Here is a 72,089-nt window from a genome sequence, read left to right as displayed (position 1 = left end):
CCGAAGCATCTACTGTTCTCATACCATAGATTTCACACCTATCCAGTAACGTTTAATTTATTTACCTGTTTTAGCATTTTTTGTGACAACTATATTTTCTATCTGCCTGACTAAGATCTACAAGGTATCCACTGCTTGCTCAAACCAACAATCTCCGTGGGATCGACCCTCACTCACCTGAGGTATTACTTAGACGACCCGGTATACTTGCCGGTCTATCTGTGCGAAACATACGGAGTCGGTTTTGTGCACCAATGAGTGCCCTACCACCTTCTCCATGAGAGCAAAACGTGAGTGGGAAGCCCAGCTTCAACCCTCACATCTGAACGTAGGTGGGAGACTACCACAACCCCAACGACGGAGAACAATGCATATCCCATTCACATACTCAATCTCAGAGGTCACTGCTCATATCACAAGTCCGCTTATACTCACCTCATTAATCATAATCGTTCATGTTTCTCAAGTCATGATCATCTCAACACTCTTCCCAAACACTCCAGCTATTCCATCCACAGAACTTGCCAAGCCTAAATCACTATCTTCTAAACTCATAACCAAAAATACCCCTTTTTATTCACTTATTATTTTCTCTCTTGATTCAAAGCCTAAAATACTAGCAAAAAGGTTTTAAACAAGTATTACGGAAATTTACAAGCTTGTCGAGAAGGTAAAACAGTTAAAAATAGGGTTTAGGTGAAAAATAAGGCTTGTGGGTACGCATAGGCTGCGTTTGTTTCTGAGAACAGGACAGGACAAGATACTGATGGACAGAGACACAAAATTTTGTGTTCTTATATTCTGTTTGGTGATAAACTAGAACAAATTATGAAAATTCAATTTATTCTCATTTTTTTCATTCAAAAATTTTGAGATGAAAAATATAACAATAAAAAATATTATTATGAAAAATTAACAAAAATAATGAAAGAAAAATAAAAAAATAAGTTGTGTCCCTTATTAGTGTCTTCGTGTCCTTCCTGTCAGGATGGACACAAAATACACTAATTTAGTGTCTCTGGACACATTGTCTCTGTCCATGTCTCCTCTGCAAAATGCAATTTTGTGTCTCTGTGTCCCTATCTTAGTGTCCTGTCTCTGTAAACAAACGTAACCATAAGGTTGTGTGCATACGCACGCACCAGAAGGCTTTCCCAAGCTGTGCGTACACATGATGTTGTGCGTACGCACAACTTGAAACACCCACTTTGTTCTGTGCATATGCACAGATGCGCATATGCACAGAGGTGCGCGTGGGCACACATGATAGATTTCCAAATTTTCTGCAACATCACAGAATTTAAATTTTTGACACCAACTTCTAACGATCATATCTGTCTCTACAAAATTTCGATTTCTACAAATTCTATATCGTTTTAAGGCTCTTTAAATTATCTTTAATTTGATAGAAAATTCAATCAATTTTAAAAACTGTAACTCAAGATATGATCTGCCAAAGTTGGCCTAAAATCCGTTTTTACCAAAAAAACTCTAAACTTTAAATTTACCAAATCCTCAATCCTAAACTAAGAGTTCATTACCCAAAACAGCACTCAAGCCATTACACACATATCTACACACTTCCATTCATCTCAACAACATATCACCCCCCTAAACCATCCAAGTATTCCACAATATATTGTCAAAACCCATAGTCATTATCAACCAACAACAACATCAACAACCAATACAAATCCTTATCAACATCAATAATCATCACCAAACAATATCTAACATTAACCAAATCTATCATAATCTTTATTCCTCCAATTTAACCTCATAAAACTCATATCCTTCACCAATTATCATCAATTAACCTCAACATTAGTAATCATTATCAACATTCATATTATCACAATCATCATAAACACTCATCAACATCAACCAACATCATAATATATCATTAACACCAATAACCATTATACCCCTTATCAACATCACAATCATCATCAATTATCATCAATTCAATCCTATCCTAAGGTTCACTAGACTAAGTGTCTATTGGTATGCGAAATTGTTACTCAGGTTGTGAATTGTTGTTCGAAATTGATTCCTTGGCGATGGCACCAAAAACGGATGCACAGAACCATGGTCTAAACATATCTTCACAACTTCACATAACTAACCAGCAAGTGCACTGGGTCGTCCAAGTAATAAACCTTACGTGAGTAAGGGTCGATCCCACGGAGATTGTTGGTATGAAGCAAGCTATGGTCACCTTGTAAATCTCAGTCAGGCGGATATAAAATAGTTATGGAGTTTTCGAAATTAATACTAAAATAAGGATAGAAATACTTATGTAAATCATTGGTGATAATTTCAGATAAGCGCATAAAGATGCTTTCGTTCCTCTGAACATCTGCTTTCCTGCTGTCTTCATCCAATCAGTCTTACTCCTTTCTATGGCTGGCTTTTTGTAAGGATGTCACCGGTGCCAATGGTTACTTTCAATCCTCTCGGGAAAATGGTCCAAATGCTCTGTCACAGCACGGCTAATCGTCTGGAGGCATCACCCTTGTCGTTGGTTGCATCCTATTCCTCTCTGTGAAAATGGTCCGATGCGCTGTCACTGCATGGCTAATCATCTTGGAGGTTCTCGATCGTACTGGAATAGAATTTACTATCCTTTTGCGTCTGTCACTACACCCAGCACTCACGAGTTTGGAGTTCGTCACAGTCATTCAATCCCAGAGTCCTACTCGGAACACCACGGACAAGGTTTAGACTTTCCGGACTCTCATGAATGCCGCCATCAATCTAGCTTATACCACGAAAATTATGATTAAGAGATCTAAGAGATACTCATTCAATCTAATGTAGAACGGAAGTGGTTGTCAGGCACGCGTTCATAGGGAATGATGATGATTGTCATGTTCATCACATTCAGGTTGAAATGCGCATGATATCTTAGAAGCGAAATAAGATGAATTGAATAGAAAACAGTAGTACTTTGCATTAATCTTTGAAGAACAGCAGAGCTCCATACCTTAATCTATGGAGTGTAGAAACTCTACCGTTGAAAATACATAAGTGAATAGAGGGTAAGCATGGCCGAGTGGCCAGCCTCCCATGGAGGTCTAGAGATCTAAAAGTGATCAAAAGATGTCTAATACAGTAGTAAAAAGTCCTATTTATAATAAACTAGCTACTAGGGTTTACAGAAGTAAGTAAATGATGCATAAATCCACTTCCGGGGCCCACTTGGTGTGTGCTTGGGCTGAGCTTGAGTGTTGCACGTGTAGAGGTCCTTCTTGGAGTTGAACGCCAGCTTTTGTGCCAGTTTGGGCGTTGAACTCCACTTTGCAACTTGTTTCTGGCGCTGGACGCTAGAATTGGGCAGAGAGCTGGCGTTGAACGCCAGTTTGCATCATCTAAACTTGGGCAAAAGTATGAACTATTATATATTGCTGGAAAGCCCTGGATGTCTACTTTCCAATGCAATTGGATGCGCGCCAATTTGAGTTTTGTAGCTCCAGAAAATCCATTTTGAGTGCAGGGAGGTCAGAATCCAACAGCATCAGCAGTCCTTCTTCAACCTCTGAATCTGATTTTTGCTCAAGTCCCTCAATTTCAGCCAGAAAATACCTGAAATCATAGAAAAACACACAAACTCATAGTAAAGTCCAGAAATGTGAATTTAACATAAAAACTAATGAAAACATCCCTAAAAGTAACTAGATTCTACTAAAAACATACTAAAAACAATGCCAAAAAGCATATAAATTATCCGCTCATCACAACACCAAACTTAAATTGTTGCTTGTCCCCAAGCAACTGAAAATCAAATAGGATAGAAAGAAGAGAATATACTATAAATTCAAAACTATCAATGAAACATAGCTCCAAGATGAGCGGGACTTGTAGCTTTTTGCCTCTTGAATAGTTTTGGCATCTCACTTTATCCATTGAAGTTCAGAATGATTGGTTTATATAGGAACTCAGAGTTTAGATAGTGTTATTGACTCTTCTAGTTCAGTATGATGATTCTTGAACACAGCTATTTTATGAGTCTTGGTCGTGGCCCTAAGCACTTTGTTTTCCAGTATTACCACCGGATATATAAATGCCACAGACACATAATTGGGTGAACCTTTTCAGATTGTGACTCAGCTTTGCTAAAGTCCCCAATTAGAGGTGTCCAGGGTTCTTAAGCACACTCTTCTTTTTGCTTTGGACCTTGACTTTAACCGCTCAGTCTCAAGTTTTCACTTGACACCTTCACGCCACAAGCACATGGTTAGGGACAGCTTGGTTTAGCCGCTTAGGCCAGGATTTTATTCCTTTAGGCCCTCCTATCCACTGATGCTCAAAGCCTTGAGATCCTTTTTATTTACCCTTGCCTTTTGGTTTTAAGGGTTACTGGCTTTTTGCTCTTGCCTCTTGGTTTTAAGAGCTTTTGGCTTTTTCTGCTTGCTTTTTCTTTTTCTATTTTTTTTTTGCCTATTTTTTTCTGCAAGCTTTGTTCTTTGCTGCTTTTTCTTGCTTCAAGAATCATTTTTATGATTTTTTATATTATCAAATAACATGTCTCCTAGTCATCATTCTTTCAAGAGCCAACATATTTAACATTCTTAAACAACAACTTCAAAAGACATATGCACTGTTCAAGCATTCATTCAGAAAACAAGAAGCATTGTCACCACATCAATATAATTAAGCTAAGTTCAAGGATAAATTCAAAACTCATGTACTTCTTGTTCTTTTGAATTAAAACATTTTTCATTTAAGAGAGGTGATGGATTCATAGGACATTCATAACTTTAAGACAAAGTTACTAATTACTAATGATCATGTAATAAGACACAAACATGGATAAGCACTTAACATAGAAAACGAAAAATAGAAGAAATAAGAACAAGGAATGAATCCACCTTAGTGATGGTGGCGTTTCCTTCTTGAGGAACCAATGATGTCCTTGAGCTCTTCTATGTCTCTTCCTTGTCTTTGTTGCTCCTCCCTCATTGCTTTTTGATCTTCTCTTATTTCATGAAGGATGATGGAGTGCTCTTGATGTTCCACCCTTAGTTGTCCCATGTTGGAACTTAATTCTCCTAGGGATGTGTTGATTTGCTCCCAATAGTTTTGTGGAGGAAAATGCTTTTGAGGCATCTCCGGGATCTCATGGTGATGAGCTTCCTGCGCCTCTTGAGCTCCATGAATGGGCTCTCTTGCTTGCTCCATCTTTTTCTCAGTGATGGGCTTGTGAGATGAATCTTTCCATCTCCCATGGCTCAGAGGTGGAAGCAATTGTCTTCCCTTTCCTCTTTCTTGAGGTTTCTCTGGCCTTAGGTGCCATTAATAGTTATGGAAAAACAAAAAAGCTATGCTTTTACCACACCAAACTTAGAATGTTGCTCGCCCTCGAGCAAAAGAAGAAGAAGAAGAAGAAGAAGAAGAAGAAGAAGAAGAAGAAGAAGAAGAAGAAGAAGAAGAAGAAGATATGGAGGAGATGGAGGGATGTGTGTATTCGGCCATATGGGTGGGATTGGGTGGGAAAGAGATGTTGAATTTTGAAGGTAGGTGGGTGTATGGATGTGAGTGGTAAATGGAAAACAGAAGGGATGATCATGAATGGAGAGAGAGAGGGTGAGGTAGGTGGGGATCCTGTGGGGTCCACAGATCCTGAGATGATCCTGTGGGGTTCACAGATCCTGAGATGATCCTGTGGGGTCCACAGATCCTAAAGTGTTCAAGGATTTTCAACCTTGCACCAAATTAGGCATGTAAAATGCCCTTGCACACAACTCTGGGCGTTCAGCGCCAGGTTGGTGCCCATTTTGGGCGTTCAAAGCCCATTTGTTGCCCATTTCTGGCGTTGAACGCCAGAACCATGCTTGTTCTGGGCGTTCAGCGCCAGCTCCTCTCCAGGGTGCAATTCTGGCGTTCAGCGCCCAGATGCTGCCCATTTTGGGCGTTCAGCGCCCAGACACTACCCATTTTTGGCGTTCAGCGCCAAAACCATGCTCTGTTCTGGCGTTGAACGCCAGACAGGTGCTTCCTCCAGGGTGTGATTTTTCTTCTGCTGTTTTTGATTCCGTTTTTAATTTTTATATTTATTTTGTGACTCCACATGATCATGAACCTATAAAGACATATAACTAAGAAAAATATAATTAGATAAATAAAAATTGGGTTGCCTCCCAACAAGCGCTTCTTTAATGACAATAGCTTGACAGTGGGCTCTCATGGAGCCTCACAGATGTTCAGAGCATTGTTGAGACTCTCCAACACCAAACTTAGAGTTTGGATATGGGAGTTCAACACCAAACTTAGAGTTTGGTTGTGGCCTCCCAACACCAAACTTAGAGTTTGACTGTGGGGGCTTTGGTTGACTCTGCTTTGAGAGAAGCTTTTTATGCTTCCTCTCCATGGATGCAGAGAGAGATCCTTGAGTTGTAAACACAAGGTTGTCCTCATTTATTTGAAGGATCAATTCTCCTCTGTCCACATCAATCACAGCTCTTGCTGTGGCTAGGAAAGGTCTTCCTAGGATGATGGATTCATCCTCTTCCTTTCCAGTATCCAGGACTATGAAATCAGTAGGGATGTAAAGGCCTTCAACCCTTACTAACACGTCCTCTACTTGTCCATAAGCCTGTTTTCTTGAATTGTCTGCCATCTCTAATGAGATTTTAGTGGCTTTCACCCCATAGATTCCCAGTTTCTCTATTACAGAGAGGGGCATGAGGTTTATTCCTGAACCAAGGTCACACAAAGCCTTAAAGATCATGGTGCCTATGGTACAAGGTATTAAGAACTTTCCAGGATCCTGTTTCTTCTGAGGCAATGTCAGTTGATCCAGATCACTTAGTTCATTGGTGAACAAGAGAGGTTCATCTTCCCAAGTCTCAATGCCAAATAATTTGGCATTCAGCTTCATGATTGCACCAAGGAACTTGGCAGCTTGCTCTTCAGTGACATCCTCATTCTCTTCAGAAGAGGAATACTCATCGGAGCTCATGAAGGGCATAAGGAGGTTCAATGGAATCTCTATGGTCTCTAGATGAGCCTCAGATTCCTTTGGTTCCTCAGAGGGAAACTCCTTATTGATCACTGGACGTCCCAGGAGGTCTTCCTCCTTGGGATTCACGTCCTCTCCTTCCCTTACAGGTTCGGCCATGGTGCTTATGTCAATGGCCTTGCACTCTCCTTTTGGATTCTCTTCTGTATTGCTTAGGAGAGTACTAGGAGGGATTTCAGTGATCCTTTTACTCAGCTGGCCCACGTGTGCTTCCAAATTTCTAATGGAAGACCTTGTTTCATTCATGAAACTTGCAGTGGCCTTGGATAGATCAGAGACTAAGTTTGCTAGATTAGAGGTACTTTGTTCAGAGTTCTCTGTCTGTTGCTGAGTGGATGATGGAAAAGGTTTGCTATTGCTAAACCTGTTTCTTCCACCATTATTAAAGCCTTATTGGGGCCTTTGATCCTTCCATGAGAGATTTGGATGATTTCTCCATGATGGATTATAGGTGTTTCCATATGGTTCACCCATGTAATTTACCTCTGCTATTGCAGGGTTCTCAGGATCATAAGCTTCTTCTTCATAAGAAGCCTCTTGAGTACTGTTGGATGCAGCTTGCATTCCAGTCAGACTCTGAGAAATCATATTGACTTGCTGAGTCAATATTTTATTCTGAGCCAGTATGACATTCAGAGTATCAATTTCAAGAACTTCCTTCTTCATAGGCGTCCCATTACTCACAGGATTCCTCTCAGAAGTGTACATGAACTGGTTATTAGCAACCATGTCAATGAGTTCTTGAGCTTCTGTAGGCATTTTCTTTAGGTGAATGGATCCATCTGCAGAAGTATCCAATGACATCTTTGATAGCTCAGATAAACCATCATAGAATATATCCAGGATGGTCCATTCTGAAAGCATGTCAGAAGGACACTTTTTGGTCAGTTGCTTGTATCTTTCCCAAGCTTCATAGAGGGATTCACCTTCTTTCTGTCTGAAGGTTTGAACATCAGCTCTAAGCTTTCTCAACTTTTGAAGAGGAAAGAACTTGGCTAAGAAAGCCGTGACCAGCTTATCCCAAGAGTTCAGGCTGTCTTTGGGTTGAGAGTCCAACCATATTCTAGCTCTGTCTCTTACAGCAAAAGGGAAAAGCATGAGCCTGTAGACTTCAGGATCTACTCCATTAGTCTTAACAGTATCACAGATCTGCAAGAATTCAGTTAAGAACTGAAAAGGATCTTCAGATGGAAGTCCATGAAACTTGCAGTTCTGCTGCATCAGAGAAACTAGCTGAGGTTTCAGCTCAAAATTGTTTGCTCCAATGGTAGGAATGGAGATGCTTCTTCCATGTAAATTAGAATTAGGTGCAGTAAAGTCACCAAGCATTCTCCTTGCATTATTGTTGTTGGGTTCGGCTGCCATTTCCCTTACTTGTTCGAAATTTTCAATAAGGTTGTCTCTGGATTGTTGTAATTTAGCTTCTCTTAGTTTCCTCTTCAGAGTCCTTTCAGGTTCTGGATCAGCTTCAACAAGAATGCCTTTTTCCTTGTTCCTGCTCATAAGAAAGAGAAGAGAACAAGAAAAGAAGAGGAATCCTCTATGTCACAGTAAAGAGGTTCCTTATTGTTAGTAGAAGAAGAAAAGGAATAGGGGTGAAGAAGAATGAAGAATCCAAACACAAAGGTAAGGATAGGAGCAGTGATGTGAGATGAAGAGAAGTGTTAGTAGATGAATAAATAGTTAGAAGGAGATGAGGGAGAAGGATTTTCGAAAATTATTTTTTTCAAAAAGGGTTAGTGATTTTCAAAAATAGTTTTTGAAAAAGGTTAGTAATTTTCGAAAATTAAAATCAAAAATTAAAATAATTAGTTGATTAAAAAGAAATTTTGAAAAAGAGGGAAGATATTTTCGAAAATTAGAGAGAGAGAGAGAGAGTTAGTTAGGTAGTTTTGAAAAAGATAAGAAATAAACAAAAAGTTAGTTAGTTAGTTGAAACAAATTTTGAAAAGATAAGAAGTTAGGAAGTTAGAAAAGATATATTGAAATCAAATTTTTGAAAAAGGTATGATTTTGAAAAAGATAAGATAAAAAGATATTTTTGAAAAGATATGATTGAAATTAGTTTTGAAAAAGATTTGATTTTTAAAATCACAAATAATGACTTGATTCACAAGAAATCACAAGATATGATTCTAGAACTTAAAGTTTGAATCTTTCTTAACAAGCAAGTAACAAACTTAAAATTTTTGAATCAAAACATTAATTGTTGATGATATTTTCGAAAATTATAAGATAAAATTAAGAAAAATATTTTTGAAAAATATTTTTATAATTTTCGAAAATAACTAAGAAAAATGAAAAAGATTTGATTTTTGAAAAAGATTTTGAAAAAGATCAGATTTTTAAATTGAAAATTTGATTTGACTCATAAGAAACAACTAGATTTTTAAAAAATTTTTGAAAAAGTCAATCCAAATTTTCAATTTTATGAGAAGAAAAAGGGAAAGATATTTTTTTATTTTTGAATTTTTAATAATGAGAGAGAAAAACATGAAAATTATGCAATGCATGAAAATTTTTAGATCAAAACAATGAATGCATGCAAGAATGCTATGAATGTCAAGATGAACACCAAGAACACTTTGAATGTCAAGATGAACATCAAGAACATATTTTTGAAAAATTTTTGATACAAAGAAAACATGCAAGACACCAAACTTAGAAATCTTTCCTGTTTAGACTCTATGGATGCAAAAATGCATGTGAAAAACAAGAAAAGACACAAAACAAGAAAACATCAAGATCAAACAAGAAGACTTACCAAGAACAACTTGAAGATCATGAAGAACACTATGAATGAATGAATTTTTCGAAAAATGCAAGATGCATATGCAATTGACACCAAACTTATAACATGACACATGACTCAAACAAGAAACATGAAATATTTTTTATTTTTATAATTTTATGATTTTTTTGTATTTTTATTTTAAATTTTTTTGAAAATCATTTGAAAAAGAAAAATAAGGATTCCAAAATTTTTAATATGAATTCCAGGAATCTTACAATCTTAATCTAAAGCTCCAATCTGAGGGTTAGACATGGCTTAATAGCCAGTCAAGCTTTAGCATGAATATGGGAGTAATTCATTCAATTTTAATCCAAAACCTCTGTCCAAAAGAATTTAGACATGGTTTTATAGCCAGCATGCTTCAACATGCTTCATGAAACTCTAGAATTCATTCTTAAAAATTCTGAAGAAAAATATGTTTTTGAAAACATTTTTTTTTAAATTTTTTTCGAAAACAAATGAGAAATTTTTGAAAGATTTTTGAAAAATTTTTGAAAACAAAACAAAAAGAAAATTACCTAATCTGAGCAACAAGATGAACCGTCAGTTGTCCAAACTCGAACAATCCCCGGCAACGGCGCCAAAAACTTGGTATGCGAAATTGTTACTCAGGTTGTGAATTGTTGTTCGAAATTGATTCCCTGGCGATGGCACCAAAAACGGATGCACAGAACCATGGTCTAAACAAATCTTCACAACTTCGCATAACTAACCAGCAAGTGCACTGGGTCGTTCAAGTAATAAACCTTACGTGAGTAAGAGTCGATCCCACGGAGATTGTTGGTATGAAGCAAGCTATGGTCACCTTGTAAATCTCAGTCAGGCGGATATAAAATAGTTATGGAGTTTTCGAAATTAATACTAAAATAAGGATAGAAATACTTATGTAAATCATTGGTGAGAATTTCAGATAAGCGCATAAAGATGCTTTCGTTCCTCTGAACCTCTGCTTTCCTGCTGTCTTCATCCAATCAGTCTTACTCCTTTCTATGGTTGGCTTTTTGTAACGATGTCACCGGTGCCAATGGTTACTTTCAATCCTCTCGGGAAAATGGTCCAAATGCTCTGTCACAGCACGGCTAATCGTCTGGAGGCATCACCCTTGTCGTTGGTTGCATCCTATTCCTCTCTGTGAAAATGTTCCGATGCGCTGTCACTGCATGGCTAATCATCTTGGAGGTTCTCGATCGTACTAGAATAGAATTTACTATTCTTTTGCGTCTGTCACTACGCACAGCACTCGCGAGTTTGGAGTTCGTCATAGTCATTCAATCCCAGAGTCCTACTCGGAATACCACGGACAAGGTTTAGACTTTCCGGACTCTCATGAATGCCGCCATCAATCTAGCTTATACCACGAAGATTTTGATTAAGAGATCTAAGAGATACTCATTCAATCTAATGTAGAACGGAAGTGGTTGTCAGGCACGCGTTCATAGGGAATGATGATGATTGTCACGTTCATCACATTCAGGTTGAAGTGCGAATGAATATCTTAGAAGCGAAATAAGATGAACTGAATAGAAAACAGTAGTACTTTGCATTAATCTTTGAGGAACAGCAGAGCTCCACACCTTAATCTATGGAGTGTAGAAACTCTACCGTTGAAAATACATAAGTGAATAGAGGGTAAGCATGGCCGAGTGGCCAGCCTCCCATGGAGGTCTAGAGATCTAAAAGTGATCAAAAGATGTCTAATACAGTAATAAAAAGTCCTATTTATAATAAACTAGCTACTAGGGTTTACAGAAGTAAGTAAATGATGCATAAATCCACTTCCGGGGCCCACTTGGTGTGTGCTTGGGCTGAGCTTGAGTGTTGCACGTGTAGAGGTCCTTCTTGGAGTTGAACGCTGGCTTTTGTGCCAGTTTGGGTGTTGAACTCCACTTTGCAACTTGTTTCTGGCGCTGGACGCCAGAATTGGGCAGAGAGCTGGCATTGAACGCCAGTTTACGTCATCTAAACTTAAGCAAAGTATGGACTATTATATATTGCTGGAAAGCGCTGGATGTCTACTTTCCAATGCAATTAGAAGCGCACCTTTTTGAGTTCTGTAGCTCCAGAAAATCCATTTTGAGTGCAGGGAGGTCAGAATCCAACAGCATCAGCAGTCCTTCTTCAACCTCTGAATCTGATTTTTGCTCAAGTCCCTCAATTTCAGCCAGAAAATACTTGAAATCACAGAAAAAACACAAACTCATAGTAAAGTCCAGAAATGTGAATTTAACATAAAAACTGATGAAAACATCCCTAAAAGTGACTAGATTCTACTAAAAACATACTAAAAACAATGCCAAAAAGCGTATAAATTATCCGCTCATCATCTATAAACATTACATATTACATAAAAAAAACCGAAATCATACCTTGGCCGATTCCCAAAATCCACTAAATACTAAAACGAAGCCACCAAGCTCAATCCAAAGCCTTAAACCAACTCTAACAAACATGAAAACTCAATCTAACATCATATAACATACCAACATCAAACCTAGGGTTCCCAAAAACAACTAAACACAAGGGTTTAAAGAAACTTACCATACCCAATGATATTAGGGGCAAAACCCATCAATATTCCAATGCTAGATCACCCCTAAACAAACAAAATCACAAAATCTACTCAAAAACCAAACGTAAAAATGCAAAATTGTTAGGGCTGGACACTGGAGCTTGAGTTTCGAAATCTTACTAGCAAAACTTAGCTATAAATGATGGGCTTAGTAAGAGTTTCGCATGACCGCAAACGGCTCGTCAATCAGAGCACCGTAGCTCAAGTTTTGGCCAAAAGAAGGAGGAGATTAATAGTAACATTGTCTTCTTCTCCTCTCTTCTCATCTACCCGAGTTCTCTATCTCTCTTTCCATTAAAATGAGCTGAAAGCTCATTAATAGAGCATATATACGTTGGACCCGATCCAACCCGTTAGCTTTTTTAGCTCGTTTGGCCCACTTTGGGCCAAAACATTTAAGATTAGTGCCTGATTTTCGATTCTAAATTTTTTTTGTCCTTTCAAAACAATAAATTCAATTTTCAAAATCTTATTTTTCTCAATACACGGTACCGGACAAACTAGAGCTGATATCACTGGCTTAAGCACCAGAATGCATTTTTATAAAAAAAAATTCCACAAAAGATACATTTTCCCACTCAGAAAAATTCATTGATATCAATTTTCACCTTTTTATTTTCAAAATATCATTTCTATATTTTTGAACCTATTCCAGGCAATTAAATTATTATTTTATTAAAATGGTTATTCCGGTTCTTACACCTTAAACGCTACATTTTCACACCCTTTCAACCTAAAACCGCACTTCTCCGTCACTTGCTCCGCCTCTTCTTGCGGTACCACAGTTTTTTCTTTCTTCTCATTATGCTCTTCATTTTGTTCAATTTAGATTCTTTTTATTTTTTATTTTTCTTCCATTTCATTTATTTTTTGATGTGTTAATGTAGCTACTTTATCTGTGTGATAATAAAGGTGACATTGCTGGTTCCTAATAGCATTTAGTTTTAACAAATTTGTTGCTTTAGATAGTGGTGCAAATTGTTATAGGGTTCTAGGAGAGGGTAATTGATAAACCACTATTTTATGGTTTATTTTGTATTGAATTAAGTGAATTTTATCCATTATTCTCACACTTATTCATATAATTCGCATGTTTTACATTTTCCTTCCTAATTTTGTGCTATGATTCAAAACATGCTTCTTTAGCCTTAAATTTGCTAATTTTTAATCTTCTTTTACTACCATCGATGCTGTGATATGTATGTTAAGTGTTTTCAAGGTTGACAGGGCAGGAATGGCTTAAAGGATGGAAAAGAAGCATGCAAAAGTAGAAGGAACATGACGAACGGGTTTTTATGTCGGTAAAGAATTTTTCTAAAATTAATCGCATCGTTGGTACAGTTCTAAACCAACAGAAAATCCTTTTGTACAAAACCCAATAAAAATAAATAACCGAAGTATTTAAACCTCGGGTCGTCTCTCAAGGAGTTGTAGGGCAGTATGATTTATTATTGGTTATATATAAAGATATGTTTTTGGGTTTTTTAATGTATAAGATAAAAAGCAAGAATAGTAAATGGCAAGAAAGTAAACTGTAAGAATTAATTTAAATAAATAAATAAAACTTTTGGCAAGGTATAAGGAATTGAAGTCCTATCCTAGTTACCCTTATCAGGTGTGAAGAGAATTGGATTCTGCTCCCACTTAAATTAACCCTTACTAAATAAAGGAAAGTCAAGTAGACAAATTAATTTGATCCTCAGATCCTAGTAAACCCCTATGGAGAGACTAGAGTTATTGGAGTGCAAATTAACTAACAAAGAATCCAATTTCAATCAACAGCTGAGTTGATAACTCAAGTGTTATAAATTACTTAACCAAGGCCAAAAGGGGAAAATAAATCTAATTTGAATTGAAATCATTCATAAATAAATTAAAGCAAAATAAAATTTGAAATACCTCAAAATATATTAATTAAGAAAATCATAACATGAATGGTTCATAAGCCAAATTGAAAAGATAAATGACAATTAAAGTAGTGGAATAAATAAAAGTAGAAAATAAATTAAAGGAATATTGAACCTGTGATTGAAGAGAAATAATCCTAAACTTGAGAAGAATACTAATTCTAAAAATCTAAATCTTAAATCCTAAGAGAGAGGAGAGAGCCTCTCTCTCTAAAAACTACATCTAAAACCTAAAATTATGAATTATCAATGTTGTATACATATCTCCTTTGATTCCTCTATTCTCTAGCTTATATTTTGTGTTTCTGGCTTGGATTTGGGCTGAAAAAGGGTCCAGAAATCGCTGGGGGCATTTTCTACAAATTTTTGTACGTGGCGTCTGTCACGCGTCCGAGTGGGTCACGCGTTCGCGTCATCTGGGCGTTTTCCTTGTCACGCGTACGCGTCATTTGCGTTCTGCTCAAGGCGCGCGTCCGCGTCGTCCACGCGTACGCGTCGATGCCATTTCGCGCTAGGCATGCGTTCGCGTCGTCCATGCGTTCGCGTTGCTACCCTTTTCTTCAAAACTCCATTTTTGTGTTTTCCTTCCATTTTTGTATGTTTCCTTTTTGTCCCTTAAGCCATTCCTACCCTATGAGATCTGAAAATACTTAACACACATATCACGGCATCGAATGATAGTAAAGGGTAATTAAAATTAATATTTTTAAAGCATAGGAAACATGTTTTTCACTTATATCATAAAATAAGTAAGGGAAAGTAAAACCATGCAATTTACATGGATAAGTGTGTGAAGAATTGATAGAAACACTCAATTTGAGCACAAATTATATCATAAAATATGGGTTTATCAACCTCCCCACACTTAAACAATAGCATGTCCTCATGCTAAATCCAAGAGAAAGGGTAAAGTTAGAATGGTGGAATCTCATGCAATGCAATCTATTCTAAATGCAAACTACCTACATGTATCATGCAATTTTAATTATCACCCACCTATATATATAGAGCTTACATGTGGTTAATCAAATTCATATTTTCAAGGAATTATATATGTATAGCCAAACCTAAATCATGTTAAAGCACTGTCACAATTGAGTTAGGTTAAAATATTTCATAAGATTGCAAGACAATTAAATATTTAAACAGAGATATATGGTGATGAGCTATTGAACCCTCACTGGATTTGTGTTTACTCTTTAGTCACTCAGTATTTGGGGTTAATCACTCTATTCTTTTCTATTCTTGCTTTCTAAAACTTTGTTCTTCATCTAACCAATCAACAAATATTGAATACAGACATACAAAGATCATGAGGTCTTTTAAAGATTGTAATGGGGTCAAGGTAAGGGTAAGGGTATATATATAAGGCTAAGTGAGCTAACAAAGTGAATCCTTGATTAGTCTAAGGTCTCACCTAACATATACATATTCTATATAATTTATAACTTCCTTGGGGTTCCTAATTTTTCTCTTTCTTAATACATACTCATGTACCAATTTTAATTTTATTCTTATCTCATGTGCATTGATTTCTTTACTAAACTTATCATTGGGGTAATTTTGTCCCCTTATTTACTTATTTAACTAAAAGGATTTTTTTTATCTGAAATATAAACAGAACATATATCAATGCAGATGGTATTTAAATTTGTTTTACATGAGCATGCTCCCAAAATCCTTATTACTTTATAGAGTTAATCCTTTCCTATCAACCCATGTTCCCATGTTTCTCCACACTTAGTGGATACACAATCTCTATCTTAAGCTAACCAAGGATTCAACTTGGGGTTTTTAATTTGTTTTTCTGCTTAAGGCTAGTAATGTGATTATAAAATAAGAGGGGATTAAAAGCTCAAGGGGGCTAACAAGGGTGATGTAAAAGGTAAGCTTATTTGGGATAAGTGAGGAAAAAATTTAAATGATGGCCTCAATCATCTCTTGGTATGTATCTATATTCTATATTGGACATATAGATTAAAACAAAGTAAAGATTACCAGAATAAAAAAGAAGGGCAAACACACAAGAATGAAATAATTATGGTTAAATAATGTAACCATACAAATAAGCTAAAAAACTCACAGGTTGTGTGTTCTCTGGATCAAAAACCATATATCAGTTATGTATGTCATGCAAGTAGAAATCAAGGGTTCCCATTATTCTCAATGTGAATCTTAGGGTGGCTCTTAAAATCTTAGTGTTCTTCCTTGAAAAATGTTGTGTAAATTAACCAATATATATATATATATACAGTGTGTGGATTGTTGTGATTTTGTTATGCTAAATTTTTTAGTTTACTCTTTTTATTTTCAATTAATCCATGTTATCGTATGCTAAAAGGGTAAACTAAACTAATTAATCTATATGTTCTATATCACAACTTAATAACTAAAATTGCAACTAGACTAAACTAAATATCTAAGATAAATATATAAACTAAGGTGTAAAATGCAGAATTACTGTAAAAATACAGAAAAAAAAATTTGCAAGTCCTAAAAGACAAGATAAGATAAAAATAAAATAAAAGATAAAAATAGAAATAAAAATAAAAATACAGAAAAATAAGCAAAATAGGATAAAAAAAAGTGTCTGAAGAGTGGTTCACCAAAATAAAGTATGCCAGAGATAGCGACCTCTCCACACTTAAACAAAAGCATCGTCCTCGATGCTCACTCAGGCTGGGTGTGAGAAGTGTCATATCTGGAAGGATGGGCTGCTGGTGACTCCGTGGTAGGCTGAGGATCTGTAGTCTCTGTAAGTGTAGGAGGAGCTACCTGCTGAAGCGGAGGCTCTGTCTGTAGAGGAATCTCTAGATCTGCGGCCTGGATCTGGTGGGCTCCTCATGGTATGGTGCAGCCTACTCAGGTCCTTCCTGCTCAGCCTGGGCATGTGCCTCCTCCTCATGATCATCCGCCTCCACATCAGAAGGGTCAGAAGCGAAGTTAGGCTCGGAGGGGGTGTCGCTGTCGGATCGGATCATCAACTTTAGGTGCTCATAGCGTCACTTCTGGCGACGCTCCATACGATCCAGGCGTGCGAAGCGGCGGTGCACCAGATGATAAATGGGCTCAGGAGTAGGTGGAGGTGTAGTGGATGGGGCTAGTACAGCAGTGGATGCAGAAGGGGCATCTAAAGATGTGGCTGCCTCACCCGAGGCAGTGAGGAAAGAAGGTCTGTACCCTAAAGCCAGAAACTTCCTGCTGTGAGGAATGATCTTCTTGCAGTCTGCAGCAGTTGGCTTCTCATCAGCCAGCTCCCAAGGCACGTCAGCTCGGCGGCCTAGCTGGGTGATCAGATAAGGGAAAGGGAGAGTGCCTCTGATATGGACCCTGGCCATATAATACCTGATGAAACATGGAAGATACAGGTCCTTACCCTCCATCACACACCAGATAAGGGTGATCATAGCAGCGGGTACCTCTGTCTCATGAATGCTCGGCATCACGTAATTACTCAGGATCTGCTGCCAAAGCCGAGCCTCATCATTCAAATATATCAGCTTGATTCCCTTAGGCATCACTGTATTCTTTCCCATGACCCATGGGGCAGTAGGATCAAGGGCTATTCTCTGCTTGACTGCATCCCAGTCAAATCTCATGTATCTCATATCCTCTTCAGCCTTTTGGTAACCGTCAGGCTGATCTGACTTAGGCTGAAGCTGGAGGATGTCCTCAATAGCTTCCTTAGTGACTAAAATCGTTTTCCCTCTGAGGTGCACTGCATCCAGGGAGGTCTTGAAATAGTTACAGTAAAATTCTCTGACCCAGGAAGCATTGACCTCTATCAAGTTCCTTTCCATGAAGAACCAACCTCTTTGTTTTATCTGTTTGGAAGTGTACTGGGTGAGTTCTTCTGGAATTTTAAGAGTTCTCTCCAGGTAGAGGTTCTTGGCAGTGGCAAACACTGGATACTTGAGCTCACAGTATCTGTTTGCAAATTTGACTTGATCTGTGGCAATGAAGAGCTGGTCGGCCTTTTCTTGTGGGGTAAAGTTCTTTTTTCGCCAAGAATCGTCGTAAAGGAGATCCAGGATAGAGGTAGAAGATTCTCCTCTTTTTTATTTGCCTGTGGTTGCCTTGCCTTTTCCTTTCCTTTGGGGATCAGACATCCTGAAAAGCAGAAGTAGCAGGGTATAATTGAAGAATTAAAGCAGGAAAATAAGTAGGCAAGTAGGAATTTGTCAATGTAAGCATAAAGGTAAAAGAGTAATAGAAGCATGAAATGAGGTAAATATATGTACATTTTGGATTGAATTCGAGTTAAAAGTCGGAAATTAAAAATCACAATCCAAAATATATTATAAGTGGAATTCAAGTTAATTAGGAAAAATAGTAATCATGCCTTGAGTTAGGAAGTTAAAGTAGTTAGGTAAAAACCAAAAAGAGAAGTTAGAAAGCTAAACTAGTTAGTAGTTAAAAAGGAAGTTAAAGTGAGTGGCATGAGAATAGTTTTCCTAGTTACCAAGAATTTCACAAAGTTCAGGAACAATCAACTCATATTCAAGCAAGGATTGCAGTTTATTGATGATAATTCCTATAGATAAAGTAAGTGTAAAGTGAGAATAAAATCATCAATAAGAAATTTAGTACTCAGGGAACCAAAAGGAATAAGAATGCTAGCCCGTGCATTCATGAATTGGTTTGGTTGTAGCCAAGTAATGCAAAATAATGAGTTTTCAAACCAATACATGAATGGAGTAGATTAAACCAAAAATTTGCAGAAAATTGGGCAGCATTCCGGCTAAAATTGGATGTTCCCGGGTAGTAAACAGCAGGAAAAATCAGTTCATATGAAATTAAATAGTGCGAAAAAGATTAACAATTAGTAAGAACAGTAAAGAACAGGTCAACAGCAACATCAAATATGAAGAACAACATATGAACAGAATCATCACAACATATTCAGAATTGCAAATCAGATAAAAAACAGGTAGCACGAACGGTGCAATTATCAGGCCTAAATCCACTAACCACATCCTAGCTACCTAACCACCTAAAATCCACTACAATCATGCATCTCTAACTATCCTATTTTGAACAAAAACTGTAAAATATGCAACTAACTGACTAATCAGAAAACGAAATCGGTGGTCGGCAGAACCTGGTGTGTAGAAACAGAAAATAGGCTCAGAGAGATGGTGGTGGTGTTGGTGACGCAGCGGCAATGGGTGGCGGTGTGGTGGCGGTCCGAGGTGGAGGCAGGAGCGGTTTGGTGGTTGTAGGTGGTTGAGGGTTAAGGGGGGAAAGAGAGAAGGGGTTGAGGGTTGGGTTGTGGTGGCTGGTGGTGGCACGGTGGTGGGGCGTGGTGATGGAAGCGGCGGCAGTGGGGGTTAGTGGCTATGGAAGGAGGAGGAAAGGGGAGAAGAGGAGGGGAAGAAGGGAAGGGGGAAAGAAGAAGAAGGGGGTGGCGTCGGCGGCGGTCCGGTGGCTGGGATGGCGGCGCGGCGGCAGGTCTGGGCGGCTGGGAGAGGTGGTGGTTGGGGGGAGAAGAGAAGTTGTAGAGGCGGGTGGGGGGTTTCGCATGAATAGGTAGGGTTTCGCGTGAATGGGGGTTAGTGTTTTTGAATCCACGCGAACGCGTGGAGCACGCGATCGCGTGATTTGGGCGAAAAGGGTGTTGATGCGAACGCGTCATTGATGCGATCGCGTGAATTAGGTAAAAGGTAAGAGACGCATACACGTGAAGCACGCGAATGCGTCGCTGAAAATTGTGCTAAACGCACAATTCTAGCGTTGTTTTGGCGCAACTCTCTGTTTCCAATGGGGTCCATAAAATCCACGCAACGCGGACGCGTCGCTCACGCTTTCGTGTGGGATGTGCGTAATGTATGTGATGCGTTCGCGTCAGGGACGCGAACGCGTGGGCTAGTTTGTGCTAAAGGCACACCAGCCGCACGATTCCAGCCCAACTTTCTGGGCGTCGGATCTTTACATCGATTTCCAGTCGATGCCCATGCATGGCCTGCACGCTTGCGTGGGGTGAAATTTTTTTTTATGCAATTATGCAGTATGCAATATGCAAAATGCAGAATGTAAATGCCGATATGGAGGTTATGAATAATTCCAGGTTCAATAGAATAAAACAAAACTTTAAGACAAACAAAACGAAATAAAATTAAAATTGAAAAGGAACGATCATACCATGGTGGGTTGTCTCCCACCTAGCACTTTTAGTTAAAGTCCTTAAGTTGGACATTTGGGGAGTCCTTTGATATGGTGGCTTGTGCTTGAATTCATCCAAAAATCTCCACCACTGTTTGGAATGCCAGCAGCCTCCGGGGTCCCAAACTAGGCACAGAAAGCCCTTGAGTAAATTCAAACAGGTTCTCAGGTTCTCGAGGTGTTGAATATCAGAATAGATTCCAGGATCCCAAATCTTGCTCTTATATCCGCCTTTGCCTTGATTTATATTTTTCCAGCCGGACGGTTTGGAAGTTGCATTCTCACTAAGATGGCCAAACATTATCCGAGACCCATTCAATCGAACTCGAAACCAATCCTCATACTTCAAATTGAAGTGTGGAACCTTATTGAATCTTGCATACCAGCCTTGAGCACGAACCATTTCCTTTTTACTTTTAAAGCCGCAAAGAGCTATAAGCTGACCATCTGTTTCAAGTAAACCATACTCAAGTGGAAAAGTAAAGATAAAAGCTAAGGATTTTACCCACTTAAAGTTTGTATTGGGCGGTAATGGCCTTGGGATAGGTGTTTCCAGGGGTTTTGCAAGCTCTACTCCCTTGTATTCTTCTATGAATTCCTCCACTTCTTTGCAATTTTCTTCAGCTGTAGCCATGTCTTGATCGAAGTCTTCGATATCTTCCTCATCACTCAAATCATAAGTTGGAGGTTGCAAAAAGTCTACGTCTGCATCATCTTCGTATTCACTTGGGGAAGATACTTCCATCTCAAAGAATTCACTTGCGAATACAAATTCATTACTAGGAGAATTGGACTTGCGGTTATTATTATCAAGGAAACTTGCTTGTTGAGTTATTCCGTCCAGTTCTTCATAAGATTCCTGCTTTGGAGGTTGTGCACTATCCTCTTTAGCATCAATTGTAAATTTCTTGACGGAATTCTCCACAATTCTGGATTCCCATGGAGGTTCAGGGTCTCCTAAGTCTTCAACCAATTCTTCTTCTTCTATAATTTCAGCTTCCTCCACTTGTTCCAGTACAAAATCATGCTCTGTACTGTCCAGTGGGGTTTCTAGTATCTCCTTCATACTGCGTTCTTTGTTAGTTTGTCCACATGAAGCCATGGGAGTTCCTTGAGTGTCCGAACGTCGGGAAGGTCGTCTATTTATCACTTGATTCAATTGGTGAAGCGTGGAATGAAATTTTTCGAATGTTTCCTTGAGTTGCTCCCTTGATTCTTGGAGTGATGGATATGGACATGGTGCATAGGGAAGTGGTGGTTCTCGGGAGTAATTAGGTTGGAATTGGGGTGAATACGAGTTAGGGTCATATGGAGGCGAATGGTGGTAGTTGGCTTGTGAGTGTGGTGGTTCAAAGCTATGTTGACGAGGTGGTTCATAGGCGTATGATGGGGCTTGTCGGTAATTACAAGGGGGTCCACCATAACTATTGTCCTGACATGCATTATTGAATGGTCGTCGTCCATGATAGCTTGGAAGGTGTTGCTGCCTAAAGGGTTGATCAGATCCGCGTGACTCCGTCCATCTCTGATTGTTTTGACCTTGATGCATGTTCCTATTATAGCTTCCATTCCTTTCAACATTATTAGAACCAAACTCAAAGCGATAGGGGTGAGAATTCATAGTAAATAATAAAAATTAAAAGCGAAAATAAAAACAAAAAAACAAGCAAAAGAAAATATTTACAATAACCAATAATAAGGAACACAATTGTAACTCCTCGGCAACGGCGCCATTTTAACGAACGGGTTTTTATGTCGGTAAAGAATTTTTATAAAATTAATCGCGTCGTAGATATAGTTCTAAACCAACAGAAAATCCTTTCATACAAAAGTTTGGTTGTCACAAGTAACAAAACCCAATAAAAATAAATAACCGATGTATTTAAACCTCGGGTCGTCTCTCAAGGAGTTGCAGGGCAGTATGATTTATTATTGGTTATATATAAAGATATGTTTTTGGGTTTTTTAATGTATAAGATAAAAAGCAAGAATAGTAAATGACAAGAAAGTAAACTGTAGGAATTAATTTAAATAAATAAATAAAACTCTTGGCAAGGTATAAGAAATTGAAGTCCTATCCTAGTTACCCTTATCAGGTGTGAAGAGAATTGGATTCTGCTCCCACTTAAATTAACCCTTACTAAATAAAGAAAAGTCAAGTGGACAAATTAATTTCATCCTCAGATCCTAATCAACTCCTATGGAGAGACTAGAGTTATTGGAGTGCAAATTAACCAGCAAAGAATTCCAATTTCAATCAATAGCTGAGTTGATAACTCAAGTGTTATAAATTACTTAACCAAGGCCAAAAGGGGAAAATAAATCTAATTTGAATTGAAATCATTCATAAATAAATTAAAGCAAAATAAAAACTGAAATACCTCAAAATATATTAATTAAGAAAATCATAACATGAATGGTTCATAAGCCAAATTGAAAAGATAAATGACAATTAAAGTAGTGAAATAAATAAAAGTAGAAAATAAATTAAAGGAATATTGAACCTGTGATTAAAGAGAAATAATCCTAAACTTTAGAGGAATCCTAATTCTAAAAATCTAAATCCTAAATCCTAAGAGAGAGGAGAGAGCCTCTCTCTCTAAAAACCACATCTAAAACCTAAAATTATGAATTATCAATGTTGTATATGTATCCCCTTTGATTCCTCTATTCTCTAGCTTATATTCTGTGTTTCTGGCTTGGATTTGGGCCGAAAAAGGGTCCAGAAATCGCTGGGGGCATTTTCTGCAGATTTTTGTACGTGGCGTCTGTCACGCGTCCGAGTGGGTCACGCGTTCACGTCATCTGGGCGTTTTCCTTGTCACGCGTACGCGTCGGTCATGCGTACGCGTCATTTGCGTTCTGCTCAAGGCGCACGTCCGCGTCGTCCACACATACGCGTCGATGCCATTTCGCGCTAGGCATGCGTTCGCGTCGTCATGCGTTCGCGTCGGTGCCCTTTTCTTCAAAACTCCATTTTTGTGTTTTCCTTCCATTTTTGTATGTTTCCTTTTTGTCCCTTAAGCCATTCTTGCCCTATGAGATCTGAAAATACTTAACAGACATATCACGGCATCGAATGATAGTAAAGGGTAATTAAAATTAATATTTTTAAAGCATAGGAAACATGTTTTTCACTTATATCATAAAATAAGGAAGGGAAATTAAAACCATGCAATTTACATGAATAAGTGGGTGAGGAATTGATAGAAACACACAATTTGAGCACAAATTATATCATAAAATATGGGTTTATCAGAACACAAGAAGTAGAAGTTTTGAGAATCTGGTAGCGACGCGCACGCATGGACGACGCGTACGCGTGACTGGTTCATTCGACAGATGACCCGCACGCATGGCTGATGCCTACGCGTGGCCAGTGAAAAGTCCATCGACACGTACGCGTGACGAGCGTCACATGGTGCAATTTACAGAAAACGCTAGGGGCAATTTCTGGGCTGCTTTAGACCCAGTTTCAGGCCCGAAAATACTGATTAGAGGCTGCAAAGTGGAGCTGGAAGGGGGAATCAATCATTCACTTTTCATCCATTCATAACTTTAGGTTTAGATGTAGAATTCTAGAGAGAAAGGCTCTCTCCTCTCTCTAGGTTTAAAGTTTCTAATCCAATTTTTCTTAGATTTAGATTTAATTTCTACTTTTATTTATAATTCCTTGCAATTTATTGTCCTAGCACCTTTGTTCTTCAATTCTACTTATTAATTCCTTTATTTTGCTAATTTAGTTTATGAGTTCATGTGTTACTCTCAATTTTCATTAATTCAATTTATGTTTTATGTTTCTTATTGTTCAATTGCTTTGTTATAGTTATTTCTTTGCTTTGGTTAGTCTTAGAATTTCCTATGTCTTGTCAATTTTCTATGCTTTTATTTTATGCCTTCAAAGTGTTTAATAAAATGCTTGGTTAGATTTTAAATTAGATTTTTGTATTCTTAGCTTGGATTGAGTAAATTGGAGACTCTTGAATTGTCAAAGTCTCTTGTTAGTTGGTGATTAAAAGTTACTAGTTGGCTTGAGCTTCACTAACTCTAGTTTTTTATTAGGACTTGTGAACTCAAGTTGATTTGCTCACTTGACTTACCTTCAATTGTTAGAGGTTAACTAAGTGAGAGCAATTTGCAATTACCATCACAATTGACAATGATAATGAGGATAGGAATTTCGATTCTCAACCCTTGCTAGGACGTTTTAGTTGTTAACTTATTTTCTTATTATTTACATTCCTTGCTTATTAAACTCAAAACCCAAAAAGATACAATCTCATAACCAATAATAAATACACTTCCCTGCAATTCCTTGAGAGACGACCCGAGATTTAAATGCTTCGGTTAATTTTATTGGGTTTGCTTAAGTGAGAAACAATTTAAACATTGACCGAGGATAATTTGTTGGTTTAGAACTATACTTGCAACACGACATTTTTTTGAAATTCTTTACCGGCAATTTTCTTCCGTCAAGTTTTTGGCGCCGTTGCACCGGAGAATTGCAAACGTGTGCCTTATTATTGGTTATTGTATATATTTACATTTTGCTTGTTTGTTAGCTTTTGTTAGTTTTAGGACTTTATTGCTTATTTTTATTAGTTTTTATTTTTATTTGCTGCTTTGAATTCTCACCCCTTTGGCTATGAGTTTGGTTCAAATTATATTGTAGGCAATGGAAGATACAATGAGAATATGCATCAAGGTTGGGACAATCAAAGGTGGGAGGAGCCTCAAGCTTATGGACAACCATCTTGGCAATAACCCCTTCCAACTTACTATGAGCAAGAGCCATTCCAGGATGCATATCAATCCAATAGCTATGGTGGACCCCTTGTAGTTACCAACAAGCCCCACCATATGCCTATGAACCCCCTCCTCAACACTTTCTTATGACCCTAACCCATATCCACCATACCAACCACCCTATGAACCATACACAGAACCACCCCAATTCCAACACAATTATTCCCAAGAACCACCACCTCCAATGTATGCGAGCTTTCAACCACAATATGATCCCAATTATGTTAGCCAAGCGGAATAAGTGCCACAGGATCATTTTAAGGAAGCAATGGATCGACTTCAAGCAACCATCCATCAAATAGAGCGAGAGGAAAGCCAAAAAGCACATGAAGCTCTCATGGATAACAAATCTCAACTTGAGAACAAGGGACTGGAGTGTGTTGTGCAACAAGAGGAAAAGATGGAGAGTGTTGAACCGCCACATCCATATCATGATGAACCACCCTCCTATCATGAACCCTTCCTCCCAAGCAATGAACCCTCATGTCCACTCCGCTCTCCAATGGATGACACCCTTGGTGTTCTTCTTCAAGGGCAAAGAGAGATGCAAAGGACGACACTAGAGTTCATAGCTACCTTGACCGAGGTAGTAGATAATTTAGCTTCATTGCACGTTAACACTCAAAGTACCCCCATGGCTACATGTGGAGAATCTAATGAGGAGCGTAGCATGACGGAGAGACTAGGAACTCTAATGGAAAGTGAGAAATGTTGCTTTGTATTGGAACAATTGGAGGAAGCCGTAATTGTTGAAGAAGAAGAAGTGGTTGAAGACTTAGGAGATGCTGAACCTCCATGGGACTCTAGAGTTGTAGAGTATTCCTCCAAGAAGCTTGAAATTAATGCTGAGGACGGTAGTGCACAACCTCCAAGGTATGTTCCCTATGAAGAATTGGATGGAATAGATCAAGAGGCAAGTTCCGTTGGTGATGATGATCATGAATCAGGTTCTACTAGTGATGAATTCGCATCCATAAGTGAACTCCTTGAGTTTGAAGAACCTTCTCCTGATGAAATTGAAAGCAACATTGAGGTGCAAGTCCTTCGAAAAGGATGGACGGGAGTTGAATATGCTTTGTCAAGAACATTGGAGACTTCTCTACCTAGGTTGCTGTCTACTCATTCATTTGAGTGGGTAAAACTTATCTCTATTAGCTTTATTGTCCCACTTGAGTATGGTATGCTTGAAACGGATGGCCAACTTAGGAGGCTTTGTGGAATGAAGCGTAAGTGAATGATGTTTAGTGGTTGAAGTTGCAAATCAAGACTCATCAAGGTTGATATTTCAAGAGCTAGATGCAAGGTTAGACTGGTGATAATTTGGTTGGATCTAAGAGAAGAGTTTGGTACTTTATTGAGAATTCAGATTACTTGCCACCTGGTTGGAACAATGATGATCCACTTCAAATCGGGTGTAGAAACAAGATTTGGGATCCTGGCATACAAGAAGATCAACTTTGGGAGCTCAAAACTTGTAAAGAACTTCATCAAGGCTTGGTGAATTCAATTGGAAATGTTGGAGCTAATTGGAAGTCTAGCGTTGGTGGAAGTTTCAAGATGAGTTCAAGCACAAGCCACCATGACAAGGATCTCACCAAATGTCCAATTTAAGGACTTTAACTAAAAGTGCTAGGTGGGAGACACCCCACCTTGGTAAATTCTTCCTATTTTCTCTTTTATTTATTTTGGTAATAAGTGAATTTTCAATTTTAGTTGGGTTTATTTAGTCTATGTTATGGTTTCACTTGTTTAATGATATCTGGCATTACTCTGGTAGCTTGTTAGTTCCTTATTTAATATTAAAAAAAAGGGCTTATCACGCATGCGCGTGACCGACGCGTACGTGTCAATGCCTAAACTTGGTTCGTGCCCAAACCATGCTGGAACGATAAGAGCACGTGGCCTGGACAGAGAGTTGTGCCAGGACCGCGCTGGTGGGGTGCCAGGCGCATAGCCAACCCCACGCGTGCACGTCACTGACGCGTATGCGTCACTTGCATTTTTCACCATCCACGCGTAGGCGTCGACGACGCGTGCGTGTCGACTCAAAATTTTGATTGTCCAGTACTATAAACAAAGAGTTGGGCTGCCATTGTGCGAGTGTTGTGCGTGGAGCACAATTCACTTCCACGCGTACGCGTGACTGACACATATGCGTCACTTCCTTATTCTGCAACCCACGCGTACGTGTGGGCGACACTTACGCGTCGCGTCATCTTTTACTTTCCTCTCTCCTTTTGTCTTCTTTCTTCTCTCGTTCTTCTTTCTTTTTACTTTTCTTTTTCTTCATTCCTTTCCATTCTCATCTTTATTCTCCTTCCTTTATTGCATTTGCAAACTTTTATTCATTGCATTTTAATTTTGTACTTGTTTTTATGTCTTTTTCTAAATTTGCTATTTTTCCATTGGTGTTGAATTTTCTTACTTAACTGTTGACTATTTCTTGCATTATTTTGGTGCTTCTCGACTTGTCTACTATTTACTTGAAATGCCCTTCGCTTCTATTATTTTCTCACTCACATGTTGTAGCTACCATGTAGTTGAGAACCTCATTATTACTTGGCATTAGCACACCCATATTTTATTTGTTTGCATATCCTTGTTAGTAGGTTCTTCTTCTTCTTTCTTCTTCTCTCCTTTCAGGATGGCCACCAAGAGGAAAAAGGAAAAGTTTCTAACTGGGGCACAACAAGTCTCTCCGTACAATCTTTTGAGAAAGCGCATCGGTTGTAGCCACCCGTCCACTTGCATATCTTTGCATGCACCAAGGACGGTGCAATCTTTAAGTGTGGGGAGGTCGATACCGACTTCTGTGGGTTAGTTACTTTCTTTACAACACCAATTTTTAATTTTCTTTGTTAGTTAATTGTTGCATTGCATAATAGATTACATGTGTAGTTTGTTGCTTGCATTTATGTGCTACTTGGTTGAAGTGATGAATTCTTTTCCAAGAAACTTTTTTATAGCATTTCACTAATTTGAATTAAAATTTTTGTTGAACTTGCTTGAAGAAATTTAATTTGGAACATGGTTTTAGAGCTAGAACACAAAACCAGTGAGATTTTTAGCCTATTTGATTGGTTGCATCTTATCAACCAATGTTTTATTTTGGTGTGTGTTGTTCTCTCTAAAATTATGATCTTTGTCTTGCTTGATTCTATATTTCCATTGTTTGATGTATGCATGCACTTATATGATTGAGGCCTTTGTTTCACTATAGCTCACATACCCATATGGCCTTATCCCTTTTCATCATCCTTTGCAAACCAATGTTGAGCCATTTTACCCCGTTTATTCTTTACTTTAGCACATCATTAACTCTAAGCGGAAAACAATAATATCCTTAATTTGAATCCTTGGTTAGTTTAGACTAGTGAGAGTGTTCATGATTTAAGTGTGGGAAAGTTGGGTTTGGAAATATTTGGTTTGGGAATTGAGTATGTTAGATTTTTTGGTAAAAATGTGAAAAGAATGTTGAGGACATGTTCATGCATTCAATACCTTAGTCATATGTCTTGAGAAAAAATAAAAGAAAAGAAAAAAAAAAGAAAAAGAGCAAATAATAAAAAGGGGACAAAATGCCCCAAGGTAAATGGTTATAGCAATGCATATGAGTTGTACTCAAAATTAGGATGCATGAATATATGGTAAACATAGTTAATGGGTAGTTAGATTTTGTATGTTGATTACATGGATTGTCCTAAGTTAGGTGGGAAGTTGAGGTTAATCAAGGATTCAGATTTTAGTCCACTTGACCAAAAACAATCCTACCTTGACCGTAACCCCATTACAACCCTTGAAAATACCTCTTGATATGTGTATTGGTGCATTAAATTTTTGTTGATTGGTAGAAGAAGAGCAAGCCTTAGAAAGCAAGGTTAGTAGAGAATTGAGAGAATCGAACCTTAAATACTTGAGTGATTAGAGTGTATACACTTCTAGTGAGGGTTCGATGCTCGATTCTTTGTTCCCGGCTTTCATGAGCTTTCTTCTTGCAAGTCTACTTGTACTTCGTTTTATGATTTGAATGAGTGGAATCCAGTTTATGTTTGTTCTTTGAGAATTTGGTTTACTTTTAACCAAGTAGGTAAGAGCATTTTGCATTTAGTTGCATTCATATAGATAGGTTGCATTTCATAAATTCTACCATTCCTCTTCACTCCTTTATAGCTTCTCTTGAGCTTAGCATGAGGACCTGCTAATGTTTAAGTGTAGGGAGATTGATAAACCACTATTTTATGGTTTATTTTGTATTGAATTAAGTGGATTTTATTCATTATTCTCACACTTATTCATATAATTTGCATGTTTTACATTTTCCTTTCTAATTTTGTGCTATGATTGAAAACATGCTTCTTTGGCCTTAAATTTGCTAATTTTTAATCCTCTTCTATTACCATCGATGTCATAATATGTGTGTTAAGTGTTTTCAGGGTTTACAGGGCAAGAATGGCTTAGAGGATGGAAAAGAAGCATGCAAAAGTGGAAGGAGCATAAGAAGTTGAAGTTTTGAGAATCTGGTACCGACGCGCACGCATGGACGATGCGTACGCGTGACTGGTTCATTCGATAGACGATGCGCACGCGTGGCTGACGCCTACGCGTGGCTAGTGAAAAGTCCATCGACGCGTACATGTGGATGACGCTTACGCGTGACGAGCGTCACGTGCTGCAATTTACAGAAAACGCTGGGGGTGATTTCTGGGCTGCTTTAGACCCAGTTTCAGGCTTGAAAATACTAATTAGAGGCTACATAGTGGAGCTGGAAGGGGGAATCAATCATTCACTTTTCATCCATTCATAACTTTAGGTTTAGATGTAGAATTCTAGAGAGAGTCTCTCCCCTCTCTCTAGGTTTAGGGTTTCTAATCCAATTTCTTCTTAGATTTAGATTTAATTTCTATTTTTATTTACAATTCCTAGCAATTTATTGTTCTAGCACCTTTGTTCTTCAATTCTACTTATTGTTTCCTTTATTTTGCTAATTTAGTTTATGAGTTCATGTGTTACTCTCAATTTTCATTAATGCAATTTATGTTTTATGTTTCTTATTGTTCAATTGCTTTGTTATGGTTATTTCTTTGCTTTGGTTAGTTTTAGAATTTCCTATGTCTTGTCAATTTTCTATGTTTTTATTTTGTGCCTTCCAAGTGTTTGATAAAATACTTGGTTGGATTTTAAATTAGATTTTTGTATTCTTAGCTTGGATTGAGTAAATTAGAGACTCTTGAATTGTCAAAGTCTCTTGTTGGTTGGTGATTAAAAGTTGCTAGTTGGCTTGAGCTTCACTAACTCTAGTCTTTGATTAGGACTTGTGAACTCAAGTTGATTTACTAACTTGACTTACCTTCAATTGTTAGAGGTTAACTAAGTGAGAGAAATTTGCAATTACCATCACAATTGACAATCATAATGAGGATAGGAATTCCGATTCTCAACCTTTGCTAGGACGTTTTTTAGTTGTTAACTTATTTTCTTGTTATTTACATTCCTTGATTATTAAACTCAAAACCCAAAAAGATACAATCTCATAACCAATAATAAATACACTTCCCTACAATTCCTTGAGAGACGACCTAAGGTTTAAATACTTCGGTTAATTTTATTGGGTTTGCTTAAGTGACAAACAATTTAAACATTGACCGAGGATAATTTGTTGGTTTAGAACTATACTTACAACGCGACATTTTTTTGAAATTTTTTACCGACAATTTTCTTCCATCAGTAATTCAGGTAATTTTTTAGTCTTTGAGATGAATCAATTAATGGGGATTGTTGAATTTGATTGAAGGCATGGAGAAAGACGGAAAAAAATTCTGTTAACAATTAACATTAATTTGTATGTTTTACAAAAATGAGTAATATTGTTCAAATTTGGGAGACTGTTATAAGCATTTCTTTCTCTTGATTACTCTTTCATTTTCTTGATTATACTAATTTAAGCAAGAGAAATTCATGATTTTGTGGTGATTTTGTCTTAAGATCATCTGCTGGTGAAGGCTGCCAAAGGAAAACCTGTTAATCGACCACCAGCATGGATGATTTTGTCTTCATGATATATTTGAGAATTGTTTGTGTATTGACATTTGACAAATCTGTAATATCAAATTATCTTCAAATGTTATATTTTGTTTGTGATTTTTTAGTTGGCATTGATGCTTATATTTGCAAGTTACTTTAAAACTACAGGGTTAAGTCGATTGTGAGGAGTGTAGCTATATACTTATTAACAAGTACTTTAACAAATAAAACTATATAATACAACAACTTTTCTCTTAGCTTATTATGCTATACTAGTTTAGTTCGTTGCAATTACTGTGAGGAGCATAGCTATATATTTATTATAGCTTATTATGCTATAATAATTAGTTTAGTGAGATTATATTATTATTAGTTATTATTAATGGATCATGTGAATTAACCTTTTGGGTCATTAACTCACTTGGTGTGGAACTTCTTAGTTTATGCATATTTATTTTAAGAAAGAGATTTCTTTTTCATGTAGGTAAGTTCTTTCAACCAAGGTACCCTAACTTCTCAAGCAAAGAACATGGTCTTTTCTCCCATCTTTTCATTCTTTCTTTTTCTTAATTCGTAATTTGATTAAGATACTAATATACTTGAGTTTTTTCTAACTTAGCCTTTGCTCATTGGGTTCAAATTAGAATTTTTATAGCATGAAGTATATACTATCTTTAAATTTTCCAGTTAGTATGTATGCATGCAAAGAGCAACTATGTATTTATTTGTTCTTTTTCTTGTAGCACAATTCCTGCTCCAACTATGGAAATTAATCTTGAAGACTTAAAGTAAAATGGTATCCAAGTGGATAAGGGGCATGACTAATAACCAAGGTAAATTCTATCAACCTAACTAATTGAATTGGTTATTAAGTTCACATGAGAGAAGCAAAGAAAGAATTCAGGGTTGACGTGGAAGCTATAGGCCATGTTTGACATAAAAGTCTCATGCGGTTGCTTGGACATTGTATAGAAGTACACAGAAAAAACTTTTTCTAAACAAGTTGCTTGGAAATTATTACAAGTTCTTGTTCCCAATTAATGCTTCAACTCCATGATTTATATGATCCAAATAAGGTGGGTACATAAACTTTATGTTTGCCTTTTTAATGATTCAGGTTTTCTAATCTGCCAAAAATGTTTATACAGATAAAGATCAAATTTAAGATTCTTTCTAGTTCTTTATGTGGAGCAGTTGCCATTGAAGTCAAGAGAGTTGATGAATCCATATTTGATGATAATTTTTTACTTGAAATGAGTGAATTTTATCAAATAAACTTGCACTTATTCATTGAAATAGCATGCTATTGTGAATTCTTTCCTAATTGTGCTTAATTATGAAAAACATGTTTTTTTATGCTTAAAATTGTCAATTTTACACTTTTCTCCCATTCGATGCCTTGATATATTTTTTTGAGTGATTTAAGGTTTTGAAGGCAATAATGGCTTGAAGAAGTGGAAGGAAAGCATGCAAAGTGGAAGAATTCAAGAAATGAAGGATTTGCAAAGCTGTCAATCTTGACCTCTTCGCACTAAATTGATTATAACTTGAGTTACAGAAGTCCAAATGAGGCGTTTCCAATGGCATTAGAAAGCTAACATCTGGGGTATCAAAATTAACAAGACATTGAGTTGAGTGTGCGTACGAACACAATGTGTGCATAAGAACGCGTCTGAGCACGTCTCAATTAATGAAGCACATGACCAGCGATTTCTAGCCCATTTTGGGCCTAATCTAACTCATTTCTGATGCTATTGAACCAAGAATTGAAGGGAGATGAATGAGTAGTCATAGTTTAAATTTTTTTTATCATGTTTTAGGTGATTCTAGAGAGAAAGTTCCAACTTCTCTCTAGAATTCTAGGGTTTTACTTAGTTTTCTCTCTAGTTTTCGGTTTTGATCTTGTTTTAAGTTAGTTTTCCTTACGTTTTATTGTTCTAGCATCTTGACTCTCTTAGTTTACTTGTTAATTTCCTTTATTTTGTCACTTTCATGTTTATGAACTCTTGTTAATTTTGATTCCATTTAATGCCATTTGATATTTTATATTTTCTTGATGCTTTTTTGGGTTATTGTTATTATTTTCTTGCGATTGGTAGTTTAGATTTTATTATTATTGCAATTTACCATGTTTCTCCTTTTATGCATGCAAGTGTTTGATAAAATGGCTCTTTTAGTTTTAGTGTAGTTTTTCACACTCTTGACTTAGGATTGAGGACTAAGGTGATCTTGAGTCATTGATGTCCAATATCAATTGTGACTTAAGGTTGTTAGTTGATTTGGTTTTCACTAACGCTAGTCTTTCACTAAGTTAATTAATGAGTTGGCTAGGATTTGTGGATTGAGATCAATTATGCCTATTTGACTTATCCTCGATGTTATGGTTGACTAAATGAGATTAATTCTTCACAATTACCATGATTGTGGTCAATGATTAGGATAGGAAGTCTTGAATCTCAACATTTGTCAAGAGTTCCTTTTTGCCAATTGAAATCCATTTTCATTGCTTTACTTGCTTTGAGTTTAATTCATCGCATGCTTCTTTTACTTTCTTGTCATTTACATTTCTTGTCAGTTATCATCATAATCTCCATTTTTCTCATAGCCAATAATTCAGCACTTAATTACAATTCCTAGGAAGAACGACCTGGGATTCTACTCCCGGTTATTTTAGTTTGTATTTTGACAACCTTTTAAATTTTGATTGAGAGTTAATTGTTGGTTTAGACTATGCTTGTAACGAAATTACATTGAGAAATTCTAAACCAACGTTTGGCTCCTCATCAAGAATCCACTCAAGCTGGCTTATATTGGACAAGTAATATATATTTCACATTATGTTTCTATTTTGTGTTTTTCATGTTGTTTATTGATTATTCCGTGATTGGAGAAAATTGAAATAAGAAAAGAAGTGCTACATAGAGCAGCTACATTGCAATATTGTAAATATAAAGTGATCTCTGTGCTTGAATTTGAACAGTTCACCAAAGATAGAACTTAATGATGGGGGTGGTCATTGTCATTAGAGCTGAGTGCATATGCAAAACAAAATCTGGACACAATTAGAGGTCCTGCTGTTATTCCAGCTAGTAGTCCTGAGCAAGGATCGCCGCTATTGACTGCAACTAATATTGGTACTTCATCACTATCAAGCTCAGATCCTAGCACTTCACCATTTTTCCAGAGTGATATTTATAAAAGGCAAAGGCATGAGGGACTGAAAAATCTGGAGGATATTGAATCTGACTTGGAGAGTGAAAAGCTAAATTTATTTTCAAAAAAATTTATATATTCTGAACAAGTTTATCTTCAAAATATTAGTGAAAGTATTTTTACTTCTTTATTTCTTTATCATTCTTAGGGATGTTTATATTATGTATTATTACTATGAATATCAAAGTTGTTAGGTTGATTATAATCGATACAAGCGACCCTTTTGTTTAAGGATAATTTTTATTATTTCAAGAATATTATATAATATTATTATGTATCCTTTTTTTATTTTATAATATTTGACTAATTTAATTAAAAATATAGAATTATATATATAATCATATTACTAACTAATAGATTTTAGAAAAAAAATATACATATATATATAGAAATTAAAAAAAAAGATAGTGAAGGAATAAGGCTACGCTTATATAATATAGCTATAGGTATACAATGTTGCTATGTTTTTAAAGTGATGCAATAGTAAAGATAAATGTAGCATATTTTTCTTAATTTTGATAAGAATAGAAGTTGAAAAGCATAGCTTTTGGTTGTGAATAGCATCACTTGAGAAGGCTATACTTTCAAAGGCCAAAAGTATAGTCTTTGGTACAAAAAAGCATAACCTTTAAGAATAGGCAACAATCGAATACACATCTCCCACTAAAACGTTTTTATAGTCTAAAATGTGTAGCCTTTGTCTAAGACATTATTTTTTTCACTTTAGCTATACTTTTTAAGTGTGGTTGAATGGATGTTTTTTTGTAATGTTAATTTAATATTTTGATGTTTTATTATTAAGCTTACAAAATTTTCAATCTACTCCTAAAAATATATGATTCACTTACACTTTGTTTGGATGAAAGATGGAAAATGAGAAGAAAGAAAATAGAATGAAAAAATGGAAGAAAAGAAAAATGAAAGAAAAAGTTGATTTTTTATTTTTTTGTTTGGATGAAGAGAAAATGAATAGAAAGAAAATAGGAAGAATTTTTTTTTGTTTGAATAGAAAAAAAATAAAGAAAAAAAAAATCATAACCAAATAAAATTACATTAATACCCTTTCTTATATTATATATAAATAATAATATACCAATATATTTTTATCATTGTTTATACGAAGGAAAAATTTATATTTTTACTATTATTTATACTTTTTTCTTCAACTTTCATCTCATATCCGAAAAAAAAAGTTTTGGATGACCTCCGTATCACTTTTTTGTTTTCCTCCTAATCTTTTATGTTGATCCAAATGAAAGAAAAATTAATTTTCCATCCATTTTCTTTCTACTCAATTTCCTTTAAAACAAACAATGCCTTAAAGAAAAATGAAAAATGCACCAAATATACCTGAAATTATTAGAGAATGCGAGAATTATAACCAAGAGCTTGGCAGCATTCAGTTGTTTACCGTAACTAGAAGCAACCTTGAACATAAAAGAAAAGAACTAGCAAAACAAACAAATTCAAATTCAAATTTATTTGAAACGAAAACTTCTAGAAGATTCAATTAGGATCAAGAGTAAGTAAGACCCATGAACCAGTCTTATGAGAGATTTACGGAAATGTCGATCATGCATTCGGTATTCATCAGCTGTTTTGCGAATCATTTCCGAGCCTCCGCGTCTTTCAGCTTCGACGCTTCAACCACGTCAATCTCCTTCAGTGACTCAGAGCTTTGGAGTCATGTATATGATCGTTGCCACCCCACTGTCGTGATGATCACCACCTCCCACTCCTTGCGTTGCCCGTGGAAAGATCACTCCCCATCGTTGCACGCTCCGTGGCACAATCTTGTTCTTCACAAAACCGTGGCCTATGGATGAACAATACAAGCTGTGCTAACTACAAATCCTAGCCCGTGAGAAAAGACGAAAGAGGGGGGGGGGGGGGGGGAAGTAAGGGAGAGAGCGTACGCGCGTGGATTTGAATGGAAGGCCAAAGGCGGTGGTAACTTTGGTTCACACTCCCAAGGACAAATCTGTCTTTCTAAACCACCGTATAAGTACCGTAGTTGGCAGTTGGCACATAATGTATTTCGTGGGTAAAATAGCATTTTCCTTTTAAAATAGATTAGCTGACGTTGTTGTGATATCCCTGAAACATAAAACCCTACTCTATCTCCATCACTCCACTCCGTGGGAGCGGTTATGGGAGCGTAGTGTTGTTTAGTGGCATTAGAAGGCGGAGGACAAAGAAAAAGGCTTTTTGTTTTTGCGGTGTCAAGTTTCAGGTACATGGAGTCGGAGGAATCCCGGTCCCAGTTACCGGGAGACGAAGCAACAGCGGTTGAGGGAACCGCTGAGCAACTGGTGGCGAGGGCCATAGCTCCCATCAAGAAGGAATTCCTTCGCCCACCACCTGTTCGCTCTTCCTCCGCAGACAACGAAGCCGCTGCCGCCGCCGCCGCCACCAATGATAATAAGAACCCTGCTCATCCTGGTTCGGGTCTTCTAAAGGACAAGAAGTCCAAGCGCCAGCTCAAGCGTGAACGCCGTCAGGTTAACTAGGATTCCCTTCTTCCCTCCATTCATTCATTCATTCATTCATTTCATATTCAATTCCTATTTTTTAAACCATTCCAAACACTGTCTCTGCAGGAGCAAAAGTCGGCACGAAACCTCTGCCCGGAAGTTGCAAAGACCGGTGATGTTACTTCATGTCCTTATAAAGACAAATGCCGCTTCAGCCATGATATTGAAGCCTTCAAGGCCCAGGTACTGTACTTAATTGCTTTCTTTTGTTTGATGCCCACCACATGTTTGTTTATGCTCTGAATTGTTATCGCCTTTGTTGGAAATAAATGTTGTTTCATCACTAAGTAAGAAAATGCCTTTAAGTGCAGAAACCAGCTGATCTAGAAGGACAATGTCCTTTTGTTAAGTCTGGAGGGCCTTGCCCTTATGGGTTAGCATGTAGATTTTCAAGTACCCATGAAGATGGTGTTCCTTCTTCTACTGGCCATCTCAACGGTCTTAAGAACCCTTCTGAGGTTAATGGATTGAGCAAAGATGTTCAGAAGCTTCTGTGGAAAAATAAGATGAGGTTCTCCAAGGCTGATGCCAAACTCAAAAGTCTTGGCCTCTTGGTATGTTGATTATTCTTTAACTTACATGCTTCTTTATCTATGATTTTATGTTTTATTTCTCCCTTTCCCTATGAAATACCTGGAAAAGTGAAGACTTTTACCTGTTGTAGTTGAATAAAGTATAGCTAATTAGTTTGAAGTGGTGTTTTTCTAACAGTTTTTATTACTTAATTAGTCACACAAGTAAAATGCTTGTTTGGGGCACTTAAAATGTTAAACTTAGAAACTGAGAAAATAAACTAGGTCAACTTTAATATCCAATTCCAATGCACATGCAAATCTTCATTATCATGCTCCTAGCTTTGCTTTGTGATTCTTCCTTTGGTTCATTTTATTATCTGGCAAAGATTTGATAACTGTTTCTGCCTTTTTTATGCTTCTCCTTTAAGCCTGTCTCTGATGACAAGAAGGGTCATTTTAATTGCCAATTGTATTTCATTCCATATTTGATTCATCTTACCTTTCTTCTCGCTGCCCTCCTCTCTTCTGAAAAAAATGCAGGGCCCCAAGTCAAAAATGAAGAACTTGGAAAATAAAGATGGTGAAAATGGCGGTTCAAATAAGTGTAGCCTTTCTGATGACAATGGGTGTTGTGAAGTAGCCTCTGACTTGGGTCCTAAGTTGGAAGAAGCTATAAAGGATGATGATGCTGATGCAAAATATGAAACCGATGAACTTTGTCCACAGAAAAGAAGAAAAACTGGAGTAAATTGTGATCCTAGTGAGATAGAAAAAGGTCATATCTTCATCTCCAGATTTTTTATGGTTTGGAATCAATAAATTGAATAATTTTATGTTCTTTTACCTTAGAGTCAATGTAACTTTTTTCCATACTGCTGAAACAGGTGTGAATGTTACTGAAGAAATTGAAAGAGGCAGCATAAATACTGAACCAGAAGCAGGATGTGATACTTTAACCATAAAAACTGATCTAAGTCTGAAGTTACATCCACGTGAAAAGAAGCTTATTGATTTTAGGGACAAATTGTATCTTGCACCCTTGACCACAGTTGGAAACCTCCCTTTTAGGAGGGTTTGCAAAGTATTAGGAGCTGATGTAACATGTGGTGAGATGGCAATGTGCACAAATCTTTTGCAGGTACATACATGGTTTTTCTGCTAGTTGATTTTATTCCCTTGTTTCATTGTGTTGTGGTGTATATCTTCTTTTTGGTGAGTGTATCCTCTTATGCTGGCTACTTTACTTTTAGCTTTGCCAGTTTCAGCAGCATTGAGCTACTGAGTTTTTGCAATCATCACAGACTTTTCTGATACAGTTGAGAGCTCTCCTTTTCTCCTAAAGCTTTGAGATTGACCCATACCCAGTAAATTCATAATGTTCCATAGAAAATTTTCCTCCAAATATGGGAATCTTAGTATCAGGATTTAGAAACCATTAGTTGATGCATGCTTTAAAATTAGTTGTGTTGTTCTAGTTATAATTTGTATATCTATTTGTTTTCCTCTAACGCTTGTTCTATACTCTCTTAAGTTTAGCTTTCTAAAGTCCCCGCCCCCTGCCTTCTCTCTCTCTCACAAATTATATTCTGCAGAATCTGCACAACTTCATCTTTGCCATGTTTTCCTCAGCATTTAAGCCTTTTTTTCATTCTGTAGCGAAGCTACATTTACATTCCATATGTTTTGATTTTGCTATGGTTGTAGGGTCAAGCTTCTGAATGGGCATTGCTGAGACGTCATTCATCTGAAGATTTATTTGGTGTACAAATCTGTGGTGCATATCCAGATACTGTGGCTCGCACTGTTGAACTAATAGAACAAGAATGTACCATAGATTTTATTGATATAAATATGGGTTGCCCTATTGACATTGTTGTGAATAAGGGTGCTGGATCAGCTCTTCTGACAAAACCAATGCGGATGAAAAATATTGTTGAAGTAGCTTCAAGCACAGTGGACAAACCAATAACTATCAAGGTATTTGTAATGTTAAGCATTTTACATTTGCTGTTGGCCATTCTTTTGTTTGTTGGGCTTGATATGGTATCGTATTCAAGCAGCATCTTGATATCTTCTTTTGCCCACTTTTCTCCTAATGAACACCTATCACCTTTTGCCAGGGAAAAATAAAATTACTTTAAATTTTTCTCAATGAGTATGCTCAACTTGTGCATACATCTGTTTAACCAGGTACGGACTGCTTATTTTGAAGGAAAGAATCGCATTGATTCTCTCATTGCAGACATGGGCTCTTGGGGAGCTGGCTCAGTAACAATACATGGAAGGTCACGTCAACAACGCTATAGCAAGCTTGCTGATTGGGATTACATATACCAGTGTGGAAGGAAGGCCCCTAAGACATTGCCAGTAGTGGGGAATGGGGATGTTTTTTCGTTTGTAGACTGGAATAACCACAGAACTGCATGTCCTGAACTTGCTACCTGCATGGTTGCTCGTGGTGCTCTGATTAAAGTTAGTATCCTTGGTTCAAGTGTCCATTCTTTTATTCTCTGGACTTTATTGTTATGTTATTTGATCTTGAAATTATCACCTGGAATTATGGTTGCCAGTAGTATATTTTGGATATTTCAACTAATGATTATGTTATGCAGCCTTGGATATTTACTGAGATCAGGGAACAGAGACATTGGGACATCAGTTCTGGTGAGCGACTAAATATTCTCAAAGAGTTTGTGCATTTTGGCCTTGAACACTGGGGATCTGACACAAAAGGTATGTTTTCTCTCTCTCTCTCTCTCTCTCTCTCTCTCTTTTCTTGAGTTGTGGTAGGCGAGTAGTTTTATTATATTTGTATAATTGTAAGACATTATTTTTTGTTGTCAAATAGTTGCATGCATGAAGTAATGTATGTATGTATGATCTCCATACAGACTACGTAGCTCCAGTTTATGTCATCTTCATGCAAACCAAACAATAAGTGTGTAGTGGAGGGTCCTTTAAATGAATATTTTAGCGGTATTATTTGGATTAACTACTTACAATGTATGCATGCACATAGTAATTTGGATTTATGTATGCTTATTTTGCTTCATGTTTTGTTTACTATTGTGGATATTCTGCGTTATGTATTGTGTTACAGGAGTGGAGACAACGAGGAGGTTCTTGTTGGAATGGCTTAGCTACACTTGTAGGTACGTACCTGTTGGTCTTCTGGAAGTGATTCCACAACGAATAAACTGGCGTCCACCTTCTTACTATGGGCGAGACGAGCTTGAGACGCTGATGGCCTCAGACTCGGCAGCTGACTGGGTATGCAATTCTTTACATATTCTATTATTAGGCTGTGTTTTTCTATTTGTTTGGGTGTGTGTTTCCTTGGAGGTGCATTCTGACATCTGCTGTCTCCTACGGCAGAAATAGACTTGTTTGTTCTATAGTATGTAGACGGTGAAAATGCTTCCTGTTGAAAGATGGAGATTGAGTTAAATGACACTTCTAATTATTTATTTTAAATACAATCTATGAAATCGTTTTCAAACAAGTAAGTAAATATGATTATCATTAGTTGTTCAACTTATGTAGAAACTTTAAACTACCTAATTGATAAATAATTAGAATTGAAATTAGAAAATAGCAACAAGGCAACAAGCCTACGAAATATGAAATCATTTTCTGGAATTAAGCTTGATGCGTTATATTATCATTTAAGCATCTTTCTTACCATAAAACATCTTATCATCCCCCCGATTCATGCTGTTAAGGAGTGATTATCCTATTTGCCTTTTGCCTTTTCATATGCAGATACGCATATCAGAGATGCTACTAGGCAAGGTTCCGGATGGCTTTACATTTGCTCCAAAGCATAAATCAAATGCTTACGATAGAGCCGAAAATGGCTGACCCTGCAGTTTTCTTTTCAATGCTGGTTCTGATGAGAAGCAACTGCTGACTCATGAACATGCCTTGACAATGGCCAATGCTGTAGAGAGTTGAACTACACTATAGACTATAGAGAGCAATTTATGTTCTTTGATTTGGGGAGTATTTCATCGTTGACCATGACCTTTAGTTTTCAACGCATATAGCACCAAGTGAAATTGAATAACAATTGGCATTTGAAGTGTAAGCAATAATTGTTTTACATTGCATCACCCGTCCCTTGCCTTACACAGTTACATGCTCGGGTCAACTTGCACATTTAGGCCTGATTGGTGTATTTTTTGATATCTTTTGTATTTTATGAAGGAAAAAATAAAAGTAAAAAATAAAAATGAAAAAATATATATAAATTATATATATTTTTGAACTAATTTTAAAATATATATATTTTTATAGTTTTAAGTTCATAAATTATTTTAAAAGTAAAAAATAAAAGTAAAAAATATATATGTTTTTATGAAGGAAAAAATAAAAGTAAAAAATAAAAATGAAAAAATATATATAAATTATATATATTTTTGAACTAATTTTAAAATATATATATTTTTATAGTTTTAAGTTCATAAATTATTTTATTAAAGATAATTAAAGGTATTTTTGATTAATTGGATTTGAAATAAATTAAAATTTTTATTTAAATTCTATAATTTTGAATTATTTTTTTACTCAAAGTCTTAGAAATTCAAAAATAACGATGACTATTTAAATTAGAATTTTATCTAATTTTATAATTATTGAATTATTTTTCATATTTAAATTATAAAATTAATAATTGTAAAATAATAAGATTTTTATACGATAATAATTTTTGTTAATAAAAAATTAATTATATTTTATTATATTTTCAATTAGAGTATTTAAGTGAAAATCAAATAGTAATTTGATATAATAAATAATTTTTTTAAAATAATTTTAAGGATTTAATTAATTTTTAAATTAAACTCCAAAATCCCTAATTCCATATACAAATCCTAATTAACCCATAATTTACCCCTTTTTTCCCAAGAAACCCTAGCAGCTTCAGAAAAAGAAAGAAAAGAGAAGCAGAGGGAAAACTCAAAGAAAGAAGGAAGAAAAGGGTGAAAGGGAAGAGAAGAGGGAGATCCGGAGGGAGGAAGAGCGTCGGGGAGGGAGTAGCTTGCAGCCGCCATGGCGCCCTGCTGCTCATGTCGCCAGCGTCAACCCCGTCGCCGCCGTTTGTGTCCTAGTTTGCCGCCACCATCGTGCCGTTTGCGCGTCGCCATCGAGAGCAGAACCGCGAAGAGAGATGGCTCGCAAGTGAGGGGTCGCGGGCTTGGAGCCGCCGCACCTAAGTCGCCATCGCGTCCTCGCTGCGTCGCCGCCGTTGTCCTCACCACGCCACCGTCATCCATGGGAGAAGCCGAAGAGAGAGTGTGCGCGAAGAGAGAGGGAGCCGGTTCAGCCACCACCGCCACGTCCAACAGCCGTTGCTTGCTCCGTCGCCGCTCCTGGAGGCTGGAGGTGGGTGGCCGAGCCTCTGCCGCCGGATAACGCCACTGCCGCCATCGAGATCCACTGCCGGTAAGGGTTTCGAGTTTGGTTTTTGTTTCTTTTGAGATTTTGGGAGTTTTATTGTCGCTGCATGTTGGTTTCAGTCGCCATCGCCGGAGTCTGGTTGCCGCTGCCGCTTGAGGTGGCTGCCGGGGCTGCCGCCAAACTGGTTCAGAGACCGCCGCTGCTTCGTTTCGTATTACAGGAAGTACTTACGTTTCGATAACCCTGCTTTAGTGTTCTGTTTCGTGTAATAAAGTCTTGCGATATTGATGAATTAGGAGTTAGTAACTGAGGTTGCATGTTGTGTTTTAAAGCTGTTTATGCTGTTGCGAAAGTGTGCGAGGCTGTGATTTGAAGCTGCCGTTGAATTCGGGTCGAAACGAAAGGAATTCTGTGAGGAGTTTAGGTTATGGTTTCGACTTATCGAGGTAGGGGCTTTTTTAGAAAAATCAATTTTATAATTCGGAGTTGTTATATATGGATATTGATGTGAGTAATGTACTTCTAGTGATTGTATAAGTCTTATGTATTGTTTGGTTGTCTTGGATGGATATGAATGCTTGTTTGATTGGATTATTGTTTGGTTTTGTGAAACGGGCGGTTCTTGAAACGTTTCTTTAAAGTTGTGAAATCGAGTTTAATCCGTTGGAAACTGATTTGAGTTTGAATTGGTTTTCTTGAAATATGAAAATGGCATACACTTTTGGATTCAGCTTGATTTTGAACTGATTTGGTTTTAAACCCATTGAAGAGGGTGGCAAAATGGTTTGGTTGGGACCCGGAAAAGGTGGCAGAGTCCAAGTTTTAGGGGAGGTAGTGCCGAAATTCTTATAAAATCCGAGTCTTTATTTGAAATGTTATTTGAAAAATTATGAATTTGAGGCCTTTATTATTTTACTTGGAGAATTGTGAATTTAAAACTTTTATTATCTTTACCTGAATTATCTATGGAAGTGATGAAATTATGTTTTGAAAAGAATTATTGAAAAGAGAATTATGACTTAGCCTTGTTTTGTAAGAAACATATTCTGTTTTTGGGTGCAAGCCATTCGGAAGAGATTACGCTTTAAGCCTGCCTTAAAGGTAAAAAAGGGTTTATGTTTTTGAATTTGACTTAAGGATTTTCACTTGGAGGAGTTTTTAGTAACTTTGAAAGAACTTTGATTTCGATTGATAAATCTCACTTCTCGACAGTTTAGGAAAGGTTTAAAGTATTCTTTGAATTCTGGTTTAGCAAAACTAAATTGATTTCCGAGCCGTTGAAAACGCTTCAGATTTTTGTCATGGGATTGAAATTAGTTTTGGTTTAAGTAAAGAAATGGTTTTGAAAATGCGGTTGGAGTAATTGATTACACGACTCGGTTTGGCTTAGATTCTATTTTTATTACTCAAATCAAGAAGTTAAGGTTTTATAGATTTTAAACGAATTTGAGGAAATGAGTTATGTTATTCTCCCCTAAAGTCTTGAGACTCTGCTGAGGAATTGTTGTTACAAAATCCTATTTTAGGATGGATGATTTTGAATCTTCAGAAGAGATTTTTAATTTGGCATGGTTTTGGATGTTTTGGAAAGATGATGCCGAGGGTGGTTTTGTTTTGAAAGAGGAACTTAATTTGAGGAAAAATGGCTTATGAGCTTGAAACTATTTGAGAAATGAGCATTTCAAAATTGAGACAAAGATGAATTTGATTGTTGTTTTCAAAGAAAAGTGATTTGAGAAAAAGTATTATATGGCATGAATGATGATTTAACTTGAGATGGATTGTGAAGGAAGTGTTGTGTATGTTATGAGTCGAATGGTTGTATTTGATAATGAATTATGGTTAGTTATGGATTATGTTATGAGTCGGATGGCTGTGATAAATATTGAATTATGGCTGAGTATGTATATGGACATGATTATTGATTGATAATGTGATTTAATGCACTTCCAAATATCTGAGATACGAGTTTCTTTGGGTGAAAGCAGTGGCTAGCCACCACGTGCTCTAGGTTGAGACTCGATACTCTGCTGACCCTATGTCGTAAGTGTGGCCGGACACTGTAAAAGTTCTGGATGAGCTCGCCTCCTTGGATAAACACCAGTGTGGGTGTCATATATTATGTGATTATGTTTGAGAATTACTCGAGTTGGGGATGCACGACAGAGGGACAGTCCAACGGTTAGCTACCAGGACTTGTCGGGTTTGCTTTATGACCGACAGATGAGACTCATCAGCCACTAGGACAAGCATGCATAATATGCATCTATATGACATTGTTTGAGTGTGCATATTGTACTTGGTTTGTTTATGTGAATAGTTATGTTTAATTTCTAACTGCTCTACTTGAAGTAACTGCTTGATTGTGTTTGAACCTTTTTACTTGTGTTTGTGACTGAAAATTGGTTGGGTTGTGGTGGATTGACTGTTGGTTGAATTGTTTGGGCCTAGGGCCGTGATTGATTATGAGATGGGTCGAAGGTCGTGTTTGGTTTGTGTTTTTGGTTTAGAAAAGTATGAAAAACTAAACTGGTTCAGCATATACTTAATGAACCTATGTTTGGAACAACTTTGTCATTCATACTGTCTAGAAAAAATTTTTAAAAAGGCTTTTGGATTTTTGAAGAATTAACAGTTTTCTATTTCAAAAAGGATTTCAAATTTTTTATATTAAATCTTTAGTTTTGAAAAGATGCATAAGGCGGTTATTAATCACTGTAACGGTTTTATTTTCACGTATCTTATTATAGTAATTCTCTAACCCCATAGTGAGAACCAGCGAGGACAATATTCTTACTCCCCTACAGGTCTTCTCTTTTTCAGGTTATGGACGACGAAATTCGGAAGAGCTTATTTCTTTTCTGTTTAGAGGATATTTTGTATTGTTTTAGTATTCATGTTTTCCTCGCCTTTAACTTTGCAAGTTCTGTAAAAGGGACAGGATTTTGATATGGAATGCTTATAAATTAATATGTATGTATTCCTTGTAAGTATTGTAATTTGTATTGTAAGTATGGATGTATGTTTTGAAAATTTCGGTTTAAGTTTTAAACAGGCTTATATTTAGTATTAAATATTTTATGAGTCGTCGTAATACCCGAGCTATCCGAGTGGCGCAGCTGGAAGCATGATATTTTGATAGTTAGGGTGTTACACACTCGATTGTGATTCCATGGGAGAATGACTTGGAATTAAACTCTTGGTTATTAGTTTGAATTGTGATATTTTCTAGCCAAACTTTGAGAGTGTTGAATTCGGGTTTAGAGCTACAACGAACTTAAACTTTATAACATTTGGAATTTCTAAATCGATTTTTAGTGTTCATCATCTACTTCTACCTTTTTTTCTCTTTCTTTATTTTTCAACAATTTCTTCTTCTTCACGCTTCTTCAACGTCTTCTTCTTCATTATCATCATCATCATTGTCGACGTCTTCTTTATCATCTTCTTGTCTTATATATATTCAGAAAACTAGAGCACATAAATTTTGATTCAAAGCATAGAAATTTTGATGAATAGTAAACAAATTTTGGTGCACAGCATAAATTTTTAAAGGACCGCAAGCTTAGAACATTAACACCCAACAACAAAATACATACAATACCAAAATTTTCTCTTATTCTTTTTCTTCCTCATCTCCTTCATTATCATCTTTATCATCATTGCCGACGTCTTTTTCATCATCTTCTTGTCTTATATATGTTCAGAAAACTAGTGCATAGAAATTTTGATTCACAATACAGAAATTTTGATGTGTAGCACAAGTTTTAGTATACTGTACAAAATTTTAAGAAAAAAGACAAATAGGTCCCTGACCTGTTGTCATGCGGACATTTTGTTCCCTAAGGATTAAAAAATACATTTATGTTCCTGATTTTTTCAAGATCAGGACATTTGGAACCCTTCGTTCAACTGAGATTATGAAACATAACGGAGATGTCTGATGTGGATGCTGTTATGCTGACGTGGCCATAAGGGTGTCCCACGTGGATGTGGCAGAAAGGTTTAGGGACAAAAAAGTCCATCAACCTATCTAAACCTCCTCACAAGCTTGTCCCTAACTGCTGGCTGCAACTCCGAGCATGCATCATGTGTTTGATTAGTTCTCTCTAAGAAATTCTCAACATTCCTTTCATTCATTAGTATCCCTATAGATGAACCCTTGCTGCAACGGGTCTCCAAATTTGGGATCCAACTTGCCCATCGAACTCGTCCGAACAAGAATTTCATTGTTAAATCGTTTCGAGTAAATATCATCCTCTCTCCCTACCCTTATTCTATAACAACTATTTTAATGGGTCCTTGCATGTATCATACTTGAAGAACTTCCAAGGAATGATGAAATGTCAATTACATTCAAATTGGGTTGCAATATATGTGTGTGCAAATTCTTCTAGATCATATTTTGCATCAATAGTGGTCAACATGAAAGATCAGTTAGTGGAATTAGTGAAAATATTAATGACTTTTATAACTATAGACTTGTCAAATAACTTTATTTTGTCGGTAAAATTCCACAAGTAATTGGAGAACTAAATTTTCTCCGAGGGCTCAATCTCTCACAATAGAATCAGTGGCACTATTCAACAAACTTTGGGTAACTTGAGAAATTTGGAATGGCTGGACCTCTCATGGAATCAGTTGAGGGATGAGTTTCCTTTGGCCTTAACAATTTTGAATTTTTTCTGAGTCTTAAATGTTTCACAAAATCAATTAAAGGGAGCTATTCCTATTAGTGGCCAATTCAACACCTTCCAAAATGATTCATATGGAGGAAATGCAATGCTATGTTGATTCTCTTTGCCAAAATCATGCAGTGGGATTGAGGACAATGGACATACCTCATCATTTTTAACATTTGAGCATGAGAAAAATTTTGAATTTAGCTGAAAATCTGTTGCAGTAGGATATGCATGGGGAGTGGTGGTAGGAGTGCTCTTAGGATGTTACTTTCTCTTCACTGGGAAGCCACAATGGCTTGCAAGGTTTTTAGGTATCCATATACTAAATAAGAGGGTGAAAAAGGAAAACAATAAAAATAGAGTGCATGTAAATCATAGAAGAATGAATTAGCATAGTTATTTTATTTTTCATTTTATTAACGTGTCTATAGAATAAATCCTAATGTAGACTGATATCTCATTGTAAAATAAAATAGAGGCATGCGATGTTCCCGATGGTCCTTTGAAGAAGGCTGGTGCAGCGGGATTTAGTTCGAAGAGAATGCAACAGTGGCATTGCTGGGGATGGAGAGAGTAACCAACGAATGATGATAACGTAGAGGATGGGGACAACGTTTCCGTTTCCAACCAACAGTGGCAAGGCAGGAGGCGCTGAGTGAGCGTTGAAGAAGCCATGTAGGAAAGGAAAGCTTCAGCGAGTGTGAGAGGGAAAAGGGATTGCAATATCGGGTCTGATTTCTGGGTTGAGCATGGAACGGTGTCGTTTTAAGGTTGGAGGATTTTTTTTGTCCCTAAACCTTTCTGCCACATCCATGTGGGACACCGTTACGGCTATATCAGCATAACGGCATCCACGTCAGACATATCCTGTACGTTTCACAATATCTGTTGGACAGAGGGATCTAAATGTCCTGGTTTTGAGAAAGTCAGGAATTTAAATGTACTTTTTAATCCTTAGGGACCAAAATGTCCGCGTGACAAAAGTTCAGGGATCTATTTATCTTTTTCTCATTTTTTAAAAAATTGCAAGCCTAAAACATTAAGAGGGTTGCTACACATACAATTCTTTTTGGTATACAAGTTCATATAAGTTGGACCAAACCCAACAAAAATAATTCTCAATTTAGATTGCGTGTAAATACGTGCTTCCCTAACTCTTGAATAGCGCAAACGGTTCTTCTCCCTCAATCAAAACGGCAACACTCAAAATTCAAACAAGGATCAAAATCTCTCAAAATCGTCGCAAAAAGTGAAGAAAGTTGCAAAGCTGAATTCGAAAAGAATTATGAGAAAATGAAATAAGAAGAGGAAGAAGAAGAAGCAGCAGAAGATGAGGAGAAGGAAGAGGAAGAGTTTTGAATTATGCAGAACTTATCATCACATATACACCGAAAATTCTTAAACAATACACTTAAATATCTTCGTGTTATACTGAAATTTGTTGGAAATACAGAAAAATGTTTCCTCTAATGCTGCATTTTTTTCCTTCTTATTTTCCTTATTTCTTTCTTTCTTTTAGTTGAATAAATATAAGTTCATCATTTCCAAGTAATTTTGCAGCATTATGTGTTTCTTCTTCTTCTTTGTTTAATTTTTTTATTTGTATTCTTGTTAATAGAGTAAAACACGAAGAAACTTGAGAAGGTAAAACAAAAAGAAAAAGATGAATAAGAAAAAAGAAGATGGTGATGATGATGAAAAAAAAAAGAAGTGGCAGAAGATGAGGAGGAGAAAGAGAAAGAGTTTTGAATGATGCATAACTTATCAGTGCAAAAACACCGAAAATTCTTAAACAATATACTTAAATATCTTTGTGTTACACCGAAATTCGTTTCAAATATAGAAAAATGTTTCCTCTGATGTTGCATTTTTTTCTTCTTCTTTTTCTTATTTCTTTCTTTCTTTTAGTTGAGTGAATGTAAGTTCATCATCTTCCAAGTAATTTTGTAGTATTATGTGTTTCTTCTTCTTTGTTTGATTTTTTTTATTTTTATTCTTGTTAAGAGAGTAAAACAAGAAAAAAAGATGAATAAGAAAAAAAAGATGATGATGATGATGAAAAAGAAGAAGAAGTAATAGAAGATGAAGAGGAGGAAGAAGAAGAATTTTAAATTTTGCAGAACTTATTAGCACACATACACTGAAAATTCTTAAATAATACACTTAAATATCTTCGTGTTACACCAAAATTTGTTGCAAATATAGAAAAATATTTTCTTTAATGCAAAACTCTTACATTACATTCAATTCAAACCATCAACGATGAACAATAATTTTCACAAACAAAAACAACATTATTCACTTACAGAATCATAAACTACTAACGAAAACATTAACTAAAATCAAACCACACCTCAGCCATTTGATTGGATTTAAAACAATAATCAACTTCGTTCTGATTCAATTGACAATCTGAACTTGAATTATTCATCTTCAACAACGAGATAACTGTTCAAAACTGATTTTAGAGGTTGATTTCAAAAGCGTAGAGAACGAACGAAGAGGAACACAGAAAACGCAGAGATGGAAGAGAACGTAGATCGAAAACGGAAACGAAATCTTTTCGAAAAAGACAGTTATATATTCACGCGTAGATTGAAAAGTTAGTTAGATAGTGGCGCGTGAGGTGAATTAAGTTAAAGAGAAGTATATAGAATAATAACTTGTATGTGAAGAATATTTGAAACATTAACACCTAACCAATAAAATATATATGTAAAACCTTATGTGCTATGTTAATAAGTTTCTGTGCCCTCCAACAAATATAACAAATATTTCAGTACTGAAAAACCAGAGAAAAAAAAAAGACGTATATTCACATGTATTTCTTTTTTTGGTTAAACTTGTACCAACTTGATTAGATTTAACTACAAAAAGAGTAACACCACGATTGAATTCAACCTTAAATCAATTGAGGAAAAAATAATGGCAGTATCTTTTTTATACTTTATATAATTATGATAATAATGAATTCTTGTATTCTATGGTGTCGATTTAAAATTTAGAGTTGGCCTCTCGGAATTCAGAATTCCAATTTGAATCCATAATTAACTTGGGAACTCACTGCAACTGTATCTGTATGTTAATTCTAATTGTTAATATTTAACGGATATATTCAACTACGATTAAAACTGAGAATGAGCAAGTGAAATAGGCGAATAGGCACGTTCCAAACTACGAAGAATACTCTAGTGTATGTTAGACATAAATAACGAGTTTTCCATTGAACCCCTCCAACTTTACAAAGAAGCTTCTCCCCCATAGCCAACCTTTGTCAACACAAAATGGACCTCCAACCATCATAGTCAAACACATTGCTTTGATCAAAGTTAATTTAAAATGCAACCATGCGCCCAATCCAACTTTCTTTTATACCACTCCAGATGGAAGGCGAAGAACAAGCTGTCCCCCGAAAACACTGCAAAAACCAAATACGTAAGGTCGATAAAACCATAAAAACAAAGGAAAAGGAGGACTAGGGGAAGTAACTATAAGATGCACACAACAAACCTTTTGACATAATAATAGCAGAAATCTGCAAGGATAAAAGTCTGGACAATTTCTGAGATAAGAACCATTGATGGCCATAAACCATACCCCAAGGCAACCAACAAATGTCCACGGCTATCTAACACCTGTTGCAAGAATTCGTAACTTAGTTGAATACCAATAATTTGTATAGCCAATAAGTTTTACCACTACAGAAACATTCCAACATCAGGAAAGCTATAACCATTTGGCTATGAATACGAACCTAGTTTCAATTGTCAGAAGCACATATTCAAAAGCAAAATCATAGAGGAATGACGATTGGTTATAGCTGTTATCGTTATATCATTTACATCTGATATGATGGCATTCAGTACTTAATCAACCAACTAACTGCTAACCATGCAAAAGAATTGTCTTCTTATTGATGCCAAATACCAGAGCACAAATCATCAAACAATTGATGACCACTTTATCAAATAAATCAAACAGATGACTAATGCAATTACTAAGTTTTGATGAACACTTCATACCTGAAGAACCCAATGTGCACAGCTGAGGAATCTTGCGACACCAAGTGCAAACACATAATGAGCTGTGAATGGTTCAACAATCTGACAGGATGAAAAAGAATTAAACCCTGTTTCCAATATCTTATGAGTAGAACGAAAATTCTTAATTAGATTAAGAAATCATACTTTGGTGTTCTGCATGACCCTCAATTGGGGTAGTACTGATACAGCTTCAAGATACACACAGAATGCCCAGAAAATCCTGTTCAATAAATGATGAGAAGTTGATGGATGAATAAACAAGGCTAACACAGCACAAGGTATCACCTGCATTCAATTTGAAAATTAGAGTTGGTAAATGCACAAGTAATCTATTATTAAATCGTGTTATCAATCATGCTAGCAGCAACAGTGAAGCTTCCTCAAATTGTTGATTAATTTGCATCAACATAAAAGGATCTTATACTTAAAAAATTAAATCATAGGGAGAGCTCACCACATAATATATTGCAAAATTGTCCTTCTCCTCCATGTAACTAGACCTCAAGTTAAAACGGATCATGTATATAACCCAGAGTGTTGTACCCAAAGTAGCCAAATCAAGTATGGTGTGAATGTCATATTCCATGACAAAACTGCAATACAGCCTAACAGCTAAAAACATAGCCGTCAATTCCTGAGATTTGAGCGATAATCCTGTACATCACAAACAGTTATGGCATTAAGGCATGAAAGCTAGACAGCAAACATGAGACTAGGGTCAATTGACTAGCATTGAATCAAAATTTGGAAGAAAAATAATAACCCAAAAAAGAAAGAAGGGATTTTGGCTTTATAAATGAAACCAAACAAAACAAGCCAATAATCTCAAGGGGAAAAAATTTTCTGGCCACAATGATCTTAATCCCGGTTAAATAAAAATTAATCTTTTTCATTGCCGTGTTTTCTTAGCCTTCCAACCATGCATCAAACAATTTAGTCTTCAAAAAGAACCGAAGAAACAAGAAGAATTTTTAATACATAAATATGTCGAGAAAGGCAAGAAATTCGATGGAGCAATTGAATTAAATTGTGAGAAGATGAAGGGAAGGGGTAACCGGCACAAGTCTTCTCTTTCATGAGCTTGTAGATGAGAACGGAGATTCCAAGGGAGTGGACAGCTTCAGCGGCGACAAAAAGGTTGTCATGATCGTGAACGATGAAGCGGAGAAACACGAGCGCCGCCATGCCCGAAACGACGGCGAGAAAAGCCTTTACTTTCGGAGGCTGCCGCCGCACCCATGTGGTGACGGCGTGGATCGACTTTTTCGGAGGCCTCATTCCTCTTCTGAGTCTCAGAGAGATGCAAAGAGGTTTCAACTTTTTTCCTTCTAAAATCTGAATTAGGGCGTAATTTGAGATTTATGCACTTCAACGGTTTAACTCTTCCCTCACCCACCTAGTCACCTTCTTCAAACCCAACAACATCTACAAGTCAATCCCTCTATTTAAATATAGATATTTTTCAATCCGTCTCATCTGGGTTGAGTTTTATCTTTAGGGAAAGATATAAATTTAAACATTCAATTCATAAATAGTTAAAATTAAAAATCCATTTTTTAGTTTTTTTTTTTAATTTTTAATAATGACTGAATAATAATGTTATATTACCTGCCTTTTTTTGTGCTTATTAGTTATTCGTTGCTATATTACCTGCCTATTCAACGGGAGAAACTTACAAATTGAAAGGAAAATCAAAGCGAGATCTCATCTCAGTATATTTTCTATCAAGAAAGTATATTTGTTTATAGTATCTGTATCTCATAAAAAATCACAAATTTATAAAATTAATTAACGGTTTATCTTAGTATGATCAAAACGAAAATAATAGACAAGAATAAAATAAGCGTAAAATTTGATTCTGGTTGATCTTTTACTTTACAAGATATTTTTGGGTGAGATTTTCTGAAAGAGTCATGCTAGAAGCCAATGAAATATTTGTACAATGTGTACAATAGATTATATGAGTTAAAAAAATAAATATTATTTATACTATCCAGAATAACTATCCGGATACTAAGATAATAAACATCTCATTCCAAAAGCTTAAACTGAATTTAGGGTTCACCAAAAATTGAATTCTTGACCTTTCGGATCTAAAGCTCTGATACTATGTTATGATCCAAAAACTTCAGCTGATGGAAAAAGATAACACTAATGGTTATATCTCTAATACTTCCCTAAACCTCCATCGTACACATTGTACAAATATTCCATTAGCTCCTTATACTTTCTCTTTTTAAAAACATTTTTTTATAAATAATTTTTTTAAAAAAAAGTAATTTAATATTTAAATATTTTATGTCAAAATATTATTTATTTATTAATTATATTTAGATATAATAATATAAATATACTTTTTATTTATTTATTATGTAAAAATATTCTTTTTAAAATATAAATTTTTTTTAAAAAGATACAATTATAATTTAATAATTTTATTTTTATTTTTAAAAATATGTCAGATACACTAAATAAAAAATAATTTTTTTTAACAATTTAATAACATCTCCACTAACTTATTACTTATTAAAAATATTCAAAATAAGGTTGTCTAAGTATCATCTCATTTTCTTTTAATAAAAATCTTTACAATTAAAATTAATCTACATTAACCTATTCGTGTTACTTTTTAAGTTAAACTAAAATATTACGTATACAAAAAAAATAAATTAATTACTATATATTATATATAAATATGTATACTATTTAATTTAATTTGACACTATATTAAAATTTAATTTTAAAAAATATAACAAAAATTTTTTAATTAAACAGAAAAAAATTGAAAGAAATACCTTTAAATGGAAAGTAAAAAAAGAAAAAGTTCGATGAAAGAGAATAAAAGAGAACTACCCAAACCAGTGAAAAAAGGGTTCAATGAAAATGAGTCGAGTTGAGTCGAATAAAACCAAACTCAAGCTCGAGTCACGAAAATTGAACTTGGCTTACGCCTCGACTCATTAACAATCAAGCTTATTTCTTAAGCTCTGGCTCAACTTACCGAAAGCTCACGAGTTGGCTCAAGTAATAGGAACATAATTTATAATTTTATATCAATAAATTATAACTTATATATTTTAAAAAAAATTAAAAAGATCAATTTTATATATTGTTTATCTATCAATAAATTATAAATTTTTATTTATGTCCTACATCAAAATTATATATAAATAATAAATATAAAATTTTGAATAATTAAGATCATATATATATAATCGAACCAACTTATGAGCTAATGAGCGGAGTTTATCCAAGTTCAAGTTCGGCTCATTTAATTGATAAGCTCAATTCCAAGCTCAACCTTGACTCACCAGCTCACGAATTCAGTTTATCAAGCTATTAACTTCGAGCTGACTCATGAGCTAGCTTGACTCACTTCTAGCCTTATCCAAATTCCTAAAATTCACAACCCTTCATTGCCACCATTTTAACCATGTTTTCTCTTCTTTGTTATTTCACCACCATCACCACTATGATGACATCGACATCAACTACCTTAACAAATCTACAATTATGTTGAAGCAGAGCAAAACGAAAGAAAGCAGAACTTGAATTTAGCGACAAGTTGGAGCTTGCAGTGGTATTGGACAGTGACGTCAGCGACAGTAGCAACAACTTCTTTGTCTATTGTTACCCTCTTCTCCCTCAGCGGCCATCTCTCCAACAGCGAACCCCAACAGAAGTTATTTCAAAATAATTGAAATCAATCATAATAAAAGTTAATTTTAGTTTCATACAAAATTAATAAAAGAAAAATCATAACAAAACAATCAAAAATTCATAATCATAAACATTGTTCCAAATTATAGAATCATATAATAAAAAAAGACAAAAACTCAAAATCATAAAAATTAAGTAATTAACAAAAAAAATCGAGCAAGCACTTTTTACCGCATGGCAAGGGAGGCACAAAACTGACGGTGAGACAGAAACAAAATAGGTAGTGAGGGAACGAAATAGAAGGGTAAGGGAGGGAGGAATAATGAGACAGAAAAGCAGAATGAGCATCTTGTAAGAAATTATATTATTATATGATGTCTCATGTGTGTGATGTGTCTTATTTTATTAGTTTAATAAATATCTAATTAAAATAATAAAATAAAGGAAGTTACATGATTATTTTGAAATATAACAAACTTGATGGAAGTTGGTTTTTATGAAAACAAATCAGAATTCAGTCCTCTCTTCCTACCTATGAAGTCTTTCTTTTTCATTCACCATCAATAACCAAATTAAAGAAAGAATTAAGAAGGCAAAGAAATAGACAAAGTGAATTCTAACTAATACAATCATCATCATGGATCAATGTTAGTAACTATTTTTATTTTATTTGTGACAATCATGAATTTCAAGATCCTTATATTATTGTGATTAGTTTTATAACGTTCACTAAAACTATATAAATTAACATGTGGTATCAAAGTTAGGTTGTGAAATTTGTGATTGTCCATGAAAATGTAATTTTACTGCAAAATTGATATAGCATGAAATCTGTAGTTATAAGAGCTTGTAATTATATTTTTAGTTCATGAAGTTTCATGCATGATTGTTTAATGTATGGATATATATATATATATATATATATATATATATATATATATATATATATATATATATATATATATATATATATATATATATATATATGGATAATGCTTGTATGTATAAGTGATCAAAGTATTGCTATTATACTGTGTATATATTGAAATTGGTTTTCTTCTGTTCATATGACTAACGCTCTAACCAACTGAGCTACGGGACCTTATTGTGAAATTGGTTTCCATAGTTACGCACTGTGTTATTATGTTTGCATATCTATGAACATCAATTTTTTTTAAATCCAAAGTAATGATGAAACTCTTTCAATTTCTTTAATTTTTTACTAATTTGTATAGCAAAGTACTCAAATTTTAGCCGAAAGTGAACAGTATCTTTTATTTTTGTAACATTAAAAGAAAATTTTGTACTGAAATTTTAAGGTTTGTTAATCACCAAAGTAGTAAAAAATCTAAAAATTTTAGTTAATATCATATTTATTATTTTTTATCAATTACATATAAAAAAGATGCTAAATGATAATTATTTATATATTAATTAAAGTTCATTATTGTGAGACATTTAAGGATCACCCAAAGGTTGATTAGTTGATCTTATAATTAATGAACATGATTGTTAGCATATATATGTACTGTTATTAGTATTTAAATATCCAAAGATATTAAATATTTTTAATTGGTGCATATATCTTTACTAAATAAAGTTAAATTTATTAGCATCATTGTGTTATTGTATATTGATATATCACCCAAAGGAGAATATTAATATACTTTGAATGTTTCTATGAATGCTCTTTGAATCTGAATAATATGTTATCTTATGACTCAAAGTGTTAATATTAAGTATGTGATAATTGCAGTAATTCTTCCTATCGCATTGCATTCGCATGCTACGTCTGTTCCAATGTTTAATGGGCTGAATTTTTCTGATTGGTCTGAACAAGTCCAATTTCACCTTGGTGTCTTAGATCTTGATTTGGCACTTCAAGTTCAGAAACCTGCTGCTATTACTATTCTTAGTAGCAATGAAGAAAAAGCTCATTATAAAGCTTGAGAAAAGTCAAACAAACTTAGTCTTATGTTCATGTGGATGAGCATAGCAAACAGCATCAAGTCAGCTCTTCCTAAGTCTGATAATGCTAAAGAATTTATGAAACTTGTGGAAGAGCGCTCCCAAACTGCTGATAAGTCTCTTGCTGGGACGTTAATGGGTACTTTGACCACCATGAAATTTGATGGTTCTCGTACTATGCATGAGCATATCATTGAAATGACAAATATTACAGCAAGACTTAAATCATTGGGAATGAAAGTGGATGAAAATTTTCTTGTGCAGTTTGTTTTAAACTCATTACCGTCTGAGTATGGTCCTTTCCAAATGAACTATAATACCATGAAAGATAAATAAAATGTGCATGATTTGCATAGTATGTTAGTTCAAGAGAAACCAGACTTAAGAATCAAGGAAATCATTCCATCCATTACCTAAACCATCAAGGAGTTGGAAAGAAAACTGGAAAGAAGCATGGAAAAGAAAAGAGAAAGGGACCATTAAAGACTGCTGAGTCCTCCTCTAAAATCCATAAGAAAGATAAGTGTCATTTCTGCAAGAAACTTGGACACTTCCAAAATGATTGTCCAAAGAGGAAGGCTTGGTTTGAAAAGAAAGGTAATAAGCTTAATTATGCTTATGTATGTATTGAATCAAACTTAGTTAAAGTTTCTCGTAATACATGGTGGATTGATTATGGAGGTACGACTCATGTTTCTAAATCGATGCAGGGATTCCTTACAACCTGAACCATAAAGCCAAATAAAAAGTTTGTCTACATGGAAAATAAAGATAAAGCTCCAGTAGAAGCTGTTGGGACTTATCGGTTGATTCTCGACATTGGACATCATTTAGATTTGCTAGATACTTTTTATGTACCAAGTATTTCTAGGAATTTAGTTTCTTTATCTAAACTTGATGTTGCTGGATACTCTTTTAATTTTGGTAATAGTTGTTTCAGTTTGTTTAAGCACAACTATATGATGAATCTGGCATACTTTTTGATAGTTTATATAAATTTAATCTTAATGATTTATATGCTGAATCACTTATGACTTTGCATCATAAAGTTAGCACTAAACATGGTTTAGTGAATGAACATTCTGCTTACTTGTGGCATAAACGTTTAGGTCACATCCAAAGAAAGAATGGATAGGTTGATAAAGAATGATATCCTTCCAAATTTGGATTTCACTGATCTTAATATTTATGTAGATTGTATTAAAAGAAAGCAAACAAAACACACAAAGAAAGAAGCCACAAGAAGTATCCAACTTCTTGAAATTATACACACTGACATATGTGGATCCTTTAATATAAACTCTTTCAATAAAGAAAAATATTTTATCACCTTTATTGGTGATTATTCACGTTATGGTTATGTCTATCTACTTTATGATAAATCTCAAGCAGTTAATGCTTTAGAAATTTATATAAATGAAGTAGAAAGACAGTTGGATAAAAAGGTAAAAATCGTTAGATCTAATAGAGGTGGTGAATATTATAGAAGATACGACGAAAGAGAACAAAATCCGGGTCCATTTGCTAAATTTTTTGAAAAACGTGGTATATGTGCTCAATACACTATGCCAGGTATACCTCAACAAAATGGTATATCAGAAAGGCAAAACCGTACTTTAATAGAAATGGTTAGGACAATGATGAGTAATGCATCTTTACCTATATCATTGTGGATGTATGCTTTAAAAACTGCTATGTATTTGTTAAACAGGGTTCCTAGTAAGGCAGTTCCTAAAACTCCTTTTGAGTTATGGATTGGGAGGAAACCTAGTTTAAGACATCTACATGTTTGGGAATGTCAAGCAGAAATAAGAGCTTATAATCCACAAGAAAAGAAGCTGGATGCAAGAACAATCAGTAGATATTTCATTGGTTATCCAGAAAAATTAAAGGGGTATAGATTTTATTGTCCTACTCATAGTACAAGAATAATTGAAACTGACAATGCACGGTTCATTGAGAATGGTGAGACCAGTGGGAGTACAGCTTCACAAAATGTGGAGATTAAAGAAGTAAGAATTCAAGTTCCTTCAACTTGTACTTCTATTTCTAGAGTTGTTATTCCAAATGTTATTGAGCCTAATCACAAGCAATAGGAACAACAAATTATTGATCCTGTTGTTGTTGGACTAAATAACAATAAAGAGGAACAAGAACTTATTAATCCCATGGTTAATGAGGAGCCGATAATAGAACAACCACAAAAAATGGCATTAAGAAGGTCTCAAAGAGAAAGAAGATATGCTATTTCTGATGATTATGTGGCGTATTTACAAGAGTCAGAAAATGACTTGAGTGTTGCTAATGATCCAGTTTCTTTCTCACAAGCCATTAATGGTGATAATGCTGATAAGTAGTTAGAGGCCATGAAAGATGAGCTTAAATCAATGGAACAAAATAAAGTATGGGACCTTGTGAAATTACCTAAAGGATGCAAGAGAATTGGGTGTAAATGGGTCTTTAAGACTAAGCATGATTCTCATGGCAACCTTGAATATTACAAGGCTCGTCTTGTTGCCAAAGATTTTACTAAAAAAGATGGCGTTGATTACAAAGAGACTTTCTCACCAGTTTCTAGAAAAGACTCTTTAAGAATTATCTTGGCTTTGGTAGCTCATTATGACTTAGAGTTACATCAAATGGATGTTAAAACCGCCTTTCTTAATGGGATTTAGAGGAAGATGTTTACATGGATCAACCAACAGAATTTTTGGTTGAAGGGAAAGAACAAATGGTGTGTAAACTTAAGAAATCACTATATGGACTTAAACAAGCATCCCGCCAATGGTTTATCAAATTTAATGATACCATTCTGTCCTTTGGATTTAAGAAAAATACCGTTGATCGGTGTATATACTTAAAGGTTAGTAGAAGTAAATTCATTGTTTTAGTTCTATATGTTGATGATATTTTGCTTGCATCTATTGATCTTGGTCTATTAAGCGAGATTAAGAAATATCTCTTTAATAACTTTGAAATGAAAGATATGGGTGAGGTAAGTTATGTGATTGGAATATAAATATTTCGAGATAGATCACAAGGACTATTAGGATTGTGTCAGTAATTATATATTAATTAAAGTAGCAATTACTGACTGCGATGGCACCCTTTGGCCAAGGAGAAGAGTTTGGCGACACGTAGGCTAGATACTGGCTTAGTGGGGTCTTTTAAAGGACTACTGCTGCTGAAGTTTGAACTCTGAATGTGGGTTATGGGAGAAAAAGGTGACAATAGACTGAGGGGACGTCATTGTCGTCGCTATCCAAAATCGTCACAAGTTCCACTTTGGGGTTTGAAGAGGAAGAGATGGTGTGGAATTGAAGTTAAAGATAAAAGGTAGGATTAATTTGAGAATTTTATTAAAAAGTCAATAAAAAATTAGGATTTAAGTATTTTTGTCATACGGAACCCAACTTTCATGGATATAATGTTAGTTTTCTTGTTTGATGAGTACTTTTGTCGGCATTCGTAAAGTTCATTGATACAAATGATTTTTTTAAATATATATTATATATAAATAGCTTATTTGATAACTAATTTTTAGTATATATATAATATGATTAAAAAATGTTAAATATTTGTATTACTTTTATCTAAAAATATCTATTGTATAATATTCTATCAACCTATTAATATGCAACTACTTATTTAGGGTTATTTTGTATGCAAACACTTACTTTCAACACTTTTTATTTTTTCTATTGTTTATTGGATAAATGATAAATCAGATACAACACTCTTTAATGTATGGTGTTTCAAAACGAAGAAAAACAGAAGCACATGGGTTTCTAGTTAGGGTTTGGTCTCTTCATTTACTACTTAAAGCAAAAAGTAGCTAAACCATCTTTGTATAAAAATATGGAGTAATGTTACTGAATTTAAGTATTTTTATAAATTAAATTCAATCAAATTAAATAATAAGATTTAGAATAATGTTAATTATAATTAATTTTTGTTAAGTTAGATCAATTTAGTTAAACTTGTTAACAAAAAAATATAGATGTGTAGTATTATTACTAGGGAACAAAAAAAAAAAGTTAAAATTTATTTTATATAATATTCATTAATTGTTGTAATAATTAACAGATATTAAATAAAGTAAATTCTTGCAGATTTTGGTTAATTTTTTTAGTTATCAAATATTTTTGTATTATGAATTATCATATTATTCAATGAAATATATTCAGTCAAATATATTAAATTATCTAATGATTTATAATATTAATTTTAAATAAAGATGTCTTTATAAAAGTAACCACTTAAACAAAATTACCTATGATTGTGCACATTTAATTTTCAACTAGTATAGTATGAATTTTTTTAAAAATTGATAAACCACTATTTCATGATTTATCTTGTGCTCAATTGAGTGGTATTTATCAACTCTTTACTCACTTATTCATACTATTTGCATGCTTTTACTTTTTCCTTCCTGATTTTGTGCTATGATTGAAATCATGCTTCTTTGGCCTTATATTTGCTAATATTAATCCTCTCTTATTACCATTAGATGCTTTGATATGTGTGTTAAGTGATTTCAGGGATTACAGGGCAGAAATGCTTAGAGGATGGAAAGGAAGCATGCAAAAGTGGAAGGAATACAAGAAGTTGAAGAAATTGCTAAGCTGTCCAGCCTGACCTCTTCGCACTCAAACGGTCATAACTTGAGCTATAGAGGTCCAAATGATGCGGTTCCAGTTGCGTTGGAAAGCTAACATCCGGAGCTTCAATTTGATATATAATTTGCCATAGTGACCATACAGCTAGGTGACGCGAACGTATGCTCCACGCGGACGCGTCGCAGTGACGAAAATCAGCGTGGCAGATTTCGCCCCCAGAGATTTCTGGGCTGTTTCTGGCCCAGTTTTTGACCCAGAAAACACAGATTAGAGGCTATAAAGCAGGAGAATCCATTCATTTATGAGAAACTTTTCATAATTCACAATTTTAGGTTTTAGATGTAGTTTTAGAGAGAGAGAGGCTCTCTCCTCTCTCTTAGGATTTATGATTAGGATTTCTATTATATTTAGGCTACTTCTCTTCAATCACATGTTTAATGTTCCTTTAATTTATTTTCTACTTTTATTTATTCCAATGCTTTTACTTGTTAATGTTTCTAATTTGGCTTATGAATCTTTCCATGTTAGATTTAAATATTCTATTTAATATAATTTGAGGTATTTCAGATTTAAGATTTCTTTCTTTTATTTATGTTACTGCTGCTTCCCATCTGAAGGTATTTTTATTCAAGTAGATTTTCTCCCTTTTTGCTTTGGTTAAGTAATTGGTAATACTTGAGTTATCAAACTCAGCTGTTGATTGAAATTGAAATTCTTTGCTGATTAATTTGTACTCCAATAACTCTAGTCTTTCCATAGGAGTTGACTAGGACCTGAGGATCAAATTAATTTGTCCACTTGACTTTTCTTTGTTTAGCAAGGGTTAATTAAAGTGGGAGCAGAATCCAATTCATATCACACCTGATAAGGATAACTAGGATATGACTTCAATTTCTCATACCTTGCCAAGAGATTTTATTAATTATTAATTTATTTTTCTTGTTATTTAAATTACTTGTTCTCTATTTCAAAAACCCAAAAATATACTATTTTACATGACCAATAATAAATCATACCTCCCTACAATTTCTTGAGAAGACGACCCGATGTTTAAATACTTCGGTTATAAATTTATTTGGGTTTTGTTACTTGTGACAACCAAACTTTTGTACGAAAGGATTCTCTGTTGGTTTAGAAACTATACTACTAACGCGATATATATTTTTATAAAAATTCTTTACCAGCGAAGAATCTATTCGTCAAAATGGTGCCGCTGCCGGGGAATTGCAAACGTGTCCCTTATTATTGATTATTGTAAATATTTACTTTTGGATTGATTTTTTCAAAAAAAAAAATTTCAGAATTTTATTTTAAAATTTTTTATCTTATCTTATCTTAGTTTTAAATTTCAAAATTCAAATCTTTTTCAAAAATCATATCTTTTTTTTTCAAAATCTTATCTTATCTTATTTAAAATTCAAATTTCAAATTTCAAATTTCAAAATTCAAATTTCAAAATTTAAAATTCAAAATTTAATTTTCAAATTCAAAAATTTAAATTTCAAAACCTTTTAACTTAAAAACTTATCTTCTCTTACCTAACTTATCTTATCTTTTCTAATATTAAAATCAAATTTTTTTCAAACTTTTTCTCTTATTTATTTTATTTTTCTTTGCTTGTTTATTTATTTTTGTTTTTAATTTTTATTAGTTGCTATGAGTTCTCACCCCATCGCTTTGAGTTTGGTTCCAATGTTGTTGCAAGGAATGTAAATTATAACAGGAACATGCATCAAGGTCAAAACAATCAGAGATAGAAGGAGCCACGAGGATCTGATCAACCCTTTCAGTAACAACACCTTCCACAATACCACAGACAAAGACCATTCCACAATGCATGCCGAGACAATAGTTATGGTGGACCCTTTCGTGACAACCAACCTCCACTAAATTACTATAGTCAAGAGCCATTCCAGGGAGCGTACCAAGATGATATGGTGGACCCCTTGTAGTTACCAACAAGGCCCACCATATGATTATGAACCGCCTCCTCAACACAACTCTGGACCACCATACTCATAAGCTCCCTACTACCAAACATCATCACATGATTCTAACATTTATCCACCATATCAACCACCCTACGAGCCATATGAGCCATACATAGATCCACACTAATTCTAACCCAGTTACTCCCAAGGACCACCACCTCCATATACACCACATCTATATCCATCAATCCAAGAGCCTTATGATCCTACTTATGATATCCGAGCATAACAAGAGTCAAGGGATCGTCTCAAGGAAACAATGGATCGATTTCAAGCAACCCTGCGTCAATTGGACCGAGCGATAAACCAAACAGCACCCGAAGCTTTCATGGCTAAGGAATCTCAATTTGAGAGCAAGGAATTGAAGTGTGCTGTGCAACAAGTGGAAAAGATGGAGAGTGATGAACCACCCTCTTATCATGAACCTTTCCTCCTAAATAATGAGCCCTCACATCCACCTCAACCTTCAATGCATGATACTATTGGTGTTCTTCTTCAAGGACAAAGAGAGATGAAACAGGGAGTACTAGAATTCGCAACTGCCTTTACCGAGGTAGTAAATTGATTAGCTTTCCAACATCTGAGCACTCAAAGTACTCCCATGGCTACATGTGGAGAATCAAAAGAAGAGTGTAGCATGAAAGAGACACTAGAAACTCCGGTGGACAACGAGGAACATGGATTTGTATTGGAACAAGTGGAGGAAGCCATAACAGTTGCAGAGGAAGAAGTGGTTGAAGATTTAGGAGATGCTGAACCTCCATGGGAATCTGGAATTGTAGAGTACTCCTCCAATAAGATTAAAATTGATATCAAGAAGGCCAGTGCACAACCTCCATGCCATATTCCTTATGAAGACTTGGATGGGATAGATCAAGAAGTAAGTTCCCTTGGTGATGAGAATCATGCATCAAGTCCTCCTAGTGATAAATCTACATCCGCAAACGAACTCCTTGAGTATGAAGACTCTTCTCTGATTGAGTCTGTAAATGATGTGGAAGTAGAAGCCCTTCAAAAAGGATGGACGGGAGTTGAGTACGCTTTGTCAAGAACGTTGGAGACTTCTCCACCTAGGTTGTCGTCTACTCCTTCACCTGAGTGGGTAAAACTTATCTCTGTTCGTCTTCCTATCCCACTTGAGTACGGTATTCTTGAAACGGACGGCCAACTTAGGAACCTTTGTGGCATTAAGCGTAAGAGAAGAATGTTTAGTGGTTGGAGTTGCAAATCAAGGCTTATCAAGGTTGATACTTCAAGAGAAAGATGTAAGGGCTCAACTGGTGATAATTTGGTTAGATCTAAAAGAAGAGTTTGGTACTCCATAGAGAATTCAGAGTGCTTGCCACCTGGATGGAATCATGATGATCAACAAGAAGACGGGTACAAAGGCAAGATCTGGGACCCCAGAATTCAGTTTAGAAATCAACACTCTTGGGGCCTTGTCACTTGCTTTAACCTGCTTGAAGGCTTTTTGCGCCTAGTTTGGGATCCGGAGGCCATTAGAATTACAAACATTGGTGGAGATTCAAGGATCAGTACAAGCACAAGCCACCATGACAAGGAGCTCACCAAATGTCCAACTTAAGGACTTTAACTAAAAGTGCTAGGTGGGAGACAACCCACCATGGTATAATCGTTCCTTTTTTTATTTTTTAATCTTATTTTATTTTATTTTTACTAGTGTTCATTCATAATTTCTGCATATTCATCTGCATATTGCATAAAAAAAGAGGAAGAGAGGCACGCGATGCGTAAGCATCACTGACACGTCCGCGTCATAGGTGCCTTGGACACGAGAAGAAAAGAAATAGAGAGTCACGCGAAAGCGTGGCTGAAGGCGTGCCCCAGGCACAAATATGCCCACGCGACCGTGTCACCCTCGCGAACGCGTGGCCCTGCAAAATCGACGTAAAGAGGTGTATGGCAGAGAGTTATGATGGAGCTGGGCTGGACTCGTGCTAGAAGCACAAGCCCTACCACGCGAACGCGTGCTCCACGCGTCCGCGTCGTTTTTCAAAGTATGGCCATTCACGCGTGCGTGTCACCCACGCGAACGCGTCACCCCAAATTTTGGCAATAAGCAAACTAAACAGAGAGTTGTGCGAATGCAAGGCTACTCTCGCGCCACTAGCACAAATCAAGTCACGCGTCCGTGTCGCATGCGCCGCATAACTTATCCAGATCAGCGCCAATTATCTTATTTTATCTTTCCTAATCCTAATTTCTTCTATCTTTTCTTCTTTCTTCTTTCTTTCTTACTTACCTCTTCTTCTTCTCTTTAATTTAATTTATTTGCATTCTTTCATTTATTGCATTTTAATTTTGTGCATATTTTTATTTTCTTTTCTAACTTTATTATTCCATTGGTGTTAAAATTTTCTTATTCAACTGTTGCATCTTTTCTTGAATTATTCTGGTGCTTCATGACTTGTTTTATTCTAATTGGGTATTATTATTCATAAGTCAATGCTATTCTTTTATGATACTTGCATTCTATTTGCATTGATATGTACTTATACTACCTTGCATTACCCACACTCCTCCCCTTTGTTGTAATTTTTGTACTATTGATATGCCCTTTGCTTCTACTATTTTCTCACTTGCATGTTGTAGGTACCATGTAACTAAGACTCCCATTATTTGGCATTAACCCACCCATACTGTATTTATTTTCTTTTCTTTATTTTTGGATTACTTTTCTTCTTCTCCTCTTCTTTCAGGATGGCCACCAAAGAAGAGAGAGGAAAAACTTCTATATGGGGGCAACAGACAAGTCCATCTGCAAAATCTCTAGAGAAAAGCATCAGTTGTAGCAGCCCGTCCACCTGCACATCTCAGCATGCACCGAGGACGGTGCAATCTTTAAGTGTGGGGAGGTCGATACCGATCTCCATGGGTTAGTTATTTTCTTCTCAACACCAATATTTTATTTTCTTTGTTTGTTCATTGTTGCAGTTGCATGTTTGATTGCATGTTTGTTTGATTTTATGCATTTAGTTACTACTTGGTTGAAGTAATATTTTCTTTTTCAAAATTTTTTTATAGTATTTCACTAATTTAAATTAAAAACTTTTGTGTTAAACTTGTTGGAAGTTGTATTTGGAACATAGTTTAAAGCTAGAAACATACAACCTGTAAGACTTGAGCTTAATTACATGGTTACATTATTTAACCATAAATTTTTATTCACGTGTGTTTTCTTCTCTATGATTGCAATCTTTGCTTTGTTCCATTCTATATGTTCACTATTTAGTGTATTTACATGCTTGCATATGATTGAGGCCAATATTTGTTATTAGCTCACTTATCCCAAATAAGCCTATCTTTTACATCACCCTTGTTAGCCACCTTGAGCCTTTTTATCCCCATTTATTCTGTTCTATAATGACATCACTAGCCTTAAGCAAAAAAATAATTAAATATCCCAATTGAATATTTGGTTAGCTTAAGATAGGGATTGTGTAACAATTAAGTGTGGGAAAACTGTGAGAACATGGGTTAATAAGGGAATGTGTTATGTTTTTAATTTGATAAAATATTGGGAATTTGGGTACCTACTCATGTGAGACTAGAAAAATTAAAAATCCATGTGTATTGATAAGTTATGTTTATTTTTCTAAAAAATAAAAAAAAAATCCAAAAAAAAATTCAATAAATAAGTAAATAAATAAGGGGACAAAATTACCCCAATGTTAAGTTAATGAAAAATCAATGCATATGTGATAAAATTAAAGAAAAGTTGATGCATGAGTATGTGATGTAAAAGTGAGAATTTTGGGTAGCTAGGCATGAATTAGAATTATATAAAGTATATGTATGTTAGGTGAAAGCTTAGGTTAATTAAAGATTCAATTTATAGCTCACTTAGCCATATATATACCCTCACCCTTACCTTAGCCCCCTTACAACCTTGAAAAAGACCTCATGATGTTTGCATTGGTACATTAAATACTTGTTGATTAGTTAGATGAAGAACAAAGTTTAGAAAGCATAATTAGAGAAGAGTAGAGTGAATTACCCTATACACTTGAGTGATTAGAGTGCATATACACTACCAGTGAGGGTTTAATGCTTAATTCTATGTTCCCTGCTTTCATGAGCTATCTTCTTACAAGTTTACTTGTCTTTTATTGTATGATTTGGATTAGTGGAATTTGATTTATATTTGTCTTGGAGAACTTGTTTACTTTTAACTAAGTAGATAGAAACATCTTAACATATATAGTTGCATTCATATACATAGGTTGTATTTCATACATTTTACCATTCCTCTTCACTCCTTTATAGCTTCTCTTGAGCTTAGCATGAGGACATGCTAATGTTTAAGTGTGGGGAGGTTGATAAAACACTATTTTATGGTTTATCTTGTGCTTAATTGAGTGGTTTTTATCAACTCTTTACCCACATATTCATACTATTTGCATGGTTTTACTTTTTTCTTCCTGATTTTGTGCTATGATTGAAACCATGTTTCTTTGGCCTTATATTTGCTAATATTAATCCTCTCTTATTACCATTAGATGCCTTGATATGTGTGTTAAGTTATTTCAGGGATTACAGGACAGGAATGGCTTAGAGGATGGAAAGGAAGCATGCAAAAGTGGAAGGAATACAAGAAGTTGAAGAAATTGCTAAGCTGTCCAACCTGACCTCTTCGCACTCAAACGATCATAACTTGAGCTATAGAGGTCCAAATGATGTGGTTCCAATTGAGTTGGAAAGATAACGTCCGGGGCTTCGATTTGATATATAATTTGCCATAGTGGCCATACAGCTAGGTGACGCGAACGCATGCTCCACGCGCATCGCAGTGACAAAAATCAGCGTGGCAGATTTCGCCCCTAGCGGTTTCTGGGCTGTTTCTGGCCCATTTTTCGGCCCAAAAAACACAGATTAGAGGCTATAAAGCAGAGGAATCCATTCATTCATGAAAAGATTTTCATAATTCACAATTTTAGGTTTTAGATGTAGTTTTAGAGAGAGAGAGAGAGGCTCTCTCCTCTCTCTTAGGATTTAGGATTAGGATTTCTATTGTGTTTAGGCTACTTCTCTTCAATCAGAGGTTTAATGTTCCTTTAATTTATTTTTTACTTTTATTTATTCCAATACTTTTACTTGTTAATGTTCCTAATTTGGCTTATGAATCTTTCCATGTTAGATTTAAATATTCTATTTAATATAATTTGAGGTATTTCAGATTTAAGATTTCTTTCTTTTATTTATGTTACTGCTGCTTCCCATCTGAAGGTATTTTTATTCAAGTAGATTTTCTCCCTTTTTGCTTTGATTAAGTAATTGGTAATACTTGAGTTATCAAACTCAGCTGTTGATTGAAATTAGAATTCTTTGCTGATTAATTTGTACTCCAATAACTCTAGTCTTTCCATAGGAGTTGACTAGGACCTGAGGATCAAATTAATTTGTCCACTTGACTTTCCTTTGTTTAGCAAGGGTTAATTAAAGTGGGAGCAGAATCCAATTCTCATCACACCTGATAAGGATAACTAGGATAGGACTTCAATTTCTCATACCATGCCAAGAGATTTTATTAATTATTAATTTATTTTTCTTGTTATTTAAATTACTTGTTTCCTATTTCAAAAACCCAAAAATGTACTGTTTTACATAACTAATAATAAGTCATACCTCCCTGCAATTCCTTGAGAAGACAACCCGAGGTTTAAATACTTCAGTTATAAATTTATTTGGGTTTTGTTACTTGTGACAACCAAACTTTTGTACGAAAAGATTCTCTATTGGTTTAGAAACTATACTACCAACGTGATATATATTTTTATAAAAATTCTTTACCAGCGAAGAATCTATTCGTCAAAAATAATTAAAATAATTAATTATTTATTGATATATATATATATATTTATTTATTTAATGTAAGGTCCCACATCGATTGGGGAGGGGAACGAAGCATGCCTTATAAGGGTGTGGATACCTCTCCCTAGTATGACGTGTTTTGACGAGTGAGTGTGGGGGGCTTCGGCTATCATCCCTATCGTCAAAGGCATAACCGTGAGGCCTTGTGTGCCAAAGCAGATAATATCGTGCTAGCGAGTGGTCTGGGCTGTTACAGATGATATCAGAGCTGGAGCCCGGATCGATGTGCCAACGAGGATGCTGGGCTCCCTTAGGGGGGTGGATTGTAAGGTCCCACATCAGTTGGGGAGGGGAACGAAGCATGCCTTATATGGGTGTGGATACCTCTCCCTAGTATGACGCGTTTTGAAGAGTGAGTGTGGGGGGCTTCGGCTATCATTCCTATCATCAAAGGCAAAACCGTGAGGCCTTGTGTGCCAAAGCGGACAATATCGTACTAGCGGGTGGTCTGGGCTATTACATTTAATATATATCTTATTATCACAATAATAAAATATGTGTATGATAACGAGATAAAACCATGCTTGTAGTACGATTTAAATTGATTTTAAATGTATAATCAATATTATTTATTATTGGATAATATTAATTTAATTTTTATTTTTAATATAATCTAATTTTATTTAAAAACTACGATTTTATTGTATTGATTTTAATTTTTTTAATCCAATCCAATTTCAAATATTATAGTTTAGATTAGATTTTTTTTAGAAATGTAAATATTTTAAAAAATTATATATTAGTAAAAGTACTACTACACATAAAAGTCTTTTTGGTATACAAGTCATACAAGTCATACAAGTCACTTATATAACGTGCGCGTGAAATCACGTTGTTCCTCTTTGTATCCCGCATTCCTCCGCCTCCTTTTTCATCGCGTGTTTCATCTTCATCGTTGTTTTTTATTACTGTTATTGTTGCTACATTTTTTTCCATCCTCATCTTTCTATTAATTTTGCAACATTATGTATTTTTTTTTCTTTGTTTGATTTTTTCCTCCCCAGAAGAATATAAGAATATGAAATAAGAAAATAATGAAGAAGAAGCAGCAGAAGATGAGGAGGAGGAAGAGGAAGAGTTTTAAATTATGTAGAACTTATCAGCACATATGTTTAGTTAAGAACATAACTAATGATGACAAACATTGATTTATTGGTTTAAATACCTAATTAGTTTTGATTGCTTTAGTTAGTGTTGTAGGCTAAAATTAAAGAAGCAGCAGCCCACACAAATGGAACCAAAGAACAAAGGCTGTTGATAAGTGATCCACAAACAAAGCCCAAAGAAATGAAACAAAGAAATCATTTAGGCTGAATGGAAAGTCAAGCCAATCCAAGTCCAAGTTGATTCATCCAAGTTGAAGCCAACAAAAGCCAACATTCACAAAGCTTTCTTCAGTTAGATTCAAGAAGAAAGAGAGAGAAAGCTGCTTCATTTTGGTTTATACACCAGAGAAGAAAGAAAGAGAAAAGTAAATTAGGAAAGCAAATGTCTAATTACCCTAATCAAAGCAAGTTAAGCTAAGTTAGAAGATAAAGGTGATTTATTTCCATTTACATGTAAGTTAATTTGTTCACCTCTTCTTCACATTTCTGCAAAGCCAAATTGAGATAAATGGAGAAAGTGATTTCTGATTTTCACTGCTGTGAATCAATGGCTTACAAAGTTACTTGGAGCCAAAGCACATTTTCAATGGTTTGGATTTGGGATTATCACTGAGTAAGCTAACATCTGCTGTCATGTTGTCTTCGATCAAACAAATATTTCAAAAATTGAAATTCCTAATTTAGGGGTTGATTGAAGAAAGAGAAGGTATGAACCATGCAAGCTTAAGGTCAAAGAAGTTGACTTGAGAGAAACCCTAACTGTGACTCAACACAAGGTACAAAAGGGAAAATGTTCCTGGTTGGGACTCAAGGAGAGAAAACCCGAGAAAAAGAGAGTTGTGCATAAAACCTTACTACTGTGTTTAAAGTTTCGGAAGTATTGCACCTACACTAAAAGGAGCACTCTGCCAAGATGAAGAACAAGGTTATGAGTTCAGAAGCTGGGTTTAGTTCATAGAGTCAAAGCTGCATATTCATCATCTTCTTCATGATTTACTGTTTTGTATTTTAGTTTTAATGTATATCTTTCTGTATTTTCTTTGAGAAGAAAAAGGTTGAAAGAGAGAAATTGAGAACAAGCCTAAGAGTAAAAAAAAAAAAGGCTGAGTGAAACACTTGAGAGAAAAGCCAAGAGTGATTTTAGATATTTTTTGGTTGTATTTTCTGTCTTGTGTCAAGTACCTGTGTG

The 72,089-nt window shown here is 35.4% G+C and overlaps 2 protein-coding genes, 1 long non-coding RNA gene and 1 other non-coding gene across 4 annotated transcripts; 3 read left to right on the top strand and 1 right to left on the bottom strand.

The window, feature by feature from the left end:
- The first annotated feature begins 7,879 nt into the window (after positions 1-7,879).
- On the top strand, positions 7,880-7,987 carry LOC148553035 (small nucleolar RNA R71). Its single transcript, XR_015893315.1, has one exon. It is a non-coding gene; the product is annotated as a small nucleolar RNA R71 (small nucleolar RNA).
- Positions 7,988-35,907: 27,920 nt separating this feature from the next.
- On the top strand, positions 35,908-41,708 carry LOC107609100 (FMN-linked oxidoreductases superfamily protein). Its single transcript, XM_016310936.3, has 10 exons — positions 35,908-36,994; positions 37,094-37,210; positions 37,339-37,581; positions 38,083-38,317; positions 38,427-38,680; positions 39,247-39,519; positions 39,733-40,014; positions 40,155-40,275; positions 40,643-40,812; positions 41,305-41,708. The coding sequence occupies exons 1-10, from the start codon at positions 36,731-36,733 to the stop codon at positions 41,401-41,403; spliced, it is 2,058 nt and encodes a 685-aa protein (XP_016166422.1). The 5' UTR covers positions 35,908-36,730; the 3' UTR covers positions 41,404-41,708.
- Positions 41,709-42,413: 705 nt separating this feature from the next.
- Positions 42,414-45,972, top strand: LOC148553034 (uncharacterized). Its single transcript, XR_015891998.1, has 3 exons — positions 42,414-42,984; positions 43,059-43,385; positions 45,747-45,972. It is a non-coding gene; the product is annotated as an uncharacterized LOC148553034 (long non-coding RNA).
- Positions 45,973-50,774: 4,802 nt separating this feature from the next.
- On the bottom strand, positions 50,775-53,152 carry LOC107609194 (uncharacterized). The gene is made up of 6 exons (XM_016311059.3): positions 52,720-53,152; positions 52,119-52,318; positions 51,809-51,949; positions 51,644-51,724; positions 51,132-51,256; positions 50,775-51,039 (listed from the first exon to the last, which is right to left on the bottom strand). The coding sequence occupies exons 1-6, from the start codon at positions 52,940-52,942 to the stop codon at positions 50,991-50,993; spliced, it is 819 nt and encodes a 272-aa protein (XP_016166545.1). The 5' UTR covers positions 52,943-53,152; the 3' UTR covers positions 50,775-50,990.
- Positions 53,153-72,089: the final 18,937 nt, after the last annotated feature.

Source organism: Arachis ipaensis, chromosome B7 (assembly GCF_059453495.1).
Source record: "Arachis ipaensis isolate K30076 ecotype BB chromosome B7, ASM5945349v1, whole genome shotgun sequence".
Taxonomy (NCBI): Eukaryota; Viridiplantae; Streptophyta; class Magnoliopsida; order Fabales; family Fabaceae; genus Arachis; species Arachis ipaensis.
The sequence above is the reverse complement of the archived record's forward strand: the minus strand, read 5'-3'. Positions and strand labels throughout refer to the sequence as shown.

Bases quoted from the DNA above. Each gene is read 5' to 3' on its own strand.
- LOC107609100 (XM_016310936.3), top strand. From the start codon at position 36,731: ATGGAGTCGGAGGAATCCCGGTCCCAGTTACCGGGAGACGAAGCAACA. The intron at 36,995-37,093 runs GTTAACTAGGAT...CTGTCTCTGCAG, and splicing joins TCAAGCGTGAACGCCGTCAG to GAGCAAAAGTCGGCACGAAA. The intron at 37,582-38,082 runs GTATGTTGATTA...AAAAAAATGCAG, and splicing joins TCAAAAGTCTTGGCCTCTTG to GGCCCCAAGTCAAAAATGAA.
- LOC107609194 (XM_016311059.3), bottom strand. From the start codon at position 52,942: ATGAGGCCTCCGAAAAAGTCGATCCACGCCGTCACCACATGGGTGCGG. The intron at 52,319-52,719 runs GTTACCCCTTCC...TGTGATGTACAG, and splicing joins GAAAGAGAAGACTTGTGCCG to GATTATCGCTCAAATCTCAG. The intron at 51,725-51,808 runs GTATGATTTCTT...TCATCCTGTCAG, and splicing joins GGGTCATGCAGAACACCAAA to ATTGTTGAACCATTCACAGC.